We start from the raw sequence: 72,089 nt of genomic DNA on the forward strand, positions 1-72,089 counted from the left end.
CTTGAACTCCCCAAGGAGTTCTTTCTTCTCAAAAGATCTGATGCATATTTTTGTGTGTTATCTATTTATTAATTCACATTCTATTTCTCAATGCATCCATGCTGTGCCTTTTTCTATGACTTTATAAGAGAATATAAGAAACCTTCCAGCTACACTGTCAGTTGCAATTCTCTCCCAAACCACCCTCGACTTCAGTGAGAATGACTATCTTACAAAGGTCTAAATGTATTAAATCCACACAATCACTTACACCTTATAATACACACAGTATTGTACTTCCTAGTCATGCCTTCAAAGAGGAATCCAGGATCTATCTGCCTACATCACAGAGTTTTCATGAGGAAAAAATAAATGAGACTTTTTGGCTACTTCTTCATGACTTCCCGACTTCATCAGAGAAAAGCGTTTTTTATATCTTTGCACACTGGAAGAAATAGGTGGAAACGTTACCCACCTCATCGATTCCATGAAGACAAAGGATGTGCACTTGGCAGGACTGGCCCCACTCAGCAGAGCTATGAACTTCATGACAAGCTCAATCACCTCTTATTCCAGAACATTTGCTTTTCCCTTTGCAGAGTCTATTAATATCCAGCTCTCTCCAGCCAATCTTTCTGGCTCCTTGATTACCCACTACAAATCAGCATATGCTAGCATGTATATAGGCATTTAGAAAGGAGCATCCTGTGTTGGGGACTCTGAGAAGCCAAACACAATCATGTGAATTTCCCTCCCTCTGGCAGTGATAGGATCATTTTAGTTTTGTTGCTCTGGAGGGGATCGCACACAATGTCCCCCACGCCATTAAAAATATTCTTCCTAGGGACGTCCAGGTGGCTCAGCCAGTTGAGTGTCTGACTCTTGATTTCAGCTCAGGTCACGATCCCAGGATCATGGGATCAAGTCCCACACTGGGCTCTGCATTGAGCACAGAGTGTGCTTAAAATTCTTTCTCTCCCTCTGCCCCTTCCCACCTCTCATATGTGCTCTCTAAAATAATTATTTTAGTTAAAAAAAGTGTAATTAAAATTTTTTAATATAAATAAAAATAAAATAAAATTAAGTTAAGTTAAATTAAATTAAATTAAATTAAATTAAATTAAATTAAATTAAAAATAAAATTTCTTCCAAACAGGGGCACCTGGGTGGCTTAGTCAGTCAAGCGTCCGACTTCGGCTCAAGTCATGATCTCACGGTTTGTGGGTTCAAGCCCCGCATCGGGCTCTGTGCTGACAGCTCAGAGCCTACGGCCTGCTTCAGATTCTGTGTCTCCCTTTCTCTCTGCTCCTCCCCCACTCATGCTCTGTCTCTCTGTCTCTCTCTCTCTCTCTCTCAAAAATAGATTAACATTAAAATTTTTTTAAATCAATAAATTTAAAAAAATTTCTTCCAAACAGAAAAGAAATATTTAGTTGAAACTGTGGACAGCTTGTCAAAAAGAGTCCGTGAAAAATTTCTGGATGCTTCCACTCCCAGCTATTCACGGCTAGATCTCTGGGTTGGCGTGGACTTCAATATCATTCTCAAAATATTAAAATCATACTAATAGTACTACCTCTTAAGCCACAGGATCTAAATCGGAGTCAAAGAATGGAAAGGGTCTCCAGAGGACAATGTTACAGATAGAAATCATTGCAACATTTTTGTATGTTTTCCGGAGATGGATAAAAATGCAGAGCGTTTATTCAGGAAAAGAAAGACCATGTTTGATCCAGTGCTTGTGCTCGCAGACAGAAGCACTATTAGGTGAAGAAGTCCTTAAATTTCCTCTAGGCATCTCCAAAGTCAGAACCACAGTCAACACAGAAGTCGAAGAGGTGGGCAAAAGGCACCATTCATCACTGATGAATGATTAAAAATATCAACCTTACCTTGTCAATCACCCCCCAGTGGGCTCACTTAGTGGCCGCTGTGTCACCGCAGGGACTTGGGTAAGGTCTGAAAACTGTTGCTGGGGATGTTCTATCCTGTAGTATATGTAACCTCGCATAAGATGTTTATATTAGAAAACACATCCCCTTGACCTCATAATCCCATTCATCCCAGTAACCTCAATGTCCCCGCTTCATTTTAGGATTTTTGATGAACCAGTATCTTTTCAGCCCACTGTGGGTAGCAGTGTTCTGAGACAGTCTGGGAGGAGATCACGAGCAAATGTTATTAGAGAAATTATCATACGCTCAGGGTCGTCGGTTTTGGCTTCCTATCTTTCCTTTCCATTAACCACTGTGCATTGTCAGTATTAGAGCTGTTAAATACCGTTCCAGTATTTAGGCTCCAGCTTCAAACATTGCCCGTCTGAGTTCTGAAAGAGGGACACCGAATCCCACAAATCATTGTAGCACTGTATCGCACCTGAAGACAGTACGTGTTGTATGTGACTTTCGTGCTACCAGATATATTGTGCTATGACCCATTTCACTTCTTGTCCGTCAGCAAGATGATTGTCTTCTCCCCCTCCCCCACCCCCCTCCAGACTCTCTCCTTCCCGTGGACCAGCACCGGGTCACGTCACCAACCACCTCATCAAGCCATACTTAGGGCAGGCACAGGTAATTTACTTGATCTTACTCGAAAATTTTTATATGCATGGGGCACCTGGGTGGCTCAGTAGGTTAAACATCTGACTTTGGCTCAGGTCATGGTCTCAAGGTTTGCAAGTTCAAGCCCTACTTCGGGCTCTGTGTTAACAGCTCAGAGCCTGGAGCCTGCTTCAGATTCTGTGTCTGCCCCTCTCTCTCTGCCCCTCCCCCACCGGTGCTTTCTCTCCCTCTCTTTCTCACAAAAATAAACATTAATTTTTTTTTAATTCTTATGTGCATGTTTAACACTCTTCTGACACTTATTTAGCTCAAAGCATCTCTAAATGACAGATTAATGAGTAGTGTTATTTCCTCTCCAAATTCCATCAAGTGTAATTTTTGAGAGTTACCCAAACACGTTTGTAGAAGAATGCCTTTTTAAAAGAAAATTTTCTTTTGCTACACGCTGGCTTCCCAGGCAAAATTTTCCTCAGGTAAAATTTTGACTTGAAAAGAACAAGAACAAAAATAAAATACACTTTCTTTAAAAAAAAAAATAATAATCCCTTCCCTCTTTAACAACAACAACACAAAAATGCATCATTATTTGAAGGCCTCTGGGATCGTGTATTTAAATTAGATCAATGGGCAAAATTCAATAAACCACAGGAGGGTATAACAGCCCTTTAGGAAATGTGAATTTTTTTAGATGTCCAACTTAAAAAGGCAGACACAGGCCACTGAGAAGGTCAGGAGACTATGGTTAGTAGAGGAAGAATCTATGATTCTGCCAAAAGCCAATAAAGTACATGGTTTGGGGAGGCAGTATAAATAATTACTATAACTCAATCAGAATTCTTCCTCCAAAATCTACTACCAGACTTTATTTCTTAGAAGGTTCTAATAGGGAATTAGTAACAAAAGCTGCCTTTGAGGATTTTCTAATTGTGCAGAAGTGAAAAATCTATATACATCACACTAAAATGTAGCCATGGTATGATTGCACTTATTGATATATACATAGATAGACACAGTCATTGGGTGCCTTCATCTCGAGGAGTCCGTTTTCTTCCTCACTATTGGTGTGGTCTATTTTTAAGTATCTCTATTTTCTGACACTGTCGCCAAGAAAAAAAAATTACTCAAGAACAAAAGAAAAAAGAATATAAAAAGAGAGCAAAGAGACTGTTTTCGGTCATTTAAACACTTTCCCAGTCAGAACACAGTCTCTATTGTTGAGTGCAATCATCTCCCTCTGGCCTGTGGACGGATTTGATGGTGCAAATAATATATTCCACACCAAAACGGTGCCTGATCAACTGGTAATAGCTTGGAGAGAAAAACTCTGCCTTCTCCTGGAATTTAGTTTTCTACACCTCAAATTAGTGGCTGTAATTTCACCTGCCCAGGTCTGGCTGGGGGTGGGGGGTGGGGGATGTTCAAGGTAGTGACATCCAACATGTCACTAATTATCATTTCTTTTTTGCGGTGAGAACAATGAAGACCTGGCCTCTTAGAAATGGTGAAGTTCATGATCCAGTATTGTTGACTGTAATCACTATGCTGTGCCTGAGGTCTACAGGACTCATTTATCCACTGGGTGCAGGTGTGTACCCTGAAACAACATCTCCAGCCCGTGGCAACCACCATTCTACTCTCTATTTTTATTGATTGGGCTTTTTTTTTTTTACATTCCATTTGTAACAGAGATCATGCAGTATTTGTCCTTCTCTGACTTACTTCCTTTAGCATAATGCCCTCAAGGTTCATCCACCTTGCTGCAAATGGCACATTTCCTACTTTCTCGCGGCCGAATAATATTCTGCTACATATATACACACGTATACATAGTCTTTATCCATTCACCCACCGCTCCACACTTAGGAAACATGCGTATGTTTTTGAAGCCCAGTACTTTCTCCTCATTCCTACCTGTTCACTGATGTAGAACTTGCTTCTCCGACCTCTGACCACAGACCTTGACTTCTCTCCGTGTATTGCTGGGGTTTCAGCTTACCCATTGGCTTCACCGAGGCCCCATCATTGCTACTTCTGAGATGCATGCTTCTGGGTCATGGATCGAACTGCTTGGTAAAGTCCAGTTCTGCATTTATATACCTGATGCATCACTTACTGTGTCCGTATGCAATGAGGAACACCCAGTCTTTCATGCCCTGGCACCCAGATTTCCCTTGATTTTATTCCCCTCATTTCCCTACAAGCAAGCCTTTTCTTAAGCCACAGCAAATTGTTTGTAGGTATTTCATGCCAATGAGCATATATATATATATATATATATATATATATATATATGTATATATATATATGCCAATATATATGCCATATACATATGCCAATATACATATATGTATGTGTTTGTGTACATATATATAATATATATATATACAGATGCTTATATATATATATATTATAATTATATATATAACATATATATACAGATGCTTATATATATTATATATAATTATATATATAACATATGTATATATGTATACACACGCACACACATACATATACATATATATATTCTCTTTTCAGAATGCTCTCCCTTTTCCATCCACACCCTACCTTCAAAGAGCTGGATTTTACTTATCCTAAATGTCTCAGCTCCACTGTTACCCTGTGAAGCCTTCCCTAACCCACCTGAATCATGTCTGCACCTGTGACCCCACAGACCGTAGCAGATTCCTGAACTATCATACTTAACTCCCTGCACCGACTGTTGAGTTCTTTTGGCTATCCCTTCTAGCTATCAAGTACCTCAAAGTCGAGGATTATGATTTCTTTGATTTCTATACCAAGGGTCATACGCTAGGCATTCAATACGCTTATGGAGGAAGACTCACTTCTGTGCACCCATTTCTTCATAAAATGGGAATGATGTTACCTGGTTTGATGATAGGAGTATATAGCAAAATAACACATGTGGAAGCTTTCATATATGGTCATGGATACACGCTATACCCAGCATAAATGTTAATTCTCTTACCTTTTTCTTCTGGTAACTTTTTAACAACTGCCTCAAGCTTAGTTTACAACCAGTTAATGTACCCAAATGGCCTCATCTTTGCATGTGATGTGCTGACTTGCCCGGTTCCTCTGACAAAAGTACTTACTTCTCCTACCCAGGGAAGAAAGCCACTGGAGGGCACATGCCTGAGGCCTCCCACTTCCTCAGTGCACATAAATGTCCTCACCCTCATGATGAGCAAGTTCCCCTGGTCCTATTTCTTCTTCAAAGCCCCCCCCCCCCATTCTGTTTTGACTGTTTTCAACTAAGACTAAATATGACATCAGACATGCCTTTTGAGGGGCACCTGGGTGGCTCAGCCAGTTAAGCATCTGACTCTTGATTTCGGCTCAGGTCACGATCTCACTGTTTGTGAGTTCGAGCCCTGCATAGGGTTTCAGCACTGACAGCACGAAGCCTGCTTGGGGTTCTCTCTCTTCCTCTCTCCCTGTCCCTCCCCTTCCCTCTCTCTCTAATAAATATATGAAGAAGAAATATGCATTTTGAATCACATTGTGGTGCATACATGGTAAGCTGAAAAACACCCAATGTTCCTGGAGCATTCTTATGACCTAGCACCTAGAATTTTTGCACGTGCCTTTTCTGTGAGATCAAGGGGGAGACTTCAGCTCATACTCCCCATAGGTGGGAACACATTCACGGAGCCTGCACATCTGGCTATATTTTTGAAGCATGTGGGAGATTTCTCCAGGAAAAAAAAAAAAAAAGTTGGCATGAAGGCCTCCATATGCCATTTTGAGGACTCCTTTAGAGAATGATTTCCAACACTTCCCAAATCCACAGAAGATCCCTTTGATCTCCCCTTGTACGCCACATATTTATATATTTGACAACGAAGATACATTTTCAAAAAAAAAAAAAAGATTGGTCTTTTGGGATTAATCAAATGTGTGTGTGTGTGTGTGTGTGTGTGTGTGTGTGTGTGTGTGCGTGCACGCATACAATCAGAGCTTCTTGCTGGAATGAAATTATCAGTGTTTCTATACGTGAATGACAAGTTTTTGTCCCAAAATGAAGAAATATAATGTTCCTCTTCAATTTTGCTGTTTGTTCCCGAAAAAAAGTGTAATTCTTAAATTCCTTAGAATACGCATGTATCCTAAGGATGAGCTATTGCTTTAAGTAAAAGGATTTTGAGAATAATTTCCAAAATAGAGAATGACACCAACATCCTGATGTGTCTTAAAGATACAAGGGTGGCATTTATAGCGTGGAGAGACTAGATCATGGGGTCCAGGGGTCCTGAGAGCTCAGAGGAGATGCAGGGAGGACCAGAATGGAGGCAATGTGGTGCCTCGGACAGGTGGGGCATCCGTGCCCTACTCCAAGCAACCTGAAGCTAGTTTTAAGATAAATCAATAACTTGGATAAAAATTTGAGATCTTCTTACAACATATGAAAAAAAATGCCAAAACACTTTTCTAAACCATGTGGAGCAGGGACTGAGAGTTGACGCGCAGCAGGAAAACTCAAAAGCAAACCAAGGAACACTGGATATACACTCACACTAGAACAGCTGGGACTCTATAAACGTTTGTCTGGCAAGGAAAATGAAGAAGCGGCATTTGTGATTTCGAAAAAGGAAGAAAACCAAGTGAAATCAACGTGTTTCTGAGGAATTTTGAGATGTAGTAAAATAAGGCCACCTGGGGAGGAGACACGTGCCCCTCCTGGAGGCCACAAAGAGCAGGAGGGAGACCAGCTGGGGAATCCACCGAGAGCCCCAGCTCCATAGCCTCTTCTGTCCTGAGTTCTACTTGATGTTCTCTGGAGCAAGAAGCCTGCTCATGGCTTTGCTGTACCGGTGACTGTTAAAACGAAAACGCCTCTGTGTTTTGGGGGAGGGAGGGAGGCAGATGGGTATATTGCATTTCCATAGCAACCGGCAGGTTATTTCCAAAAATATATCCAATCATTCATAACACTGAATGAATCCCAAGTCTTTGCATAAAAAGTATATTCCTTTCTTTTAGTACTAGACATTTCTTTTGCTGGAAACATTGGGTTTGCCTATTCAATGAATCGTTGCCATTTTTTCCCACCTGGTTTCACTTCTGTATGTTGACAATCCAGTTCATTCTCCTCCCTTCTTTATTTACTAATTCATTGGTTCATCTATCCAAAATTTCAATGAATGTTTATTGATCACGTACTTGCTATACGGCAAGTCCTTTGCTCTTTGTAACGTACTAGGGGCCATTTCTCATTTCTCATAGTGTGTAACTCTAAGGTAGAAGATCTAGGGGTACACACGCAAAATGGAGATAGTGGCAATGGGGGAGGGGCAGGATGACTTTGCTCAAGGGAAGGGGGGCTCCTGATGTCTTCTCTGTACTACGCAGCACCCTCCCTGAGGGACAACGTTCTCCTGACATTAGCTTCCATGATGACAGAAGACAGAGAATGAAACAAAACCTGGAATGTGGACTAAAAGTCACCAGTTCCTGTCTCTGTTCTGCCACTTAATATCTGTGACTTCTAGAAACTTCAGATTCTCCCCGCCCCAGGCTGGGGGGACTACTCAGAGCCCATTCCAGCACTCCATGAATGGTAGTTTTCTGACTCTCCATCAAATGACTCCCTTTCTTCCCTTCTCACACGGCCTTGTCAGAACTGGGAAGCCACTGGGGATACCCTTGCTGTCCTCCCCCCAAACCCTGGTCAGATCTCCCTCGGGGCTAAGGACTAGAAAGAGAAATCGGAAACCACAGAAAAGAGACAGTCTGAAGCCACAATCTAGAGACAGCATGGCCATTCCTGGCCATATTCCTAGAAAGTCTAGATGTGCGGAGAAATCACGACATTCTCCTTTATGTTCAGTGGAGTTCTGTAGGGCAGGTGACAGACATACAAAACACTGCAGCTGATAAGAAAGGGCATCAATATCGGAGAAAGTGTGCAGGCATTGAGGCAGACCTACAGGCCAGCTGCACCATTCGTGGGCTGTGTGATCTCATCGTGAGATCCCCAAGCCTTCTTCCAGCTTCTGCCTCCATCTCGTGGAGAAGCAAGCTTAAAGTAGGAGTGCAGGCCTTTGAACAAAAGGATCACCACTGTGGCCGCTGTCCCGCTGTCATTACTTTCAGACAAGGTCAAGTACTCTGTTTACATTTGTCAGTTACACGCACACCACCCCGGATGCTCATTTGCCCCTTGTCTCGGTGAAAAAGAAAAGCATTGTCGATAGTCACCAATTCCGCTAACTTCAGGGCTGGCCACCCCGGAGGGGCCTGCCAAGTTCTGCCAGCAGTTAAGGGTTCAATTTTCCCTGTAGACCTATCGCGGAGGCAGTTGGATAATCACTTTTAATCACCTGCCAATCGATTGGGTTGCCTTTTGTTAAGCACAGCTGAGAAAGGCTCGGCCCAGGGCAGGGCACAGCCGGCAGGAACACGGCAGGAAGGGGGCAGCCCGAGCCTTTTCATTTTGGTCTGTTTCCTTGTACTTACGTTTTAAATCGCGGAAGACGACTTACCGCGAGCTCTCCCCTCCTAACGCATTTGTGAGCACACAACGCAGTGTTGTGAACTAGGGGCACAGTGTTGGGCAGCAGATCTCTGGAACTTCTTTATCTTTCCTAATTGAAACTTTATACTCATCGAACACCAACTCCCCCATTTCTGCCACCTCCCTGCCCCTGGCAACCTCTCTGCGTCTGAGCTTGATGGCTTACGATGTTTCATATAAATGAGAAAATGCATGTAGCGTTTGCTCTTCTGTGGGCAGCTTATTTCAGTCAGCGTGATGTCGTCCAGGTTCATCCATGTGGTCACAAATGGCAGGATTTCCTTCTGTTATAAGGTTGAATAATGTTCTCTAGGATGTATATACCCCATTTTCTTCATTCATTCATCCATCAACAGACAATTTTTTCCCGCATTGCAGGCTATTGTAAATAATGCTGCAATGAACATAGAAGGGCAGGGATCTCTTTGAGATTCTGTCTTTATTTCCTTTGAATAAAGATCCCAAAGGTGGAGCGCTGGATCAGTTAGTAGTTCTATTTTTGATTATTTAAGGAACATCTATACTATTTCCAGAGTGGCCATACAAATTTGCATCCCCACCAACAGTGCATGAGGGTTCCCTTTTCTCCACACCCTCACCAACACTCGTTATTTCTTATCTTGTGGATACTAGCCATACTAGAATGGCTAGTATCCACATTGGCGGCCTTCCATGTGGTTTTGATTTGCATTTCGCTGGTGATGAGTGAGGCTGAACATCTTTTCAGGTACCTGTTGGCCATCTGTATGTCTTCTTTGGAGGAATGTCTACTCAGTTCCTTTGCTCATTTTTATCCGGGTTATGCGCTTGTTTGCTATTAAGTGGTTAAGAGTTCCTTCCATATATTTGATATTAACCACTTACTAGATAGTCTGTAGACATTTTCTCCCATTCTTAGATGTCATTTACACTCTGTTGGATGTTGGTTTTGTTTTGTTTTTTTTTTCTGCTGTGCAGGAGCTTCTTAGTTTGATGTGGTTCCACTTGTTTATTTTTTCTTTTGTTATTTATGCATTTAGGGTCATACCAACTAAATAACTGCCAAGAGCACTGATGAAAAAAATGAATGAAGACACGAAGCCACGGAAAAACAACCTGTGTTCGTGGATTGGAAGACTTGGTATTAAAATATCCAAAATGCCCAAAGTAATCTAGAGGATCACTGAAATCCTATCACTGCAAATCCTACCAGGTTTTTTTTTTTTTCCAGAAGAAGAAAAAAGTAATTCTAAAATTCACATGGAACCACAGAAGACCCCAAATAGCCAAAACAATCTTGAGAAAGAAAAACAAAACTGGAGATCCCAAACCTCCCAATTTCAATATATATAAAACGAAGCTACAGTAATTAAAACTATGTGGTACCAGCATAAGACAGACATGTAAACCAATGGAATAGACTAGAAACCCAAGAAATAAACTCACACATACTTGGTCAACCGATCTTCAACAAGGATGCCGCAAATGCACAACAGAGAAAGAACAGTTTTCCAGTAAACAGTGTTGGGAAAACTGGATATTCACATGCAGAATAATGAAATTAGACCCCTATCTTCCACCATACACAATAAACTCAAAGTGGATGAGAGACTAAAACCAAGACCTGAAACTATAAAACTCCAATGAGAAAACACGGGCAGGAAAGCTTCATGATAGTGGTGTTGGCCCCAGCCATTTTAGAGCCAACTTGTGGATCCCCTGGGAATCCAGCCACATTCTAGGCCCACCCTGTCATTTCCTGATAAACCAGCCTGCCTTGCTGGTCAGGTGGTGCTGTGTGGCCTGAGAGGCACAGCGAAATATTTAAGAAAGCAAGATATGAAGGCACTCTGTATTTATTTTTGTGAATCGTCTAGATAAATGTTAGCACTAAAAAATGTCCGAAGAAATACTATGTTTTCACAAGCAGCAGACACAGACCTATAAATACAGAGAACAAACCGATGGTTGCCAGAGGGGAGGGAGGAGGTGGGCCGCAGGCAAAACAGGTGAAGGGTAGAGGGAAATGAAATACAGGCTTCCAGTTATGGGATGATACCTCACGGGATGAAGGGTGCCACATAGGGAACACGGTGAACGGTGCTGTAACAGTGTTGTATAGAGACAGAGGGTAGTTACTCTTGGGAACGCAGCATCAGTATAGAGTCCTTGCGTGACTACTGTACACCTGAAATGAATGCAACATTGTTTATCAACCATACTTCAGGTTAAAAAAAAAAAGAAAAACAGGAAAAATTGTTTTAAGAGTCAATGCATTTGTGCCGATGCTAAGCTACTGTGAAATTTTGATTACTTTAAGTACAAAGGCTGAGACGGGAAAGGAAGACAACTGGTTGGATTTCTTAAGAAAGTAGAATTGTACGGATAGATGTTTCTTGTTTTCTTTGGTGCCCTCTTTATTCCCTCAACAGGTAACTTGAGGGCCTTCTCTGCTGAGGACTTGGCTGAACACAGATGATGTAGACTAAAAACAACACAACAAAAACCAAAACCTTAACGACCACAAACGGTGCTCATGGTAGGACGTGACGTGTGTTGGGCCAAAGATGAACATGGTGGCTTCAGAGCGCAGGGGAGGGTGCCTCTCACCCTGGAGGAAACGGCACGCAAGGGGGTTCCCAGCAGGGCTGGATGGAGTAGGACATCTACAAGACAGTAGATGACAGTCAGATAAAGAAGGAAGAAAAGTCCAGGATCACAGGAGATCACAACAAACTGTACACGCACATGTCCATGTATGTACATACGCACACAGATATACGTACACGCACGTTGATTTTCTCCATTGCATGGCTGTCACCGTGCTGGGCTAGCACAGTATACACAAGAACAGTCCGCCACCTGCCTACTGTGGGAGACTCCCTACGCACACAGCAGATCTTTCAATTATGCACGTGATCTCCGACACGCGGCAAACCATCCCCACCGAAATAGGGCTTCTCATCTAGCTTCCACAACGGGATGTCAACCCCCACCCTCGGGGTGCCAGAGAAGTTGGCATGGCTCTTCAGGGCTGTCATTCTTTGGAACAAAGACTCACCTGCCAGCTGATATGTCTTAGTGGCTCCTGTTAATTTGACAGCATTGACCGGAGACCCCGGGTGCCGTGTCAATATGTTACCTGAGCCGAAGTCCTCTCAGAACGATCAGGGTCAGCAGTCAAGGCTCCATCCTCAGTGACACTGGTATCAAAGACAAAGAGGCAGGGACAATTTATTTTTCATCCTCTATTGTCAGCCCTGCCCCAAATACGCCAATGGTTTGCAGCCACATTTGTGGAAACTTTAACAGGCCAAGGGGCCCGTGCCACGTAGGGAGATCTGGGGCTTGCTGTATTTAATTTTCCAGAGACCCTGGGATACATTTGGCCACAGAAAAAGGAATGAGCTCAGAGAGCAGGGGGCCCCACGGTGAACCCCGGCCGGCCACGTCCCAGGAACAGAGATTTTGACCAGAACAATCATATGCAGCTCAAACATTAAGATACAAGTTCTTGTGGCAAAATCAAGTAGCATGATACAGTGTCCTCGTCTAGAAAAAGAGAAACTGAGATGTGCAGCAGAGACATTTGCTTACCTGAGGGTAAAACACTACCAGGATTGAAATATAATTCGGGGGCAGGGGTAGGAAGACAAAGAATTTGATTAAGACACTTCTTGGTACATCAGGCAGCCCCGCTGATCGGTAGAATCATGCACAAAGGAGTCCTGAGCAATGACCTTCGGATTAACGGCAAAACCCAAAACCCCTGAAAAGACCAAGTTGTACCTGCCCAGCATCTAGTCTGTTGTCGTCTGGTCCCTGTGACTTTGGGACTTTGTTTTCCTTTGGGAAATACCCTTCCCTCGTCTTCAACCCATGAGTTTGGACAGGATGGAGGCACCCATGCCTCTGGTCCCCCAGGATTGCACTGCCCTGGCCTCACCACTCACTTTTCACCCTAATCTGGGCGAGCAGTGTGTGTACGAAGGACAGTAAGGAGACCCAGCTCTGGTACTTGGATTAGAGACGCCGATCAGGGGAGACACCGTGTCCTCTGCACTCGCTCCGCGTACAGGACTGAGCCTGAAGTGGACCGTCGCCACCCCGCAGGGAGCTTATCCGAGAAGGGAGTCAGTTCAAGGTGAGGCAGAGAAAGGACAGAGAGAGGGACAGTGTCCTGAAAACAGTGTCCCTGGGCCTGGCTGAAACTAGTCATACATATGAGGATTTTCTTTTAAATCCCTTTGTCTCAGTCCACAAGTCAATCCTGACGGGTTTTGTCAGTTCAACAGAAATAAATCTATTACAGGGGCACCTGGGTGCTTCAGTCGGTTAAGTGTCCGACTCTTGGTTCGGCTCAGGTCATGATTTTCAAGGTTCTTGAGATGCTGTGCTGACAGCACGGAGCCTGCTTAGAATTCTGTCTCCCTCTCTCTATTCCTCCCCTACTTGAAGGCCCCAAGGTGAACGTGCGCGTGCTCTCTCTCTCTCTCAAAATAAATACATAAGCTTAAAAAGGAAAAAAAAAAAAAGAAGTCTTACAAACTATGGTGGGCAGGACTGTGTCCCCTATAATCTCCTGCTTGTGAACTGGATTCGTTACATGACAAAAGGGACTTCACAGATAGAAATAAAGCAGCTCGATCAGCTGACCTCAAAATAAGATGAAATGGTTCTGAGACACAATTTCTAACCTGTGTGTGGCCAGGGATGAGGGTCCCACTCACCAGAACCAGCTGGATGCCTGCAACTAACCTCCATTCTGACGCTCCCCACGCACCCCCCCACCCGCTCCCCGGCCTCCACCCTGAGTTAGCACCAGCTTCCGCAGGCTGAGAGCTCAGTCCTGCAAGAAGGTCCCCACCTCAGCTTCAGGGCTCAGTCACAAGCCCAGGCTGTCACCAGTATTTTCTGATCTGCTGGTTATAAGATCAGAGGTACCTACGAACCCATCCAACCCATCATCAGGAGGATTGATTTGCTAGAGCAGCCACAGAACTCAGAGAAACATTGTACCTACTGTATTACTGACTTCAGGCAGATTGCTGAAATCACCAACATTGGCGATTGATTCAACCTCCAGCTCCCCGGCCACCCCCAGAGGTCCAGGGTGGGGCTGAAGTTCTAGCCTCTGGCTCCTTTTATCAATGAGTCCTGCCTGTAAGGCTTTCCAAAAAGGCAACTCATTAACATAGCAAAAGACTCTTTAATTGCTCTCGGAAGAAATTACCAGGGTTCTAGGTGCTCTGTGTCAGAACCTGATTGGCCCCCAGAACCTCCAGAAGGAAATGCACGCTCATCCGGCCGGCCCCCAGGTTGGAGCCAACAAACCAGCCAAGCCCAGCTGACCTCTGACCTACAGAACAGTGAGCTCACACATTTGGGTTCTTCTCAGCCACAAATGTCATGGTCCTTGGTATGCCATCAAGGGAACAAAGCAGCACATGTTCTAACACATCTTTTCTAACACATTCAGCAAGTTAAAAATCCCATCCTGCCCTCTGATTGTTCATTGCCATTATGCTGTTGTCTTTTGGATGTGGAACTACTCAGGAGAAAGGGTTTGAAATGTGTATTTATTTATTTTGAGAGCGGGAGAGACAGCAGGGGAGGGACAGAGAGAGAGGCAGACAGAATCCCAAGCAGGCCCCGTGCTGTCAGTGCAGAGCCCGAAGCAGGGCTCGATCTCACCAACCATGATATCAGGACCTGAGCCGAAATCAAGAGTCGGATGCTTAACCCACTGAGCCTCCCCAGGAGCCCCAGAGGAGAAGGGTTTTTAAAAACGCTAAGACACCCAGACCACGGACGGAGCTAGCGATGTCGAGGTGGTCCCCGATGCACAGCGCGTGTTTAAATATTATATACGAGCACGTAGAGTGCAGACACAGTCATAACGGGGGCAAAGTGTGTGGGAGCCACAGGGAAGGCTGGGCCTTTTCCCTTTAGAGACACCCATGCAGGCTCCTTGCTCTGGTAAGTGGGCTTCTGTCCTCAGAGGAACAGTCTCAGGTCACAGCCCACAGACGTTGGTCGCTGAGTGTGTGCTCAGTCAAGAGAAACAGTGATCTGTCGCTGCTGGGACTCTCCTAAGGATGGATTTCTCAGCTCCCTGTTACTTCCAGTACCAGGAAGTAACAAACACTCACCACGTCAGCGAGTCAGGTCTAGGTTTTCCTTATTCCCTGCGGTTTAGTCAATATTTTACTTCATCAACTGTTCCTTCCTTCCTTCCTCATTATACCAACTAAGCTCCCACATATTCAGACTGGCCAGTCAGTGAGTGATTGGCCAAAGGCCACTTTAAGGGCCAACGTCCTTTTATGTAGAAACCATGAAAATGAATGGACGCCCCTATCTCTGCCCTGAAAATGGGTTGCTGATTGCTCTCTCTCATTTCCAACTTACAACGTGGAGGCAAAACCTTCAGAGGAAGTGTGTTGAGAACGAGGAGGAATGTTGGAGTTCTCTGCAGCTAATGGCCTCTTTTGATGGTCCGGGGAGCCCACTGCTGACGTGTGGGATGTCCCGACTGGGAAAACCAAAGCATAAACTCAGGAGGATGATCCATCACACAGCCTCAAAGAGATAGGACAGCACCGGTTTTGTCCCTTCAGAGCTCTTGGTAGCCACCCTAATTTCTGTTAAATGAGAACACCACAATACAGCTATCACTATAAATACTTAGCAGTTTGTTAACACTTAACTAGAAAGACAATAGAAGCAAGTGATTCTACAGATCAGCATTTGGACAGGGGCCAGGTTGGTTTTGAAAGGGCTGACCAGGGGCGCCTAGGTGGCCCAGTTGGTTAGGCCTCTGGCTCTTGGTTTTGGCTCAGGTCATGATCTCATGGTTGCCTGCGTTTGAGCCCCGTATCAGACTCTGGGGCGACGGCACGGGGCCTGCTTGGGATTCTCGCTCTCCCTCTTTCATTCTGTCCCTCCCCCACCCATGCTGTCTCAGTTTCTCAAAATAAATAAGCTTAAAAAAAATTGAATAAATAAAAAAATAATGGGCTGACCAAAGCCAAACTGGTCTTACACCATAAATATAACCATAGCAGACCCAAGACCTTACACAATTAATTCATATTCCATCAGGAATATGTGTGTCTGGTTTTTTTTGGGGGGGGGATGGTAGAGGGAGTGAGGTACACATGAGTGTATGGGGGAGAGGGTTGTGTGTGTGTATGTGTATTTATTTCTTACTGAGTCACCTGCAAGGGGGGTGGATGTCCTTGGTTCCCTTTTCTACTTGGTTTACATTAGTTACATCATATGTATTTTTTTTTTAATGGGCTCCACACTCAACGCAAACCTTGACCTCATGACCCTGAGATCAAGAGTCGCATGCTCTACCAACTGAGCCAGCCAGGTGCTGCCCCATCATATTTATCTCAAAATATTATTTTTCTCATGTCTTAAGCATTACATAATGGTTCCTGAAGGGCACATATCCCCACTTATTTATCTCTGTAGCTCCCAATATTTCAGGCAAAGATGGAAAAGAATCAGAATTTTGGGCCTGTCCATCATAACTCTAAAGCCATTCCTGCCATATGGTCCTGTTCCTTGTAGCTCTCTGAAGAAATGCAGATTGATAAGCACCGGGTAGAATTAGAAAACTCCTAAGACTTCTTGCAAATGCCATTAAGAGTTCTTTTACCCTGCCATCATATTGAACAAATCCCAAGCAAAATGTTGAAATCACACTATTGGAGGATGCTAATATGCTAGATGCGACATTAATAAGAATTCTGTATTGCCCATTGCATATATTCAAACTAAAATGGCCACATGGGAAAAAAAAAACCCTAAACTCAGTAATGTTAGATAACTTCACATGTAATTACAAAAGTTCCTTTCTGGGGGTCGCCTCGGTGGCTCAGTCGGTTAAGCGTCTGACTCTTGGTTTTGGCTCAGGTCACGATCTCACGGTTCATGGGATCGAGCCCAGCATTGGGCTGTGTACTGACAGCATGGAGTCTGCTTGAGCTTCTCTGTGTCTCCTCCTTTCTCTGCCCCACCCCCACTTGTTCTCCCTCCATCACTCTCTTAAATAAATAAACTTATTTTTTTTTAATGTTTATTTATTTTTGAGAGAGAGGGAGACACAGAGTGTGAATAGGGGAGGAGCAGAGAGAGAGGGAGACAGAATCAGAAGCAGGCTCCAGCCTCCAAGCTGTCAGCACAGAGCCCGATGCCGGACTCAAACTCACAAGCCTTGAGATCATGACCTGAGCCTAAGTCGGATGCTCAACTGACTGAGCCACCCAGGCGCCCCAATAAGTAAATAAGCTTAAAAGAAAATTAAAAAATAATTACTTTCTGATCACCAGAAAGCCCGGAAAGCCCATCCATGACATCTGTGTGTGAGTGTATCTGCGTCTATAGACAGTAATACAGAAAGGGCACTTGTCACTTCAATCTGTCCCTCACTGTGACCCCACATTCATGCTTTCCAAAAAGGGCATCATGAAACGAAATAACAAAATAAAATCCCAAGTGCATAATAGGGGAACATTTTGCCGTTGTTGTAAATTGGCAAATACTCTCACAGCAACCAACCAAGTGGACGGAACCAGCCCCAGCCCTCAGATCATGGCAGAAGGTGCCCCAATCGGCACGTGGAGTTAACGGGAAGAACACAGGCTTTGGAGACCGAAAACCCTGGGCTCGTATCTCAGTTCTTCAACATACAAACTCTGTGAACTTAGGAAGTTACTTAAGCTCTTTATCCGCTGTTTCTCCTTTATCCGAAATTTGATGGTGGTATGGTCAGAAAGATTAAATATTCAAACAGTGTATATTTCACAGTGCCTGGTGCCTACCTAATGTGCAGAATAAGCCTGGACTCCACCACGTGGCCCAAAGGATAAAGCCAGGTCTCTCCCTGATCAAAGCAATCCAACTCACTTCTGGAGGAGAACCTCTGCCCCTGCCCTGAGGGAAGCGCCCACCTGCTCCTTCTCTGCCTCCAAGAGGACAAGGAAGCAGAGAACACTGTTTGCTGTGAGATTCCTCAGCATAAAATAAAAAGAAAATCTGATTTTTTTTTATTTTTGCATAGCCAGTGAGATACTTTTTTTTTCTCCCCCTCAGATCTGACATCTAGAGTCAGAGAAATAAAGACTGTTCTCAGAAGAATAATAAGTGGGGAAGTGATTCCGTTTTCACACCAGGTCCCAGAACACCAGCGTCTGGTCTGGAGATGCCTGCAGGTGAGGGATTGGTATGCAGCATGTGGGAGACCAAAGCGCCTGGGTGGTGGAGGGAGGAGGTATAATCAAGCTAAATGCGTCTAGTCTGCGGGAAAAAGGATATTAATATTCCAGTGGAAATTCCAGTGGAATTCATTTCTTGGAACTCTATTTCCCTTGACTGTTTTTTTTTTTTTTTAAGTGCTTCAGGATAATCTTTTGCAAATCAACCCTTCCCTTACGGACACGTGCCATGGGACACAGAAGGCAAGAGAGAAAACGTGGTGAGCTAGTCCCTATAACTAACTACTTCTACATCAGATGGGAACATAAAAGGCTTGTGAAATACAGCCCACAGACAGAGCTCCCCCATTTGTTTGCTGGCATCTTATTTCATTCATAAAAACAGAAGGGGCAGGTTTGTCTCTTCTGCTTATTTTTATTCATTCTGTCGCCGCATCATTAACACCCCTGGAAATCCACAGCAGAAAGTAAGAGAACACAATGTAACGTCGGAGCCACCCCTGTGCAAGGTCTCAGGATTGGGTGAATTGTGGCTAAATCCTTATTTCATGATCCTCAGCTAAACAATCAACAGCCGCATATTGTTTCCCATGTACCCATGTTCAAGAGCTAGATGGGGCAATGATGTAAAGAGCAACACACTTCTGTGTCTCTGTCTCCCACGTTTTCAGACCAAGATGCCGGGCCATCGCGATCACACTGTAAAGGGGCACCTGGGAGACTCAGTCAGTTAAGCATCCGAGTCTTGACCTCTGCTCAGGTCATGGATCTCACGGATCATGAGACTGAGGCCCACGTGGGGCTCCATGCTGACAGCACAGAGCCTGCTTGGGATTCGCTCTCTCCCTCTCTCAACCTTGCCCCTCCCTCTAAATAAATAAGCAAACATCTTTAAAAACCCACATTCAAAAGGTATTAGAGCTGTGTAGCATGTTCACGGCTCCGAAATGTTCTTCAAAAGGTTTATTTGCACTGATCACGATTACCCTTTAAGCAAATCATTGAAGCCTTTGATCTAAAAGACAATACGATAATATGCCTCAGTTTCAGCCTTCACAGGATCGTTTTTAATGAGATCCTATATATGCTATTCTATGCTAAACCGTTATTAAAATAAAAGATGCAAACTAGGAATTGTTACACAAAAAAAATCTCATTTAAATTGGCAGTTCTTTGATTACTACTCATGGTATCCTCACCGTTATTCCAAATATTTGATGCCCCTGCATTTGTGGTCTACGATTTTAATGAATCTAATTAACTATGAGACATTTGAGGTCCAGGACGATTCCTTATTCACTTTCCAATGGCCAGGGCTTGGCAAATTGCATAGTGTATACAAATTAGTTCTCAAATCATTTGCTGAATATTCTACATGGTCTTTTTAATTAAGTGGTAAAAAGAAGAAACAGAACCGAGGTCTGAGAATCTTCTCTAGAGAACATCTTGTGGCAGGATATAGCCCATTAACCAGATCTTTATGGATACTGTCTTGCAATCGATTCCAAATGCATCACCTAATGTGTTAAAATTGTTAAAATCCAGGTGCGTCTGACGTCTCTGACCGAGATTTCTGCTTCCTGGGCTGAGGAAGAAACACGTGTTAAACCAATGACTTTAACCTACTTTCTAAATCCCATGTGCTTATTTTAATCATCTCTTCTCAATTAATGCTGAGAGCCAATAATAAGTCTCCACTTCATAGGCTGTAAATCCCAGTTTTGCATTTTCGAAATGAGAACTAAGTTGGTCTCAACCAGCCAGCTCGCCATGAATGACATCACTCGCCTTGTTTTCAAGGATCCCAGACTGCGCGTTGGTGACATCACCTGGAAGTGCCCCATTCTGTCCTATGAAATGACCAGAACCAGGAACCAGATGTTCATAAAGCCTGTAACGGAACCATTCTTCAGCATATTCCTCTCCGATTGGCAGTAAATCATAGTAGCAATAACTATAATAATGTTTGCTAACTACGGCCTGAGGGGATATGCTTGTGGCTGCTCAGAGAGCATTTCTGTCCACGGGACTCACTGGGGCTCTTCAGTTAAGTGTCCCGTGGCAGTTACTTCCTCTCCGTCCTTTAGACACTTTTTCCATCCATGCTGTGTGATGATGGCCAGAGCCCCAGAGAAGCCCGTGAATTCAGGGGGCCCTGGGCTGGCTACATGGACTCTTCTCTTTGGTCTTTCTCCTGACACTCCCTCCTTGGCTTGTTTTCTGGGCTCACCTCATTGCGGCTGGGCTCACTCAGCAGACGTCCCTTCCCATCACTTTAGAAAACCTTTCTGTATTTTGACAACACCTGTCAATGCGTTGGAGCAACACCGTGTGACTCCAGTTACCGAGAGATCAATTCCAAATGCCTTTCCTGCTCCTTCAGATACAATTTAAGTTGGATTGAACCTGTATTGTGTACTGGGTGCTTTCACGTGATTATCTTGTTTCAATCGCATGATGAGCCATTCAGGCAGATATTACTAGTGCCTTTTACAAACAAGAAAACTCAACTCAAGGAGACTTAGCAAGGGTAATTCCCGGAATTGCTGCGTCTGGTTTCAAACTGTGGCCTGATTGATCTGATGTCAGATCTTGCTCTTGTATCAGCTGTGTTATCCTCCCGCTTATTTATTTTTTTTTAATTTTTTTTTTCAGCGTTTATTTATTTTTGGGACAGAGAGAGACAGAGCATGAACAGGGGAGGGGCAGAGAGAGAGGGAGACACAGAATCGGAAACAGGCTCCAGGCTCTGAGCCATCAGCCCAGAGCCCGACGCGGGGCTCGAACTCCCGGACCGCGAGATCGTGACCTGGCTGAAGTCGGACGCTTAACCGACTGCGCCACCCAGGCGCCCCTCCTCCCGCTTATTTAAATTTCAGGTTCAGGAGCGGAGCCAGTTCGTCGGGGCTGAAAGGCAGCATAAGGAAGTCTGGAAAACACTGACGCGAGTCTCATTCTAAATCCAGATTCTCCACCAATCTGCTGTGGGACTGGGGCAAATAGTCCCTCCTCACAGGCTTGCTCTGCTCATCGGTAAAGTTGGTTAGGTGATTTCAAAACACTCGTACGTGTACAGGGCATGGGTGTATAGTCTACAGTTCTATTTTTTTTTTTTTTCAAGTCACGCACACAAGTAAATTCATTTGGGAGAATTTTCTTTTAATTTGACACAGGGGAAAATGCTGGGTTCAAAGTAGGATTCACATTGCCAAGTCTGTATGCAAGTGTTTCCTGTTTCCTACTGCACGTTGACCACCTCCTCCCTTCCCACCGTCTTGATAGCTCAGTAGACAGAAATACGGACACACCGTCACGTGCACCAGCTCGCAGACACACCCCATCCCCGGGACTTGTCCTAAGCGCTACCCTAAGTCTCAGCAGGCTTTTAATGGATGTGGCCACCTCTGCAGAGAGAAGGGGCTTTGGGACGAGAGAGGAAGAAAGAAGTGACACAGCAGCGGGGAGGGAAGAATGATAAGCAAAGCCGACTAAACCTCTGCCTCTTTCTCCTGCAAGTAGCCCATCCTGACTCTTTGGAATCTGCCACTAAGGATTCTATGTCTCTAGCCTTATGCTGTGAGGGCTGGCCAGAACTTCCCTCGGCCACCTGAGTGAAGGAATGAAGCTTGGCATACTCATTCATAAATAATGTTTGCACGTTTTTACACGTAGCGACACCAATATAACGACGCGTGGAAGTTTCCAGGGTATCCGCCATTGCCTCTATCTCCACCTTAACTCACAGGCACTGAACTTCAAAGATATTCAACAGGGAAAAAGAGGACTGGCTAAACTAGTCCCAAAACCAGAGAAAGCGAGCAACCAGAAGGTCCTCAGCAGCTCCAGGGCCCGCAGAACAAAGTCACCATCTGCATGATCCTGTGCAATGGTCCCTACCTGCTCCTCACGCCCCAAAGGGCACAGTGACCATCTGTCAGCTCCCTGGAGAGTCACAGTGCTTCTGGCCTCAGGATCCTGGTACAGGATGACGTCCCTGCTCAGAACTCTCTCTTTGTGACTATCTACTTCAATTCTCTGCTGACATGCTGACCTCTCGGCAGCCCTCTGTGACCATCTCAACCGCTGTCACACCCTTGACTGACTTTGTGTCACTGGTGTCTGCACTTCCTTGCTTTGTGTCTGTTTTTGCCTTGTTTCTGCATCAGATTCTAATGTCCAGGAGCTCCAAGATTCCTGGGCACGGAAAACCAGGTTTATCACAATGCACGCAAAGGACCAGGCGCGAAGGATCTATCGCTTAAGGTCATGAGCCATCTCTTCTTCTTCAGTTAGGTGATGTCTTGAATGACAAGAGATCTGCCTACCACTGCATGGCTAGAGAGGGGAAAACGGGAGCCAGGGTTTCCCTCCCGGTCTTGTGACTCTCAAACTAATGCTATTTCGAAGATGCTCTCATGCAATACATGTTCTACAGGGACCGGCTTATCTCACTCAACTTCATGTCCTCCAGGTCCATCCAAAATGGCAGGATTTCCTTCTGTTTCAAGGCTGATTAATTCTGTTGTATAGATAGAACATTTTCTCGCTCCATTCATTCACAGATGGACATGTATGCTGTCTTCACATCTTCACTGTTGTGAATAATGTTGCAGCGAACACGGAAGTGGAGGCCCTGATTTCATTTGCTTCAGATACATACCCGGAAATGCAAAAGCTGGCTCATATGTTAATTATATACACATATTTTTGAGGAACCTCCATCCCATATCCCATGGCGGCTCCACCAACTTACATTCCTACCAACGGTGAAAGAGGGTTCCGATTTCTCCACATCTTCCCCCAACACTTGTTATCTTTTGATTCTTTTCATTGAGCCCTTCTAACAGATGTGAGATGGTAACTCAAGCCTGGAGGAGCGAGGACCACACCTTTCAGGTTCCTTTCTCCCGACTTAACGCCCCTCCTTATTTTCTCCCTTCCTTTCAGCTTCTCAGTCCTCCACTGGGTCCCCAGTGTTGCTAGAAAGCCCGCCCTGGAGCCAGCCTCCTTCCACACGCTCTGGACGCCCACACCTGACTCCGTGGTTGAAGCGCCTCGGTGCTACGTATAGCCCGGCTGCTTCCCAGTGTGCGTTTTCTGCCGACTTCTTGCTTGGAATCCGCATGCATGTCTACAACTGCTCCCTTGAAACTTAATTGGCCTCTCCACAGGAAACTCAAACTCACACTTTTAAAAAGTGAACCCCCACTGCCTTCTCAAATGCTCTGCTCCTCACTGTTTGCCTCTGTCAGCAAAGAGTCCCACTCTCCATGTTGTTGCTCAAGTCAGAAACCTGGCAGTGACCCGGGAGTCTAGCACACCCCATAACCACCAACCCTAATCCCCCACATGCAACTCAACGGCAACTATTTTTATTTTATTCCAGTCATCTCTCTTCTAGTTCAGACAAAATAACTTTTTGCTACAATGGTTCAAGGGCCTCCTGGCTGCAATGTCTTCCAGCTTTAGCCCTACCTCTATCCAAAAAAGAAAAAAAAAAAAAAAAAACTCCCCATACGACATATTATTTCTAAAATGGATCTCACCATATACCCTTCCTTCCTTGAAAAACCTTTATGGTTTTCAGAAACTGTTAGTGCACAGCATAGAAAGAGCTACCTATTGGGGCACCTGGATGGCTCAGTCAGTTGAGCGTCTGGCTTTGGCTCAGGTCATGATCTCACAGTTTGTGGGTTCGAGCCCTGCATTGGGCTCTGTGCTGACAGCTTAGAGCCTGGAGCCTGCTTCGAATTCTGTGTCTCCCTCTCTCTGCTCCGCCCCGCTCATGCTCTCTCTCTCTCCTTCAAAAATAAATAAAAACATTAAAAAAATTTTTTTAAAGAAAGAGCTATGTATTTACAAGGCTTTTGTGATCTGTCCCCAATTCACCTCCTCAAACTTTCTCAATATTTCTTTCTACTCGCTCAACAGATTTAAATGTAAGACCTAAGACTATAAAACTCTTAGAAGTAAACACAGAGGACAAGCTTCCTGGCATTGGTCTTGGAGATGATTTTTTGGATAAGACACCAAAAGCTCAGGCAGCAAAAGCCCAAAGAAACAAGTGAGACTGATGAGGGATGGCAGCAGAAAATATTCACCTTTAGTCCAAAACGCTGACCTACAGAGTTTTGATAAGGACCAAATATGTACTGGTTGCTATATTCTTAAAGGGACTCACGACCGCCTGTGCATCTCACCCACAGTTAATGTCAAACTGAACCATACGCACCAAGAAATCTTGCAAAAGTAGCTTTATGAGAAGGAATTCGAAGACGACATTTATGATCTAACACTCCGTGCACATCCCCTCCCACTTGAGCACGAAGCATATAACCACCAGCTCTGTCTGCCCATGGGTCCTGTTCCTCTGCTGCTTTCATAAACTTCTTAAGCTGTACTTGTAAACTATCTCAAGAATTTCTTGGCCATTGCACCTGACGACCCCACAACAAAACTACATCAGACCAAACCCTCACAAGGCAAAGAAAAATGCTGGGGTTTGGGAGATGACAGTCAAGAAAGCACTCTTGAGATACTTTTGGTGCCAAAAGGGTGGCTTTATTAAAGCATGGGGACAGGATCCATGGGCAGAAAGAGCTGCACTGAGGTTGTATAGAGTGGCTGATTATATACCTTCAGGTTGGGAGGGGGTTAGGTGTAAGTCTCCAAGGAATTTTGAAGCAAGGTTTTCAGGACCTTGAAGGGCTCGCTGCTGTGAGAAAAAGGCCATTTACTACTGGCTAGTGAAACCTCAGTCATGAGACTCTTCAGACGTGTATGGGTGGGCCATATGTTTGGAGAATGATGCTACCGTATGTCTTGGGGGGACTTACAGGATCCTGGAGGTCAGAATAATGTTAAGCTACGGTTCCCTTCTGTCCTTAGCAAAGTATTAACTCGAAGCAGCTGAGTTCCTAGGAATACTCTGCCTGTCTCAAGGACTTGTCAATGGGCTATAAATTGTAATAAAATTTAATTTTTTTCTTTTGCCTTGTTATCCACATCAGGAGCTGTCAACAAAATGAAAAGGCAGTCTACTGAATGGGAGAGAATATTTGCAAGGCATATATATGCTATGGGGTTAATATCTAAAATCTATAAGGTATTCCTACAATTCAATCGCAAAAATACAAATAACTCCATTTTTAAAAATGAGCCAAGAAACTGAGCAAACATTTCTCTAAAGAAAACATACAAATGGCCAACAGTTACATGAACAGGTAGTCTATACCACTAATTATCAGGGAAGTGAAAATCAAAATCACAATGAGATACGACCTCAGTCCTGATAGGATGGTTCTTGAAAAATAATAACAACAATTGTGACAATGTGGAGACAGGAGAACCCTTGTGCATTGTTGGTAGGAATGTAAATACTATGGAAGACAATCTAGAAGTTACTCAAAAAAATTAAAAATTGAACTGTCCTATAATCCACCAATTCTGCTCGGGGTCTGTATCCAAAAGAACTGAAATCAAGATCTCTAATACCTGTACTCCCATGTTCACTGCAGGATTATTCTCAGTAGCCGAAACATAGAAACAACCTAAAATGGATGGATAAATGAGTAAAAAAAAATGTGGTATATACATAGAATGGAATATTATTTAGTCTTTAAAAAAGCAGGAAATCCTACCACTTGTTAACTACACGTATGGACCCGAATCCATTCAAGAGTCAAACTCATAGAAGCAGACAAAAGAATGGTGGTTGCCAGGGGCTGGGGGGAAGAAGGTAAGGGGAGTCTTCCATGGGTAAAAAGTGACAATTACATAAGACGAGGAAGTTCTAGAAATCTGCTGCAAACACGGTGTCTATGCTTAACAATATGGCCTTGTGCACAGTCTCATCCATTCAGGTTGCTGTAACAAAACACCACAGACCAGTTGCCCGTAAAGAGGAGACATTACTTCCCACAGCTGTAGAGGCCAAAATTCTGAGATCAGGGTGGGAGCACGGTCAACTGAGTGACCTCTTCCTGCTTGTAGACTTCTTGTAGCCTCACGTGGCAGAAGGGATGAGGAAGCTTTCCGGGGCCACTTCTATTTATTTATTTAAAACAACTCTTTTAACATTTATTTATTTTTGAGAGAGAGAGAGAGTGCAAGCAGGGGTGGAGGGGCAGAGAGAGAGGGAGACACAGAATCTGAAGCAAGCTCTAGGCTCTGAGCTGTCAGCACAGAGCCCGACGCGGGGATTGAACTCACGAGCCCTGAGATCATGACCCGACTTGAAGTCCAACTCTTAACCAACGGACTCACCCAGGCTGGGGCCTTTTTTAAAGGAGAATTAATCTCGCTCATGAAGGCTCCACCCTCATGACCAAAACAACCTCCCCAAAATCCCACCTCCTCATATCATCACATGGTGGGTTAGAATTTCAGCATAGGAATTAGGGTGGACACAATTAGACTACACAGCATGCACTTAAAAAGCTGTCAAGAGGTTAGATCTCATGTTGAGTATTACTGCCACACACACACACACAGATGGGAATTGTGGAGGTGATAGAGATATTTGTTACCTTGGTTGTGGTGATGGCTTCACTCTTGAATGAGTATGTCCTAACTCGTGAAAATGTATGTATTAAATCCCGGCAATTTTGTGGGTATCTAACATACCTCGGGAAAGCTGTTCTGCCCATGCGCCTTTAACCAGGCTGTAGTTCCTGTCTTTCAGACTATTGCACAGACATTACTCTCTCACTTTGACTCCCCAGGACTGTGGTGGGTTCCACAAATATATGCCACATGACACTCTGTAGTTCCCCCATGCTGGTATTTATTTTTTTAATGTGAAATTTATTGCCAAATTGGTCTCCATACAACAGCCAGTGCTCATCCCAACAGGTGCCCTCCTCAATGCCGATCACCCACCCACCCCTCCCTCCACCCCCCATCAACTCTCAGTTTATTCTCAGTTTTTAAGAGTCTCTTATGGGGGCGCCTGGGTGCCTCAGTCGGTTGGGCGGCCAACTTCGGCTCAGGTCACGATCTCACACTCCGTGAGTTCGAGCCCTGCGTCGGGCTCTGTGCTGACCGCTCAGAGCCTGGAGCCTGTTTCAGATTCTGTGTCTCCCTCTCTCTCTGACCCTCCCCCGTTCATGCTCTGTCTCTCTCTGTCTCAAAAATAAATAAACGTTAAAAAAAAAAAGAGTCTCTTATGGTTTGGCTCTCTCCTTTTTTTTTTTTTTTCCTTCCCCTCCCCCATGGTCTTCTGTTAAGTTTCTCAGGATCCACATAAGAGTGAAAACATATGGTATCTGTCTCTCTCTGTATGACTTATTTCACTCAGCATAACACTCTCCAGTTCCATCCACGTTGCTACAAAAGGCCATATATTTCATTCTTTCTCATTGCCAAGTAGTATTCTGTTGTGTATATAAACCACAATTTCTTTATCCATTCATCAGTTGATGGACATTTAGGCTCTTTCCATAATTTGGCTATTGTTGAAAGTGCTGCTATAAACAGTGAGTACAAGTGCTGATATTTAAACCCCGAAACAAGTAGCTACCAACACTGTGATTGTTCCCTTGCCGTTGCTAAATTCCTTTTCTTATCTCTTAAGCGATCAAGTGAATACATTTCCATAATTTCCACTCTTTTTGTATCTTTAATTTTCAAAGAACTCTGTTCACACAGACTTCACTCACTCTTTCATCTAATTTACGTTTTAAAATTACACATCGGATATTTCCGACTATAGCAAGATACTTCTTAAAAAGAGAGAAAATTCTATAGTAGCGAATTTTAGCATTTCAGCTTCAACAAAAACACATGACTAGAATAAGAAGAAAAAAAATTGTATTCAACATGCTCTCCCATTCCTGAAGTAAGTATATACAGCATCCAATATTGTTAAGTCTAACTCATTATCAACTTTTCCTGTTGAGGTTGGAATTTTTTTAATCAGAACTATTGTAGGCATAACGATTCTTTTTTCTGGTAATGAACCAGATTCTGCAAAGATTTAAAGTTCTCTTTGGCTGTAAATGATACAGCTTTGGGAACTATTTGGCATTGAAACTATCTGGTTCAATGAGCAATGATTCTTTTCTCATGACTTCTGGAAGCTGCAAAGTGTTATTTGGAACTGCTCTAAGCACAAAGAACCATATATTTTTGTGTCATTCTTCAAAGAGGTCTGTCTGATGACAGTTTGATTTTTCAGACCTTCTCAAGGGTAAGACTATCTTATTTTTATTTAAAAAGCAATTTTGTTATATTATGTGGTTAGATTTTTTTTTCTAGCAGATCCCAATATGTCAACCTTATTTTACTATTTTGATCCCTGTCCCTCATCACTTGCCTTTATTTTGAAGATTTGGGGAAACATCTTTTGAAGAAGAAAATGTGCTGAATAAAGTCATATGGATCTTCTCCATCTAAAAAAAAAAAAAAAACAACAAAAAACAAAAAAAAAAACAAAAAAACAAAACAAACAAAAAACATACCAACATAGATTTCAAGCTCATAAAAAGAACTCTTCAAGTTTCTTTTGGTGTATTTAATACTAGGGGTTCCTAGGTGGCTCAGTCGGTTAAGTGTCTGACTTTAGCTCAGGTCATGATCTCACAGTTCATGAGTTTGAGCCCCACATGGAGCTCCAGGCTGACAGCTCAGAGCCTGGAGCCTGCTTCAGATTCTGTGTTTCCTTCTCTCTCTGCTCCTTCCCCACTCATGCTGTGTCTCTGTTTCTCAAAAATAATAAGTAAATGTTAAAAAAAAAAATTTAAAAAATAGGAGTGCCTGGGCGGCTCAGTCGGTTAAGCATCTGACTTTTGGTTTTGGCTCAGGTCACGATCTCACAGTTTCATCAGTTTGAGCCTCCCATTGGGCTCTGTGCTGGCAGTACAGAGCCTGCTTGGAATTCTCTCTCTCTCTCCCTCACTCTCTGCCTCTCCCCTGCTCATACTATTGCTGTCTCTCTCAAAATAAATAAATATTTTTTAATTTTTTTTCATGTTTTTTTAATTTATTTTTGAGACAGAGAGAGACAGAGCATGAGCAGGGGAGGGGCAGAGAGAGGGGGAGACACAGAATCTGAAGCAGGCTCCAGGCTCTGAGCTGTCAGCATAGAGCCCGACACGGGGCTCAAACTCATGGAGTGTGACATCATGACCTGAGCTGAAGTCCGACGCTTAACCGACTGAGCCACCCAGGCACCCCAATATTTTTTTAAAATGAAAATAATACTCAATGGCAATACTTCCATTAAAAAACGTATTTAGCGCCATAACTTCTGTGTTCGGTTAATTTTAATGCATTTAAGAGAATGACTGACATTAGTCACACTTTCTGCTTCTACTAACGGAAAACATTTCACTCTGAAAAAAAGAGACTGTTTCACTACTCATAAAGCGAATACACGATTCAGATCAGTATTCCCACTGAGGAAAATTTTTAAAAAACGCTAAAAACATCAAAAAGCCACAAGACAAGGTAAAATGATGAAACCAAACCTTAGAAAAAACAAAGCCAAACCAAGCGTAAGGCCTACCTCTCTTTTGCTCTGAGGGCAGGTGCCTTTCCGCCCAAAAAATATCAGCAGAAACTAGGAAGTGTCTGTTGACATTACAGGGTGAGAGAAACTGATGCAATCAGTTAGAAAGAATCCATGACTATGACACCAATTAATCAATAACCTGGAAGGATGTACCTTCTGTTTTAAGTGAGCTGGACACCGAGGTTGGGTTTCCTTTTGACAAGCAGCATTCACTCCCTTCCCTATGTGTGCTCTTCTCTATGTTGCAGAGTTAAGAATCTGGGAAACTTCATTCCCTAGAATCTCTTTCAAGCAGGGCTCCCTTTTAGATTCTGCCAAACCAGCAGAAGGAATTACTGTGCATCCAGAAGCTTCAGGTTTTCCAAGAGCTTCAGGGTTTCCCCCAGAAAGCATCTTGGCTGTGGGTATCTTAGGTCACTCCCAGCAGCTTCCAGAGTGTCTGGAAACTTCTTGATCCCCACAGAGAACTCCCAGCTTTGCTGACATCACTGTCCCAGCCCTTCTGTGGTTTTAAAAAGACTAATTTATCTTTCCTAATCAAAAATAGGCTTGGCTCCCCTGACTGTATCCTAATTGATACAGTGAAGGAGAGTGAGAGGTAAACTTGTACGTGAGTGAACGCATACATCCAACTCGTGTGAGTGTCCAGAGAGCTTATAGTCCTGCCATGTCCCACACCCCTGCCCAATACCAGGGGGCAGAATAAAATTGAAATCCCCATCCTTGGTCTCAAGTTATCGCCAAAAATTATTTCTCCAAATTGATACATAGCTAACTATCCAAAGATACCCAAGCACAACAAAACAAGACTCTATGATTCAGAACAATCAGAAACAACAGACAAAAGAAAGAAATGTGCAAAAAGATACTGGCTTCACAGCCAAGCATTATTAAAATAGGCTTGTTATGTTGACATAAATAAAAGACAAAGTTAAAAATAACTAAAACAACAACAAGAATGACATAGCAGGTTAGAATAACTAAAGTTATTAGACTAATGAGAATAAGCTCACAGGAAATTAGGAAAAGCAAGAAAATGAAAATGAATATAGTAAAAAAAAAAAAAAGACTGAAAACATGGGCTGCAAAGTATATTAGACACAGCACAAGATAAAATTGATGATTTCTAAGACACATAATAAAAACAATTAGCCAGACAGCAAAACAGAGAGATAAGGAAAAAATAATATTTGAAGATAAAATGTCGATCCTTCTACATAGGTTTAAGGGTATGTATATATAGGTATATGTATCTTTATCTATCTAAAATGTCTCATCACAATAAAGCAAGTATCATGACAGCAATAAATAAAGATCTCCAGGAAGAAGATACATTAATTAATATTGCAAGTGAATGAGTTAAAGTACATGTTTTATTTAGAGAAGGCAGTAAAAATAAGTGGGAGGATATACTTTTCAAAGTAAGTGAGAAGAAAAGGTGCGATAAAAACAATCAGTTCAAAAGAGGTTAACAAAGTGGGAGGGAAGAACCTGCGAAAGTAAAACTAGAATAAAGCACGTATTCCCACCACTCTACCGTGGTGACAATGACACATCCCAAGGAATAAAAGTTCCAGCTAAATAACAAAAAGCGTCACACTAGATAAAGATGTTTCTACCTACGTGCTGTTGACCAGAGACACGTGAAACCAATTACATCCAAAATTGGAGAGTAATAAAATGGGAAAATAAAAACACCCCCACGTGCAACAAACAATCCTGTCGAATCTGCAGTGGTATCAGTCAAAATAGATTCTAAAGCAAGAAGAGCAGTCATTTCTGCTGTAGCAAACGTAGGTATCCCTAAAAGTGAAGGTGCTGTGTAATACCTTGCGATTAAAAAAGCAAACAAGCAAAACAAAACAGAGAGAAGGACAAAACAGAGATAGGAACAAACCAACAGAAACATGGTCAGTGCAATATACCGTAACACAGGACCACCTGATAAAGGCGGTACAATTTCACACGTGGTAGAAGGTCGAGAATTACATAAATACTACAGCGAGTATGAATTTTGAAGACGACGTGAGGTTTACTTGTGGAAAGGGGCGTTGGGAGAATTGTCGTTTATGAGTCACCGGTGGGAAGAAGGTTATCTGGAATTCGGAGAAAAGAAGAAATGGGGGGGGGGGCGAGGGGCAGAGAGAGAATACCAAAGCACCATGTGGATGGTGAATCTGAACGTGTGTGTGTGTGAGAGAGACAGACAGACAGACACTGTGTATTTTTCTATATGGCTTAGCTCATGTTGGTGTAATTTCACTCACTCACTCACCATTTTGCAGGGACAAAATTACACATAAGTAAAAAGTGAAATTTATGTATTCTTCAAGTTTTCCACTCATGTGACTATTGTGCTTGAAAAAGTACAAGTTTTGAAAATCAGCACCACAGCAGAACTGGCTAGGCTAGCTATCTAAAGATCACTTCAAAATGGGAAAAAATTAGCCAGGAAAACACAAAAACTAAATGTATACATTTCCAGATACAGACAGATCTGTAAGGATCAAAAGAAAACATCACAGTTATAAAGGAAGACTTGAACACACCTCTTCAAATTATTTGATTTTTTTTAAGAAACACAAAAAAATAAATCAGTGTGTATTCGATCAGTATGATTAACAAATGCTACAATCAAAAGGCATAAAACATTGCAGGCAACAATTAAACATAAGCATTCTGTAGGACAAAGAATATTTAGAAGGATTAACCACATACGGGCTATCAAAAGACTCAATGTATTTTTTTTTTAATTTTTTTTTTCAACGTTTATTTATTTTTGGGACAGAGAGAGACAGAGCATGAACGGGGGAGGAGCAGAGAGAGAGGGAGACACAGAATCGGAAACAGGCTCCAGGCTCTGAGCCATCAGCCCAGAGCCCGATGCGGGGCTCGAACTCACGGACCGCGAGATCGTGACCTGGCTGAAGTCGGACGCTTAACCGACTGCGCCACCCAGGCGCCCCAAGACTCAACGTATTTTTAAGAATAGAGATTATAGAGAGTATCTTCTCCTATTACCATGTAATTATGCTACGAAATAGAGAACTAGATAATAATTAGAAAATTCTCATATACTTGGAAATTTAGAGATAATTTTTTTAATTTATTCATTGAGAGAGATGGAGAGAGCATGAGTGAGGGAGGGGCAGAGAGAGAATCCCAAGCAGGCTGCATGCTGACAGCATGGGGCTCAGTCTCAGGAACCATGAGATCATGACCTGAGCCAAAATCAACAGTTGGACACTTAACCAGCTGCACCACCAGGTGCCTCAAAATAATTTTTAACAAACCATGAATTAAAGAAGGAAAGATTTTCTGATTTCTTTAATGTCTTTTTTTTTATTATTTTTGAGAGAGAGAGAGAGAGACAGAGACAGAGTGTGAGTGGGGGAGGGGCAGAGAGACAGGAAGACACAGAATCAGAAGCAGGCTCCAGGCTCCAAACTGTCAGCCCAGAGCCCCACGCGGGGCTCGAACTCACAAACTGTGAGATCATGACCTGAGCCGAAGTCTGACGCTTAAATGACTGAGCCACCCGGGCGCCCCAAGATTTTCTGATTTCTGGTGAAAATATTCAACACTTCATTCATGCACCAAATAAGTACTTAAAAGGTATATAACCTTAAATGTATATACTGGCAATGGAAAAAGCCAAAATTTAACAAACTAAGCCTTCATCTCAAATTAAGAAAAAATAAGTATATGTAAGAATGGAAAACAATAAAACAGAAAACACTATACGAGGAATAAACCCAGGAGAGGTATTTTTTAAACTGTCAAAAATCAGATAGTACTGACTAAAAGCAGAGAGAGAAGGCAAAAATGAAATCAGGAATTGAATACTGGGACATCTCTGTAGATCCTGTGGATATTAAAATGATAGTAAGATATTATAAGCCACTTTATCTCAAGAAATTTGAAACACTGGATGAAACGAATAATTTCCTGAAGAAATCTGCCTCTTAAAAACTCACTAAAGAAGAAATAGAGACTCTGAATAATCCTAGAAATATTAACAAAACTTAATCCCTCATGAATTCCCCCTCCTGAGCATGCATGCACATGTACACACACACACACACACACACACACACACATACACACACACACACACACACACACACACACACACACACTCTTTCTCTCCTTATACCAAGCAAAGAGCTTCAGGCTCAGATACATGTTGTTTTGGGGTATTGAGAAAAGCTCACAAGTGACTTTTAATCAGAGCCCTGAAAAACTGAGTTTTATGCTCAAATTTTAACAAAAATATAAACACATCCCATGACCCTCATGGTAGAATGACAAAACATATGATAATAGACCTCCTGAAATTAATTTACAAGTTTAATGTAAATAGAAATCAAAGCAACCACAAACCCTTTCTAAGCCAGTGTTGGTCAATTTGATTCTGAAGTACATAAAGAAAAATAAGTATATAAAAATAGCTAGAAATTCCTGAAAATTTGGGACTCGCCCAGATATTAAAACATACCATCAAGACCCTGTAATTAAAGCAGTGTGGTGCCACTACATAAATGTATTCGAACCAGCAGTGCGGGAAATCCGGAAACAGATCCCAATTGACATGAAATTGTAGTATCTGATGAAGGCAGCATCGCGAATTCAGATATTTGGTGAAATATAATATTGAATTCAAGGGCCATGCTATCTACAAAATCAGTCTCAAAGAGATGAGCTTTATAGGAAATCCAGGATTCTGAGGAGACACTAGTGGCAAGGACAAGTTTTTTGAATGTTCTCAAACCCCAACTTAAAAATAGTTGGGTTGACTAGAGAGCAAACTAAAATCAAGAATAAATATCCCTGCCTAATGTTTACAATAAAATTAGATGACTAGCAGATCTTCAAGAATCCCCAAACACAACGGGGCGCCTGGGTGGCATAGTCGGTTAAGCGTCCGACTTCAGCCAGGTCACGATCTCACGGTCCGTGAGTTCGAGCCCCGTGTCGGGCTCTGGGCTGATGGCTCAGAGCCTGGAGCCTGTTTCTGATTCTGTGTCTCCCTCTCTCTCTGCCCCTCCCCCGTTCATGCTCTGTCTCTCTCTGTCCCAAAAATAAATAAAACGTTGAAAAAAAAAAAAAAAAAAAAAAGAATCCCCAAACACAAGCAAGTAAGGAGAAGCCACCAACAGCTTTCACACCGGCACCACGGAAGGTATCCATGCAGAAGCAGGGAGATGGAGACAAGGGTACCTGATGGTTCTGAGATCATGGGAAAGCCAAACTAGCCAACCGATAGTAATGGAGGGCACATCGGCCCACACTACAAGGCAGGGCTCGTTTCCATAAAACAGGGAAAGATTTTAGCCACTGCAGGAATGCATGCAAAGGGAGAGCAGCCCAGCCCCTGTGGACTCTCAGTCACCTGCCAGAATTTGCTTGCAGGATCGAAGAAGGAAACTATAAGGAGGAAGAGTGGAAAAGGGGAACAGAGCTAGGAAATATAAAAACATCAGTCACTATATACTGTAACACTACGCACACACACACACACACACACACACACACACACACGAGGAAGCTCTATGAAGCTGGAAAATATAGAAGAAGATGCTTTCCATGTGACAAGAAAATAAAATCCACATAAAAATGAGCAACAGGAAATTATCAAAGCCACACATCATACAAATGTACTGTAAGATCGAAGAAAGACGCAGAACAACATCCCTACAAAGAAAGCACAAGAGAAAGACAAGCCAAAAGCAAAATTGAGTAATAGCATTAATATACTATTTCAGAATGAGAGTTTTAAGAAAGGATGTGGGATGTAATAGAAAACCACATAAATGAGAATTATATAAACTAAGTTATGAGGAGCCAGACTCGAGAAGATTATATACAAATTATTACAAAAATTAACATTAAATAAGAAAGAACACAAGAGCAAATCAACTGAATAATAATGTCTTGAAAACAGAAAGCACAACAGGAAAATTGTGACAATAAAAATAAGAGGGGCACCGTGGTGGCTCAGTCACTTAAGCCTCTGTCTTCAGCTCAGGTCATGATCTCTCAATTCACGAGCTCGAGCCACATGTTGGGCTCTGTGCTGACAGCTTGGAGCCTGGAGCCTGCTTCCCAGATTCTGTATCTCTCTCTCTCTCTGCCCCTTCCCCCCTTCACATTCTGTCCCTCTCTCTCTCTCAAAAAAAAGAAAAATAATAAACATTAAAAAACAAAAGAAAAAATAAAAGAAGTGAAGGAGGTAAAAATAATTTAAGAGAAAATGTCAAATATTAAAGGTAGGCAATGAAGGCACAATATATGAGTAATAGGAGTCCTTGCAAAGTAAAAATAAGAGACTAGAACAAATGCTAAGTACAATATATCTATATCTATATCTATATCTGTATCTATATCTATATCTATCTATATCTCTCTCTCTCTTGGAATAGAAGAGATATGAAAATACATATTGAAAGAGGACATCATACACCAAAGAAAATCAAATCAGAATGGCTAAAACGAAGACATAGTACAGGAAAAGTCCTGAATTTTAGAGAGACAGTCTTCAGGCTTCCAAGTAAATTATGTGATCTTTCAGCTTCTCCACAGCAATGCCTGATTCCAGAAGAAAATGGGGCAACATGTGAGAGATACTCAGGGAAAGAAAATGTGAACAAAGGATTTACATCCAACAAAACTGATCTTCAAGTAGGGGAGCCTGGATGGCTCAGTCAGGTAAGCGTCCAACTTCAGCTCAGGTCATGATCTCACAGTTTGTGAGTTCAAGCCCCATGTCAGGCTCTGTGCTGACAGCTCAGAACCTGGAGCCTGCTTCAGATTCTGTGTCTTTTCCTGTCTCTGCCCCTCCCATGCTCATGCTCATGCTCTTGCTCTCTCTCTCTCTCTGTCTCTCAATAATAAATAAACATTAAAAAAAAAACCCTGATCTTCAAGTATATAAAAAAATTCAATTACAACCCCTTACCAACATGAAAGAGCTCAGAAGATTGTTTCTTTGAATGCAATTTTTTTTAATTTTACTTATTTACTTTTGAGAGAGAGAGAGACAGAGAGACGCAGGGAGAGAGAATTCCAAGCAGGCTCCACAGTGTCAGCACAGAGCCCAACACGGGACTCGATCCCATGAACCATGAGATCACGACCTGAGCTGGTATCCAGTCGGACACTTAACCGACAGAGCCACCCACGCGTCCCAAGTTGTTTGTTTGAATGTTTTCTACGGAGTGTACCGGAGAACAAGCTTCACATAATCAAAATGATTATGAAAGACAGAAACAACTGGAGGTGAGTATTAATGAGCCTTAGCCAATTAACCTGATGAACACCAGTGAATGTCGTGTTTGTTGAGAAGACACATGGGGCTACAGTAGATGTCATTGATAATTAGCTGATTTAAGACCTCATGAATACTGACATGGTGATCACTTCATATGGGTCATGAACACTGGACACCTAGGATGCTTCAAGTGTATTTAAAGTATTAATCATAGTTGGTGCCTCCTTATCCTTCCACCTATGTTCAGCTCACTTGCTTACCGGCATCTAATATGTCATCAGCTACTTGTGCCTATAGTTACTTTTACTTATGCTCCTAATTCAATTTTTCTCTTCTATAGCTCCATTGTTGTTTTATTATATAAAACAGCACATATCAGAGTGAAATAAACACTGGTGCAAAATGTTGACATCTGATGAAACCAAATGAAGGGTGCATGGGGATTCATTATACATATTCTTGTGACTTTTGAGATTTTCCAGAATGAAAAGTTGAGGGGTTCTCTAATTTCTCCTTCTGCCACTTCATTACTGGAGTATGGAAATGCAACAGATTTCTGTACATTGATTTTGTATCCTGCAACTTCATTAAGTTCGTGTATCAGTTCTAGCAATTTTTGGTGGAGTCTTGAGTTTTCTATACAGGATATCATGTCATCTGCAAATAGTGTAAGTTTGACTTCTTCCTTGCCAGTTTGGATAGCTTTTCTTTCTTTTTGTTGTCTGCCATGGCTAGGACCTATGTTGAATAAAAACGGTGAGAGTAGACATCCTTGTCTTGCTCCCAACCTAAGAGAAAAAGCTCTCAGTTTTTCCCCATTGAGGATTATGTTAGCTGTAGTTTTTTTTCATGTTTAAGTTCTTTATTACTTGGAGGTATGTTTTCTTTAAACCTACTTTTTGAGGGTTTTTATCATGAATGGATGTTGTACTTTGTCAAGTGATTTTCCTGTATCTATTGAAATGATCATACAGCTCTTACCCTTTATTCATGAGGTGTACCACATTGACCGATTTGTGAATATTGACCCACCCTTGCAATCCAGGAATAAATCCCACTTCATTTTGATAAATGATTTCTTTAATGTACTGTTGGATTTGGTTTGCTAGTATTTTATTGAGAATTTTTGCACCCATGTTCATCAGGGGTATTGACCTGTAGTTCTCTTTTTTAGTGGGGTTTTTCTCTGGTTTTGGTATGAGAATAATGCTGGCCTCATAGAATGAATTTAAAAGATTTTCTTCTTTTTCTGTTTTTTGGAATAGTTTGACAAGAATAGGTATTAACTCTTCTTTAAATGTTTGGTAGAATTTGCCTACAAAGCCATCTGGCCCTGGACTTCTGTTTATTGGGAGATTTTTGATGACTGATTCAATGTCACTGCTGGTTATTAGTCTGTTCAAGTTTTCTATTTCTTCCTGTTTGGGTTTTGGTAGTTGCTGTGTTTCTAGGAATTTATCCATTTCTTCCAGATTGTCCAGTTTGTTGGCATATAATTTTTCATAACATTCTCTTATAATTGCATTTCTGTGGTGCATTTCTCCTTTCTCATTCATGATGTTATTCATTTGGTTCCTTTCTCTTTTCTTTTTGGTAAGTCTAGTTAGGGGTTTATCAATTTTATTAACTTGTTCAAAGAACCAGCCTCCTGGTTTCACTGATCTGTTCTATTGTTTAATTTCTGTATCATTTATTTCTGCTCTAGTCTTTTTATTTCCTTCCTTCTGCTAGTTTTAGGCTTCATTTTTTTCCAGCTCCTTTAGGTGTAAGATTATGTTATTTATTTGAGATTTTTCTTCTTTCTTGATACAGGCCTGAATTGCTACATGTTTTCCTCTGAGTACTGCTTTTGCTGCCTCCCAAAGGGCCTGGGCCATTTCATTTGTTTCCATATACTTTTTAATTTCTTCTTTGATTTCCTGGTTGACCCATTCATTATTTAGTAGCATGTTGTTTAACCTCCATATGTTTGTGGTCTTTCCAATTTTTTTCTCTTGGTTGACTCATAGTTTCATAACTTTGTGGCGAAAAAAGATGCATGCTATGATTTCAATCTTTTTGTGTTTGTTGAGGCCTCATCTGTGACCTAGTATGTGATCTGTTCTGGAGAATGTTCCATGTGCACTTGAAAAGAATGTGTATTCTGCTGTTTTAGGACAGAATGTTCTGAATACGTCTGTTCATCTGGTCCAGTGTATCATTCAAAACCACTGTTTCCTTTTTTTTTTTTTTTTTAACCTTTTTAACCTTTTTTCATTTTTTGGAGACACAGAGAGACAGCATGAGCAGGGTGGGCAGAGAGAAGGAGACATAGAATTCGAAGCAGGCTCTAGGCTTTGAGCTGTCAGTACAGAGCCTGTGTGGGGCTTGAACCCAAGAACCATGAGATCATGACCTAGGCCGAAGTCGGTCACTTAACCCACTAAGCCACCCAGGTGCACCCATTGTTTATTTATTTTATGTTTAGGTCATCTGTCTATTGATGTTAGTGTGTTAAAATCTCTTACTGACATTGTATTATTATCAGTGAGTCTATGTTTGTTATTGTTTCATATACTTGGATGCCTTCACAATGGGTACATAATTATTTACAATTTTAGACCTTATTGGATTGTCCTCTTTTTATTACATAATGCCCTTCTTTATCTCTTGTTAGTTTTTAAAGTCTAGTTTGTCTGATATAAGTATTGTTACTCCAGCTTTTTTTGACATCCATTTGCCTGATACATGTTTCTCCATCCCCTCACTTTCAATCTGCAGTTGTCTTTGGGTCTAAAAGGAGTCTCTTGTAGGCAGCATATGGATGGGTCTTATTTTGTTGCTGTGGTTTTTTTTTTTTTTAACGTTTTTATTTATTTTTGAGACAGAGAGAGATACAGCATGAACGGGGGAGGGGCAGAGAGAGAGGGAGACACAGAATCGGAAGCAGGCTCCAGGCTCTGAGCCGTCAGCCCAGAGCCCGATGCGGGGCTCGAACTCATGGACTGCGAGATCGTGACCTGAGCTGAAGTCAGACGCTTAACCGACTGAGCCACCCAGGCGCCCCTTGTTGCTGTGGTTTTAATCCATTCTGACATCCTGTGTCTTTTTATTGGAGCATTTAGTCCATTTACATTCAGAGTCATTATTGATAGATACGCATTCATTCCAATTTTATTACTAATTCAAAGGAGTACATGCACCTTGATATTTATAGCTGCATATCTACAACGGCCAAAATATGGAACAGCCCAAGGGTCCGTCAACTGAAGAATGGTTACAGAAGAGGTGGTAACCGAAACTAACATCACACTGTATATTAACTACACCAGAAATTAAATAAAAATTTTGCTAAAGGTTGGGGGAAAATAAAAATTTTAGAAACGTGAGGCAAAAACGAATGCAGAGAAACGCATTTTATACCGAAGGAGCTGTACATATGCCATTCTCTCCCCCTGCCCCAAACAAAGAGCACTCGATTCTTTAGAGGGACTGAGATAGCGACCAGTGTAACTGGACAGCGTCGCGTGGGGAACAGAGGCAGGGACCACACCAGAGAAGCATCGTTGACAACTGGCCATTGCAGGAATCCTGGTGGAAGCTGGCAATAGCTGGCATTCTAGCAATGGCACTGGATACCAGAAGACGTCAAAGGTTGCAGTGTATGTCCATACATGTTTTGTAATTAGTGTCCGTTGAAAGTTTGGACTTGAATCAGGAGAAAGAGGTTTACCAGAGGACACCAGCATTATGGCATTACTACCGTCACCCGCTGAGACCTGGTAGATTTTGAGAAGATACCAACTGTTTACTGTTTAGCAGATAGAAGTCCGTAAGATACGGTAGCTCCTCCTTATCCCTGTGGGATACGTTCCAAGACCCCCAAGTGGATGCTTGAAACCGGGTATGTTATAGTTTTCCTATCCATACATGCCCATGATAAAGTTTAACTTCTACATTAGGCCAAGTAAGAGACGGACAACATTGATAACAGAATATAACGATCTACTGTAACGGAAGCTACGTGAATGTGAGCTCTCTCTCAAGATAGCTTACTGTCCCATACTCGTGCTTCTTGTGAGGATGCGAGATAATGAAATGCCTATAAGAGGAGACCAAATAAGATGAATGCTGTAGGTGTTGTGATGTAACATTAGGTTACTACTGACCTTCTGAGGCTATGTGAGGAGGACGACAATCTACTTCTGGATGCAGTTGACCCTGGGTAGCTGAGACCAGGGAAAGCGAAACCATGTAGAAGAGGGAGCTTCTATATACGAAATATTTAAGGACATATGAATAGCCCAATGTCACCCACGAGATAAGTAAAGCTCAGGATGTGTCCAACATCATGAAAATATGTGTATTTACGTACTCTATCTGTGTGACTTCTCAAGCACCTGCCCTTAATGGTGACGTTACCCAACAAAATACTTGGAGCTTATTTGGGACAATGGTGTTTACATTCTCCCCTGCCTTTAGGAAACTAAAAAAAAAAACCTAACCCCACTGACCTGCTACATAAGGAACACTAAAAGGTCAGGGAAAATGAGACTTCTCTTTCCTACTTAGAATTCTCTGGATCCAAAGACAAAAGGGCAAGTGGTTGAAGGAAGACTGAACCTCTGCCCTCTCAAGTTCCAAGCTTTTTACTCAGATGTCTCACACCGAGAAAGAGGACAAATAGGGCCACATCAGACTGGGGGGGTCAAGAAATGAAGCCACTACTGCCTGCCTCAGGATCAAACGCACAACCTGTTGCTATCCTTTACAGGGGTGACGTCCTGCCTCTCGAGTCCCTCAGCCAGGCTAACAGGCACTTCCAGGAGGGCCTGCCTACACAAGGAGATCTAACGCATTAACCATATACCCACGTAAACCTGTGAGGACTACCCCCTTGCATCCAAACAAAAGCATTGTACTGGACAATATCTCTGATGACACAGCCCAATACAGAGATGTCATTACGTGGTCTCTAAATGGAATGTGAAGTTTGGATACTTAAGATCCTGATTCTTTTCACCCACAAGAAATGCAACAAAACAACTTTCGTGTGACACAATATTTAAAGCACCGATTTAAGATCGTTGACACCTCACGAGGAAACTGTTGAGCATTGTGCACACGGTCTATGTTAATGTGAAAGACTATTGCAAATCCTTCACTACTATTTCCAGAGCTGTGAATACACTTGGCAAAGAAAACACCGGAACTTAAGTACCAACTGGACAGGGCGGCGGGGACTCAGTTCGGTTTATTTCTTTAAGTCATGTAAACAAACTTGGAAATTAATACTGGCACCTCAGCTATTAAAAGAGTGGGGTAGAGAGAAACAGTATGTTTATGATACCTTTAGAACTGTGACACAATAGACTTCAGACCAAACCAATGAATGAGCCCTTGCCAATTCATAAGAGAACCAGAGATTGGAAACCACAGAGGGTCACCAAACCTAAATCCAATGGCATTTGTATTTGGTTCATTAGGAGGTTGATGAAGCAACTCTCCAGTCATTTCTTTGGGGTACCTTAAAACACAAAGAGAACGAGGTTTTAACATGACCACCTTTGACTTGAAATAAGGCCACCAAGTTCAGATGCTGACTCTGCACCAGTCTTGCTCTATAACCCTGAAGAGATCATCTTAACACTCACCAAGTCTGCAGAAGGGAATTTCAAATGCATTTAAAATCCTGAGATATTAAAAAAATAAAAAATTAAAAAAAAAATAAAAAAAAATAAAATCCTGAGATATTGAAGCCGGAAAGGGACCCAAGAGATCATCCAATCCCCATTTTTATAGAGTGGCCAAGGGAAGTCCCGAAGGGTTAAGATACCACTTAAATCAGGACTTTTTTTTTCTGATTCTTATTTTTTTCAAGAATTTTCAAGATTCTTATTCTTTTTTTTTTTTTTTTTTTATATGAAATTTATTGTCAAATTGGTTTCCATACAACACCCAGTGCTCATCCCAAAAGGTGCCCTCCTCAGTACCCATCACCCACCCTCTCCTCCCTCCCACCCCCCATCAACACTTAGTTTGTTCTCAGTTCTCAACAGTCTCTTATGCTTTGGCTCTCTCCCACTCTAACCTCTTCTTTTTTTTTTTTTTTTTTTTTTTTTGTTCCCCTCCCCCATGGGTTTCTCTTAAGTTTCTCAGGATCCACATAAGAGTGAAACCATATGGTATCTGTCTTTCTCTGTATGGCTTATTTCACTTAGCATCACACTCTCCAGTTCCATCCACGTTGCTACAAAAGGCCATATTTCATTTTTTCTCATTGCCACGTAGTACTCCATTGTGTATATAAACCACAATTTCTTTATCCATTCATCAGTTGATGGACATTTAGGCTCTTTCCATAATTTGGCTATTGTTGAGAGTGCTGCTATGAACATTGGGGTACAAGTACCCCTATGCATCAGTACTCCTGTGTCCCTTGGATAAATTCCTAGCAGTGCTATTGCTGGGTCATAGGGTAGGTCTATTTTTAATTTTCTGAGGAACCTCCACACTGCTTTCCAGAGCGGCTGCACCAATTTGCATTCCCACCAACAGTGCAGGAGGGTTCCCGTTTCTCCACATCCTCTCCAGCATCTATAGTCTCCTGATTTGTTCATTTTGGCCACTCTGACTGGCGTGAGGTGATATCTGAGTGTGGTTTTGATTTGTATTTCCCTGATAAGGAGCGACGCTGAACATCTTTTCATGTGCCTGTTGGCCATCCGGATGTCTTCTTTAGAGAAGTGTCTATTCATGTTTTCTGCCCATGTCTTCACTGGGTTATTTGCTTTTCGGGTGTGGAGTTTGGTGAGCTCTTTATAGATTTTGGATACTAGCCCTTTGTCCGATATGTCATTTGCAAATATCTTTTCCCATTCCGTTGGTTGCCTTTTAGTTTTGTTGGTTGTTTCCTTTGCTGTGCAGAAGCTTTTTATCTTCATAAGGTCCCAGGAATTCACTTTTGCTTTTAATTCCCTTGCCTTTGGGGATGTGTCGAGTAAGAGATTGCTACGGCTGAGGTCAGAGAGGTCTTTTCCTGCTTTCTCCTCTAAGGTTTTGATGGTTTCCTGTCTCACATTCAGGTCCTTTATCCATTTTGAGTTTATTTTTGTGAATGGTGTGAGAAAGTGGTCTAGTTTCAACCTTCTGCATGTTGCTGTCCAGTTCTCCCAGCACCATTTGTTAAAGAGACTGTCTTTTTTCCATTGGATGTTTTTTCCTGCTTTGTCAAAGATGAGTTGGCCATACGTTTGTGGGTCGAGTTCTGGGGTTTCTATTCTATTCCATTGGTCTATGTGTCTGTTTTTCTGCCAATACCATGCTGTCTTGATGATGACAGCTTTGTAGTAGAGGCTAAAGTCTGGGATTGTGATGCCTCCTGCTTTGGTCTTCTTCTTCAAAATTACTTTGGCTATTCGGGGCCTTTTGTGGTTCCATATGAATTTTAGGATTGCTTGTTCTAGTTTCGAGAAGAATGCTGGTGCAATTTTGATTGGGATTGCATTGAATGTGTAGATAGCTTTGGGTAGTATTGACATTTTGATAATATTTATTCTTCCAATCCATGAGCAGGGAATGTCTTTCCATTTCTTTAAATCTTCTTCAATTACCTTCAAAAGCTTTCTATAGTTTTCAGCATACAGATCCTTTACATCTTTGGTTAGATTTATTCCTAGGTATTTTATGCTTCTTGGTGCAATTGTGAATGGGATCAGTTTCTTTATTTGTCTTTCTGTTGCTTCATTGTTAGTGTATAAGAATGCAACTGATTTCTGTACATTGATTTTGTATCCTGCAACTTTGCTGAATTCATGTATCAGTTCTAGCAGACTTTTGGTGGAGTCTATCGGATTTTCCATGTATAATATCATGTCATCTGCAAAGAGCGAAAGCTTGACTTCATCTTTGCCAATTTTGACGCCTTTGATTTCCTTTTGTTGTCTGATTGCTGTTGCTAGAACTTCCAGCACTATGTTAAATAACAGCGGTGAGAGTGGGCATCCCTGTCGTGTTCCTGATCTCAGGGAAAAAGCTCTCAGTTTTTCCCCGTTGAGGATGATGTTAGCTGTGGGCTTTTCATAAATGGCTTTTATGATCTTTAAGTATGTTCCTTCTATCCCGACTTTCTCAAGAGTTTTTATTAAGAAAGGGTGCTGGATTTTGTCGAAGGCCTTTTCTGCATCGATTGACAGGATCATATGGTTTTTCTCCTTTTTTTTGTTAATGTGATGTATCACGTTGATTGATTTGCGAATGTTGAACCAGCCCTGCATCCCAGGAATGAATCCCACTTGATCATGGTGAATAATTCTTTTTATATGCCGTTGAATTCGATTTGCTAGTATCTTATTGAGAATTTTTGCATCCATATTCATCAGGGATATTGGCCTGTAGTTCTCTTTTTTTACTGGGTCTCTGTCTGGTTTAGGAATCAAAGTAATACTGGCTTCATAGAATGAGTCTGGAAGTTTTCCTTCCCTTTCTATTTCTTGGAATAGCTTGAGAAGGATAGGTATTATCTCTGCTTTAAACGTCTGGTAGAACTCCCCTGGGAAGCCATCTGGTCCTGGACTCTTATTTGTTGGGAGATTTTTGATAACCGATTCAATTTCTTCGCTGGTGATGGGTCTGTTCAAGCTTTCTATTTCCTCCTGATTGAGTTTTGGAAGAGTGTGGGTGTTCAGGAATTTGTCCATTTCTTCCAGGTTGTCCAATTTGTTGGCATATAATTTTTCATAGTATTCCCTGATAATTGTTTGTATCTCTGAGGGATTGGTTGTAATCATTCCATTTTCATTCATGATTTTATTTATTTGGGTCATCTCCCTTTTCTTTTTGAGAAGCCTGGCTAGAGGTTTGTCAATTTTGTTTATTTTTTCAAAAAACCAACTCTTGGTTTCGTTGATCTGCTCTACAGTTTTTTTAGATTCTATATTGTTTATTTCTGCTCTGATCTTTATTATTTCTCTTCTTCTGCTGGGTTTAGGCTGCCTTTGCTGTTCTGCTTCTATTTCCTTTAGGTGTGCTGTTAGATTTTGTATTTGGGATTCTTCTTGTTTCTTGAGATAGGCCTGGATTGCAATGTATTTTCCTCTCAGGACTGCCTTCGCTGCATCCCAAAGCGTTTGGATTGTTGTATTTTCATTTTCGTTTGTTTCCATATATTTTTTAATTTCTTCTCTAATTGCCTGGTTGACCCACTCATTCGTTAGTAGGGTGTTCTTTAACCTCCATGCTTTTGGAGGTTTTCCAGACTTTTTTCTGTGGTTGATTTCAAGCTTCATAGCATTGTGGTCTGAAAGTATGCATGGTATGATTTCAATTCTTGTAAACTTATGAAGGGCTGTTTTGTGACCCAGTATATGATCTATCTTGGAGAATGTTCCATGTGCACTCGAGAAGAAAGTATATTCTGTTGCTTTGGGATGCAGAGTTCTAAATATATCTGTCAAGTCCATCTGATCCAATGTCTCATTCAGGGCCCTTGTTTCTTTATTGACCGTGTGTCTAGTTGATCTATCCATTTCTGTAAGTGGGGTGTTAAAGTCCCCTGCAATTACCACATTCTTATCAATAAGGTTGCTTATGTTTATGAGTAATTGTTTTATATATTTGGGCGCTCCAGTATTCGGTGCATAGACATTTATAATTGTTAGCTCTTCCTGATGGATAGACCCTGTCACTATTATATAATGTCCTTCTTCATCTCTTGTTACAGCCTTTAATTTAAAGTCTAGTTTGTCTGATATAAGGATGGCTACTCCAGCTTTCTTTTGGCTTCCAGTAGCATGATAAATAGATCTCCATCCCCTCACTCTCAATCTAAAGGTGTCCTCAGGTCTAAAATGAGTCTCTTGTAGACAGCAAATAGATGGGTCTTGTTTTTTTATCCATTCTGATACCCTAAGTCTTTTGGTTGGCGCATTTAATCCATTTACATTCAGTGTTATTATAGAAAGGTATGGGTTTAGAGTCATTGTGATGTCTGTATGTTTTATGCTTGTAGTGATGTCTCTGGTACTTTGTCTCACAGGGTCCCCCTTAGGATCTCTTGTAGGGCTGGTTTAGTGGTGACAAATTCCTTCAGTTTTTGTTTGTTTGGGAAGACCTTTATCTCTCCTTCGATTCTAAATGACAGACTTGCTGGATAAAGGATTCTCGGCTGCATATTTTTTCTGTCTAGCACACTGAAAATCTCGTGCCAATTCTTTCTGGCCTGCCAAGTTTCAAAAGAGAGATCAGTCACGAGTCTTATAGGTCTCCCTTTATATGTGAGGGCACGTTTACCCCTTGCTGCTTTCAGAATTTTCTCTTTATCCTTGTATTTTGCCAGTTTCACTATGATATGTCGTGCAGAAGATCGATTCAAGTTACGTCTGAAGGGAGTTCTCTGTGCCTCTTGGATTTCAATGCCTTTTTCCTTCCCCAGTTCAGGGAAGTTCTCAGCTATTATTTCTTCAAGTACCCCTTCAGCACCTTTCCCTCTCTCTTCCTCCTCTGGGATACCAATAATGCGTATATTATTTCTTTTTAGTGTATCACTTAGTTCTCTAATTTTCCCCTCGTACTCCTGGATTTTTTTATCTCTCTTTTTCTCAGCTTCCTCTTTTTCCATAACTTTATCTTCTAGTTCACCTATTCTCTCCTCTGCCTCTTCAATCCGAGCTGTGGTGGTTTCCATTTTGTTATGCATTTCGTTTAAAGCGTTTTTCAGCTCCTCGTGACTGTTCCTTAGTCCCTTGATCTCTGTAGCAAGAGATTCTCTGCTGTCCGCTATACTGTTTTCAAGCCCAGCGATTAATTTTATGACTATTATTCTAAATTCACTTTCTGTTATATTGTTTAAATCCTTTTTGATCAGCTCATTAGCTGTTGTTATTTCCTGGAGATTCTTCTGAGGGGAATTCTTCCGCTTGGTCATTTTGGATAGTCCCTGGCGTGGTGAGGACCTGCAGGGCACTTCCCCTGTGCTGTGGTGTATAACTGGAGTTCGTGGGCGGAGCCGCTGTCAGACCTGATGTCTGCCCCCAGCCCACAGCTGTGTCCACAGTCAGACTGGTGCGTGCCTTCTCTTCCCCTCTCCTAGGGGCGGGATTCACTGTGGGGTGGGGTGGCCTGTCTGGGCTACTTGCACACTGCCAGGCTTGTGATGCTGGGGATCTGGCGTCTTAGCTGGGGTGGGTAGGCAAGGTGCACAGGGGCAGGAGGGGCAGGCTTAGCTTGCTTCTCCTTAGGTGATCCTCTTCAGGAGGGGCCCTGTGGCAGCAGGAGGGAGTCAGATCCGCTGCCGGAGGTTTGGCTCCGCAGAAGCGCAGAGTTGGGTGTTTGCGCGCGGAGCGAGCAAGTTCCCTGGCAGGAACTGGTTCTCTTTGGGATTTTGGCTGGGGGATGGGCGGGGAAGATGGCGCTGGCGAGCGCCTTTGTTCCCCACCAAACTGAGCTCTGTCGTCCGGGGGCTCAGCAGCTCTCCTTCCCTTTGTCCTCCAGCCTTCCCGCTTTCTGAGCAGAGCTGTTAACTTATGACCTCCCAGACGCTAAGTCGCGCTTGCTGTCGGAACACAGTCCGTCAGGCCCCTCCGCTTTTTGCAAGCCAGACTCGGGGGCTCTGCTTGGCCGGCGAGCCGCCCCTCCGCCCCGGCTCCCTCCCGCCAGTCCGTGGAGCGCGCACCGCCTCGCCGCCCTTCCTACCCTCTTCCGTGGGCCTCTCGTCTGCGCTTGGCTCCGGCGACTCCGTTCTGCTAATCCTCTGGTGGTTTTCTGGGTTATTTAGGCAGGTGTAGGTGGAATCTAAGTGATCAGCAGGACGCGCGGTGAGCCCAGCGTCCTCCTACGCCGCCATCTTCCCTCTCCTCCCTCAAGATTCTTATTCTTATTGCAAGAGAATTTTTCAAGAATTTTCGAGATTCTTATTTTTTCACCAGCAAGGATTTAAGTGCAATCAAAGAGGTTAGGAGCAAAGGAAAATATATATGATGAATGCTATCATTTGTTGACTCCCCTTAGACACAATAGCGACACTTGATATGCATTAAGTCTCACCATATGCATTTTATATTTGTCAGATTAAAAGAAAAGGAAACTGAAGATCAGAGAAAGAAGTTAACTTGCTTCAGTTCCTAGGGCAAGCTGGTAACAGACAGGAAACTTACATTCTTCTTTACTTAGTTGTGCTAATTAAAAAGGCTCCCTGCCGCTGCCTCACAACCGATTCAAAAATCAATGCTTGCATGTCAATTACATGACTTAGATTTGTTGATATTTTACGATGCATTTTTATGTCTAAATTTTATGAAAGAGCTTGATCTATGACTTTATCTCCCTGCAATGCTTTTTGACGTTTTAGAATGAGAGTATTTCTTCTGGTTTCCTCAAATAAGTGCAGGGGTAGGAGATTATGGTGACCTATTTTCTGAAGACAATGTGCATTCTTCCCCCTTAAATGTTTGTGACAATGCTCCTTGGAACTATCTGCAGCAGCTTTTTTCCCTGTAAGGCTTTTGATTATGGATTCAATTGCTTTAACAGAGGTATGCCCACTCAGCTTCTCTATTTCTTCCTGAGTCCGTGTAAGTAATTTTTTGACGAAATTGGTCAATTCTATTAAGTTGTCAAAGTGGAGTATAGCAACAAACAGAATATATAAAGATTGGGGGGAAACAGACAAAAAATGTCTTTGGTTGCAGATGACGTAAATATGTAGAAGAAAGGGAACCTATAAACTTCTAGAGCAAATGAGTGAATATATAAGAAGTATTTGATTTATGCTAACAAATAATATTGTTTGCAAGATTACTTCATTATTTTTTAATGTCATATCTGTCATGATACGACTTCTGTAACTGCCAGTAGTGATGTGTGATTTTTTTTTCTTTTCCCCCTTGATTATTCTTGTTTGATTTTTATTAATTTTATTAATCCTTCCACAGAATCAACCTTGAGGTGTGTTATTTTTTTTCTATGCTCTATTTTCTATTCTTTTCTGTTTGCCTTCTATAATTTATATTCCTTTTTCTAATTACTTTGATGTAACATCCTAATTGCTTTGGTTTTCTTTCTTCCTAACTTCTTAGAGTGGTAATTTAAATAATTTCAAATAAGGTGGTGTTTTAGAATATGAAATTTTCAAACTATAACTTTTCTCTGCTTTTAGCTATGTCCCACATTTATATTTCCATTAGCCTCTAGTTGAAAATATTTATAATTTCTCTTGCTGTTTCATTTTGACCTATAGTTGATTTATAGTTCTGGTTTTAAGTTTCCAAGTATTTGTAATCTTTTCTATGTATCCTACTTTTGTTCAATTCTAGTTTAGTTTTGTTAAAGAACATACACTGTTAGAGGTATCCAGCTTGATCTGACTTGGCAAACTAGCTACATACCCGGGATTTTAACAAGCTTGAAATGGGACATGCCATGGAAATCTGCAAACACTCAGATTAGGGCTTCTGTTTTTGGAAAAAAATCTGGCCTGATGTAACAAAACTGAAACCAGTATTTCAGACTTTTAAATTTTTAGATGCATTTGATGACTTAGCATGCAGTCTATGGTGGTGACTATTTCAAGTACACTTGAAAAGAATGTGTAGTGTTCAGTGTTATGCACATATATTTTCATGTTAAATTGGTAAATACTGTTTTCAGATCTCCCATATATTTATAATTTCTTTTGACCAAATGTTAAAAGAGAATGCTGGGGGTACCTGGCTGTCTCAGTCAGAGCAGCCTGTGACTCTTGATTTCTGGGTTGTGAATTCAAGCCCCACGTTGGGTATAGAGATTACTTAAAAATAAAATCTTAAAAAGAGAGAGAGAATTAAAATTCTTAAATATGATTGTGAATTTCTCTAGTGCTCCCTTTAATTTTACCATTGTGTTCCTCTTTACCAATACTTATTTTTGTATTTTGTATTTATATTGGTTTTGATATGTTTGTATTTTATATTTATTATGGCTAAGCTTCCTCATTTTATGACTTGACTTTTGACATTTAATATAATCTACCCATCATTATTCAAAGTATTTTTTTCTAACTCATTCTATTTCTCCTTCTCTTTCCCTCTGGACCTACAATTACACAGGAGTTGAATCATTTGATATTGTCCCATTAGTTACCAAGTCTCTGGGTGTTCCCCATTATTTTTCTTCTACTTTTTTGGGGAAGACTTATTTACCTGCTTTCATGGTCAGTAACAACAATTTATTCCATGGTATCCATCTGATGTTATGTTCATTCGTTGCAATTTATAAATAGTACATGTTTAACAATGGAATTTGTATTTGCTTCTTTTTATACTTTTTACTTACCTGCTATGATTCCCTATCTCCTTTCTAATTATGGAGTTTTTATTTAAGTCTTTGAACATACTTATAAAATATACTTAAAATAGATGCCAAAACACACTTTTGCTGTTTCAATCATCAGTGTTATCTTGGGATCTATTTTTGTTTGCTCCTTTTGAAAAAAACTGACATGTTTTAATTAAAGTTCCATTGATAACATGTTTTGAGTTGATAACAGTCTCCTACTTCTTTGTAGGTTCAGTCATTTTTAATAGGGCTCAGCTCATCCTGACAACGTGCTGTTGAGGGATTGGCTTCTTTGGAGTGTTTTTTGTTTTTTGGGTTTTTTTGGCAGCCATTTGAATCACTGGTGAGCTCTTTGTTCCTATCTTGTTTGATTTTACTCTTTGCTACCGCGGGCCTGTTTGGGTTTTGATCTCAGTCCTAGAGTAGGGCTGGTGTCCACGGGGTACTCATGGTCTCTGGGATGTCCCAGGCATCTCGGACATGAGGAGAGAGCTGTCCCAGTTTGTATGCATGCACTCTACAGCTTTGGCTAGCACACTTAAATCTAGGAACTTTTACTAAGTGCCACAGAGTCTTACTCTGTACATATAAGAGTAATCCTAAACCAGAGACTAGCCATGAACCCCCATGCCCCACAAATCCCAGCTGGCTCAGCACCTGGGCCTCATCTCTGTGCCCGTTTAGCAAGACCTGCCTGGCATCCCACCAACTGTCACCTATCACAACAGAGTGTGCGTAAAGCAGGACGTTGGGCAGCCGTGACATTCAGCTCTTGTGTTTCTTGTCTATCAAGGACGCAGTCATACACTGCTTGCTGTTCGGTATATGAACGTTGCTGCGTGTGTATTGTCTAGTTTTCGAGTCATTTTGGGGGGACAGCAATTCCTGTCCCAGTTAATCTATCATGGCTAGAAGGGAAGTCCCAGGGTAGGTTTCTTTTACTGTGAATATGTGGCTCTTAAAATGCAAATTTTTTTAACTTGAGTCTAATAGGACGTTCAAATTAGCACACATAGGCCTCTTTATAGTCAAAATATCTAAAGTCATGTGATGTTAAGCAGGGCCCCCAAACTATTACTTCTACATAAGAAATACACATCTTGTTCATTAATGGTGAGATTATCATCCCTCAATAAATGTCTTATCTCTAATTGCAACTTTTCTGGCATGGCACATGACAAATTCAGTTTTCCCACTCATATTCTGTTGTATAGACAGATGCCTATTGAACCAGTAATCCCATTAACGTGGTAGTGATGATGTTCCGTAAGGTAGATTTACAGAGAAGGCCCATCAATTATTGTTCCATTTTATGCACTGGTATCATAGATTTCCCCAGAGCCCTATGTACAAAAAAAAAAAAAAAAAAAAAAAAAAAAAAAAATCTACAAAACCTCAGAATTAGTATTATTTAATATTAATATAGTCTCAATCTAGTATCACTTTGTATTAGTTTCCTAGAGCTGCCATAAAAGCAGTTTCATAAACTCGGTGGCTTCAAACAACACGAATTTACTCTCGGACACTCCTGGAGGCGAGAAGCCCCAAATCCAGGTGTCAGGAGGCTTGTTCTCCACCCAGAGGCTCTAGGAAAGAACCTTCCCTGCATCGGGGCCTACTTCTCCTGGTTGCTGCCATTCTTTGGTGTTCCGGGGCTTGGAGCTGAACCACTCCAGTCCCTGTCCTCATTGTCACATGGCCTTTGTTCTTGTGTGTTCCCTCTTTGTGTTTCTGTGTCCCAATTGTTTTTCTCATAGGGACACTAGCCATTGGATTTAGACCCCGCCCCCCCAATCCAATATGCCTTCTGTTTCATGTCCTGTCACGTTGTCAAAAACTTCTAGCACATGGTTAAATGGTCATGGTATATTTTCATTCCCTTTTGATTGTTACAGAAATATCTCTAGTTGTTTTACTTGTAAGTATGAATTTGTTAGTCGAAGGCAACTTTTTTTTTACATTTTTGCATAATCAGAAAGTATATTTCTATAAAGGACAGTTGACGTTTTACCAACCACTCAGCTTCCTACCCAGCACCTTTTCCTGGGTGTTTAGGCACTCGGTTTTATAAATCACATTGAGAGGCAGAGCCCCACCTCCCATCATGGAGGATAAATAGAGATACCCCCTCACTCTGTACCCAGGAGCATAAACACTGCAGTAGGACAGCTCAGAAGAAATAATCCCTCGTGCTACCAGTGGGAGGTTAGACAGAGAACTTCACAGAGGAAGAGCACTGAAGAGAAGAATTTTAATAGAGAAGAAAAAAATATTTGGGGCTATTTCTTTAACATATATATATATATATATATATATATATATATATATATATATATATATTTTTTTTTTTTTTTTCTGTTAGGAAAAACTGCTAGCACATGAAAATTATCCCAGCTAGCTGCTTATGAAATTTGATGATTTAAGTATGTCAACTTTTGATGATGATTACCATAAATCTTGTCTTTTTTTTCCTTACTACATGTGTTAAAGATTTTGCATTATATTTTGCCTATTAGCCAGAGAAAAAACAAATACAGGAAGCCATGAACACAGAATTCTGCAGAGAACTGTTTTCTATTAACTTGAGCAACCTCAGTGACATATTAAGGATGATCTGTCGGCTTTTTCTTAGGGCTCCGGGAATGTTTCACCAGATTTTAATTTTTAAAGACACGAATGCCTCAATCATTCTTGAATCTCCACTGGAATTAGCATTCTGCCTTTCCCTGAGTCAATATCCATAAACAGGTTTAGGACAGGTGGGTTACAAAGACCCATGTCTACAACTGGAAAGAATAGACACCAAGTCCAAAATATCATTGGTTCTCTTTGTTTTAACTGAAACTAAGTTCAGTGTGCCAGGTAGAATGGCTGCTCTTGACTTTCCATCATTTTTCTTTACTTTAGATACTAGATCCTTGTTGTTAACAGCAACTGCCAAGTCATAGCATCTGTTTATTTGGTATTAGGGTAGTGATCCCAATTTAAAATGTAATGCTTTCCCACTGTTTATGCATTGCCATAAGCCATCCATCCAAAATAATATATCAAAATCACTATTATTTATCACTTATTGTCAAGTACACCATCACTCACTGCACAGAAGATCTATTCCAGATGAATAATTCAAACTATATAACCCACATTTTGCATAGCTTATAACTGACTACAGTTTTATTTGTTCTTATACAGCAATGATCCTACTGGAGGCACGCTCACCTTGGGAATTTTGTAAAATCAAAGACATACACAAAATCCTATTTTGTATGACAAAAGCCTATTGGAATAAATAAAGAATCAAAATTAAGGCTCTGTTTTGTCCAAAGATACTAAATAAGAAAGTGAGAGAGAAAAGATACTCCAGCATCTCATGACCATACACCCCGATCCAAACATGTACGGATATTGTTCTGCGTGACGATAGTTTGCATCCCAATGTGGCAGAGGACCAGAAGGCATGGCGCAGTGGATGACTCATTAGAGGAGCCAAAGCAGTAGAACAGATCAACAATGTAGGAAAGACAAGACAGGAACGCCAAGGGCAGCAGTAAACTAGAAAATGGTACCAAGACTTCCCAGGGAACACTTCATGTCCTTTTCAACTGGCAGGAGCATCACAATCTGGGGCTTAAAATCTAGTAACCACCATGTCGCAATGCACAGGAGAAATGGGGGAGGTAGTCAGTATATCAGGATGTGGAGTAGCTCAGCAAGTGTGGAAGGTCCTGATTCTCATGATTCTATTTATCCAATATTTCTTACACCGCATGTCTACCCTCTACTGAATGGTGAAAGCAATCTCTGTTTTATCCTAATTGTCACAAAAGAGCTGACAATACAAATTAATTGACCATTAACTCCCATTTAACTATGTATCTTAACATTACTAATGAACCATCTTTGCAGACTTTCACACGTACCTGCTAGGCCATGAGGAGTCCATAAATTCTTCTTTTCTCTAAGTAGGTTTCTATCTTTTGAACCAACAGTCCTGCCTGCTGGACCGCCTTTTCAACATCTCTTGCCAACACTGTTAATTCCAACCCACATGATTTCTTTTGAGCAACAGCGATAGACCTCTAACCTACCTCCCTGCCTGAAGTAAACTCTCCCTCCAACCCATAATCTATATTATAACTAGAGAGGAGTTTTTTAATTACTTTATTTTTTTAATTTCATTTTTAAAATTAATCTCTCTGCCCAACGTTGGGCTCAAAATCACGACCTCGAGATCAAGGGTTGCCAGCCAAGAGCCCTACTAGGGAGGATTTTCAAAGTGCACATCATGTTACATGTTGCACAGTACTTTTTGGTGATTTCTGGGTGATGTGTCATCATTTTGAGTACCTATCATCAAATGTTCTTTCTACTTAGAAGAAATCTCCTAACATGCAGGACTTTAAGAGACAAAAGGCACAGCTCTCTAAGGCAGCTACAGAGAACAGTCTCAGACACTTTTCTCCCCAAGTGTCCTGGGATCCAGGGCAAGGTTTAGCTGACTGACTGTTCCACCCAGGAACATCGAACATGTGACTCAAAGACAGTGGTTGATGGGAATCCGTCTGTACCCATGTTCAGCAGTATTGTGCAAACCAGCTGTAGCTAGTGGGGGGCAGGGGGATTCTAACCAGCCCATTCCTATGGCTTGACTTTGGAGGTGCGTTCCCCACCCAGACTCCATCAGTCTCTGACCTTGTTCTCTTCCTGGTTCTCTGGTACTTCCCATCAATTACACAAACCATGCAAGCAAATTGAGGTACTTTATCCAGAAGTATTGAAATGTCTTTCAGTCAGTGAAGGGGTAAACGGTGGTCCATCCAGACCATGGAACATACTCAGTGCTAAGAAGAAATGAACTATCAAGCCATGACAAGACATGGAGGAAACTTAAAAGCATATTATTAAGCGAAAGAAGCCAATCTGACAAGGCTACATACTGTATGATTCCAATTCTGTGGCATTCTGGAAAAGGCAAAACTATGGAGACAGGAGAAGTATCAGCCAATGGTTGAAGGTATGGGGGAGAGACGAGTAGGTGAAGCCCAGAGGAATTTTGTATGATGCCATAATGATAGACACATGTCACTATCCATTTGTTGAAACCTCTATAATGTACAACACCAAGAGTGAACCCTAACACACTAACATAAACTATGCACCTTGGGTAATAATAATGTGTCACTGCAGGTTTGTCCATTGTAAAAATTGTGGCACTCTGGTAGGGATGATGAAGGGAGTGGGGGAGGCTGTGCATGCAAGGGGGGAACTTGGCAACTTTGTACTTTCCCCTCAACTTTTACCCAAACCTAAAACTGCTTTTTCAATAAAAGGAATAGACTGGAAATTATGCCATAAAATACAATGTTAATCGTATCATAGATGAAGGTAACTTTTTCAGATTCCTCTTCATGAAGTTAGGCGAGGCATGATTTTCATGAGACCTTCTCGAAAGCTCTCCTGCCAGACTTTGCTCCACTGAATAATAGCTTAATTCAGTTCTTACCATTCAGGATTTAACTCCCCCTGAATTTTAAAGGCCTCTTATATTTGTCTTATCGCCTATCCTGGTCCTTTCCCATAGTTTCTGCATCAATAGAAATAAACTGTTTAAGCATCTTCATAGGACTTTTTGGTCAAATAAAGTTTAAAAAATCCTTTTATTTCAGAGCACTACACTTACTTATCTATTTTTATGCTTCAGGATAAAATTTCTTCCTCTAAAACTCCCCTAAGAAATCAAAAAAAAATCACTCTTGGTTCTTTAGTCCCCATCAGTAGTAATGAACAGTGAGAATGTTTTCTGCTTTCTACTACTTTGAAGCATTTCATAATAGGGTTAACAGAAATATATTTCTTTTACTGGAGTTCAGCTACTTTTAAAGTTTAAATTAGAAAAGCTTTCTGATACTATTTGCCAAAGAGAAGTAAATAAGATTTTTTAATGCTAAATAAAACAGTTTAATATGTATAAAGATCACAGTTGTTTAATACTATTAGAAAATGATATCGATATTAAGAAATACAGAATCTATTGAGACACAGGAACAAAATGCTATGTCAGAAGGATACTGTGATACAGACATATTACTAAAAATCGAGATAGCAGGCAATTTAGGGAATACCATCTAAATATATGCAATCCGGGGAGCCAACTCTTTATACACATTTTTAAGAGATGACCTTAACCCTAGGTGGAATGCCCCCTTTTCTGCCTTCCTTTCAATGTGGGTGGTCTTTACTTCCTTGAAACGTCTACAGCTGACTCCATAGGTTTCCCTACTAGATCCCTGTTGGTGTTTTTCTCACAACCCAGAAAGGACCAGTGTTCTAGGGACGTGGCCTTGGCAAGCTCCGCCCTGAAGATTTCACCACGTATTTCATAGACCTGGATAGAAAGGCGTGCAGACTTCCTGATCCTTGACAGGGAGGAATACTTGTTTGTTGTAGCGACAGTCACCAAAAAGTTCTGCCTCCCGGATTCCTGAGTGGTCTCCTAGCCCCCAGGCTTGGAGAAACTCCCCTCCTTGGAAATGTGCTCCTATAGGTGGTTTCCACACAGTCACATTTTGAGGAGTTGTTTCAACAAAAGCACTTATATTTACCTCAAGGAAATCTTTTTTTTTTTTCAACGTTTTTTATTTATTTTTGGGACAGAGAGAGACAGAGCATGAACGGGGAAGGGGCAGAGAGAGAGGGAGACACAGAATCGGAAACAGGCTCCAGGCTCTGAGCCATCAGCCCAGAGCCCGACGCGGGGCTCGAACTCACGGACCGCGAGATCGTGACCTGAGCCGAAGTCAGACGCTTAACCGACTGCGCCACCCAGGCGCCCCATCAAGGAAATCTTTTTAATGAAAGGAAACTGGAACCAGTTTCTTAATACGCTCTTTGTAAGCCACAAACAGCTCCTGAAAACCTCAAAGAACAATCTACACCTGCTTTCTTCACTTACATAAAATTTCTCCAAATTCTATTAGATCTCATTTTTACTTTGAAGCCTTTCCCAGATATTCCAGATATTACGTATGTGGCCTTGCTCTCAATGTACCATCTATCACCCAAACAGTTCATCAATTCCAGTCACAGCCTAAGTTGTATTATTTGGCCATTTTAATATGTATGTCTATTCCTTGTAACTTCCTAGGGTAGCTGTCTGTAGAGCTGTGTCCAGTATCTAACCACGTAATAAATATTTTATAGATGCCTGCTGGATGATAATTCTTTCTACCAAATTGTAAATGGATGAAGACACATTTTTCAATTGTGCAGAGACATTGTACGTTGAAAACATAGCAGATAAAACATCGTTCATAAACAAAAGGGCAGATTTTCTCAGACGAACACTCTAACAGGAAGTTAACAGTAATCATAAATATAGCTGCAAACCTAAAACGTGTGAAATTATACACCTCACCTTTCCAGGACAACTTAATATCTTAGTGCCTTTACATGGCAAGACCCGTGTGATACTTGTAGTGAGAAATGCATCTCAAGATTTCATCTCTGCTCGAATGTAGCCACATTTCTGGTTCTGCTGAGAAAACGCCAGTGTGGACTTATGTGTGTGGTTAGCTAATTACAAGGGTGATTCCTTCCTACCGGACATCAGAAAAATAAAAACTGGAGGGGTGCCAACTCAAGAAGAAACAGAATGTTTGAATAAGTCTATATCCATTGCCAAAATTGAACCAGCAATTATATAAAACTTCCCACACGGTCTCCGATGGCCTTAGAGATTCATTCAACAAAACACCGTAAGAAACAGATAGATCCAAACATAAAGAATTAAAAGTCTCCCCCCGTCCCCCACCCTGCCCTTCTATGAAGGGAGTTTAGCTAGTGTTCAGAAATATTGAGAGTTTTTTGTGACCAGTCTTGTACATAGTGGACATTTGAAATGAACATGTATCCATTTTTCTGCATTCTGAATATGATCTGACATATGTCGCTGATGTTTCTGATTTCTTGATCACTCATGAAATGAACGGTTCAATGAGGTCTCTTACAATCACTCTGTATTTATTTCTACATATGTAAATTACAGTTTTTGTCTTTTGAATCTTTTTACACTATGATAGTTTGGGCTTAAGAACTACAAATATTGTATTTTGCTTGTGAATTGTGTTATCACTGTAGGTGCTCCCTCTTTTTTAAACATTGGTCTCTACCCTAAACATAAATAGCCTCATTATAAGGTCATGACGTCTACCAGGCTGCTGTATTATCTAGCGAGCTAGCATCTATCCACTTAGCAAATTCTGTTCGCATTTGACTGGTTTGTGCTCCACATCCATTATTTTCGTTATTTTTGAGTTTCTCAAGTATAAAGTGTCTCAAATGACTTCACAAACAGGGGTTTTCATCTCCCTTCATTTGCATTTATATGTTGGTATTACAGCTCTTACAGGATTATTTCAAGCTTTGTGTTCAATAGACCTAAAAATAGACACACAGGGGCACCTGGGTGGCTCGGTCAGTTGAGCATCTGACTTCAGCTCAGGTCATGACCTCCAGATTCATGAGTTTGAGCCCTGTGTCAGGCTTTGTGCTGACAGCTCAGAGCCTGGAGTCTGCTTCTGATTCTGTGTCTCCCTCTCTTTGCCCCTCCCCTGTTTGTGCTCTGTTCGTTCTCTCTCTCTCTCTCTCTCAAAAATAATGAAACATTTAAACAAAATTATAAATAGCCATGCAGACTGTTTCATTGGGGCATTATGTTTCTGTATATACACCTGTTTGCACATAGATGTGTATGTTACTTTTGTTTTCTGATGTTTTTCTTTCCATTTCTTTTCTGATCTCTGCCAAAGTTTTATTTCTTCCCAGGACTTTGCCATGTCTTCCCTGAAATCTTACGTCCTTACCTTGTGTTCTTCACACATGCAGGAATTTTATTTATTTATTTATTGTAGCATTTTTTAAAAGTCCCTTGCGACATACTTAGGCATACTTTATAATGGCTCATTAATTTTTTTTTTTCTGGTAAGAGCTCTTTCTTGGTCATTTTATATAGTTTTCCACACAACAACCAATTATCCCCCCGGCATCTAGACTTGAAGGAATTCTTCATGTGTACGCCCGGAAACATCTATAAGATTGTGTGTGATATCCACACACGCTCCATAAACACAAGAGTTATCAATACCAGGAGCCTAATGGTGGAAGAACAGAAACGCAACAAGGTTTAGAAAGGAAAGGCCCTACCCTGCATGGAGAACTACTGAGACCAGGTCTGAGACCGGGGACAGCAGAGAACTTCCTCCTGCAGCAAAAAGAGAAGGGATTTGGGAATGTGTAGAACAAGAGGTGGCGGTCCTAGAAAGCCACCAACTCAAAGTGAGAGCAAAGTGACTTGGAACCAGAGGTCATCCTTAGAGATGCGGCAAACATGAAGAAGGAAACAACAGCCATTAGAGCCCTTTTCAGAGCAAACAAGAACAAAAATGAACCAATAAGAATCCAAAATCATCACCCACATCTGGTTCCTAAATATATAAAACATCACAAAAAACTTGAAAGGTGAAAAAAAGAAAAAAAATACAGGCTTCCATGTAGAGCTATTAAAAGAAGTCACCAACAGAAGCTGACGCTCATAACAAAATCTTCCCAAAGTGTCAGAGAACAAAGGAATACACTTACCAATTACCCTACCCATAATTAGTCATCTTAAAAAACTATTTGTAGATACAAAAAAATAAAAATAAAACTAAAAACTTTGAGGGGTGCCTGGGTGGCTCAGTCAGTTGGGTGGCCAACTTTGGCTCGGGTCATTCATGATCTATGGTTCAGGAGTTCGAGCCCCACATTGGACTCTGTGCCCTGGAGCCTGCTTCAGATTCTGTGTCTCCCTCTCTCTCTCCCCCTCCCTTGCTTGTGCTTGTTCTCTCTCAAAAAACAATAATAATAAGTAAACATTAAAAACAATTAAGAAAAACTTTCTGTCAGAAATTTAAAACTTTAGACAGAAATGGACCAACACAGCAAGATATTAACTGAGTCACCTGAACTGAGGAAAGAAACTGAAGGAGAAAAGATAAATACTAAGTTAGACAGTCCCCAAAGAGAAATGAATGCAAAGACAATAAAAGAAACATGACGTGAAGAAATATATATAAATCGCAAAGAGGAAATTGATATAAAAGAGAAGGTACAACAAAATTATAGTCAGAGTCCTCAAAGACTGAAAAGCCAAAACAATCATCTGCCAAACTTTAAAACTATAACCTACCAAAACTTTGCAAAAATTGAAGAATACATAGATCTGCATATTGGAAGGGCTCACCAGGAATCTGGGAAATTGACTTAGAATGGTCAGTTCCAAGATATAACCTACATATGTCTCTCGGCAAGGACCAGTGCGGAGCGCTGAACATATTTAATGCAGATCTCAAAGGAAATCAAAGAGGGGGTAAGACTGGAGGCATGGGCTGACAAAATCCAAATAACAAGCTGAAACAAAGTGGAAGTGGAGGGAAAATACATTAAGCTTATTGATTATTATACGTAAAGATCGGACATCTTCTAATTTCGATTAAACAGATAAGGGATGGTTGAGCTGGGAAAAAAGCACTCAGGTCATTATATAAAGTGTTGTTAGAAAGAAAGCCACAAGACCAAAAAGGCAGTAAGTAATACAAATGAATACCAGTTTAGAGAGAAAGAAACACAGTACATACAATAAATATATTCAGTAAATTGCCTAAGGTTATAAAATTTATAAATGTAAACGAGCATAACCTCATTATTAAAACACAGCATTAGCTCTCTGTCCCCAAAATAAATAAACGTTGAAAAAAAAAAAAAAAAACACAGCATTAGGGTAGTGTGTGTAGAAAAGCTAAACTCCAGGGACGCCTGGGTGACGCAGTCGGTTAAGCGTCTGACTTCAGCCAGGTCACGATCTCGCGGTCCGTGAGTTCGAGCCCCGCGTCAGGCTCTGGGCTGATGGCTCGGAGCCTGGAGCCTGTTTCCGATTCTGTGTCTCCTTCTCTCTCTGCCCCTCCCCCGTTCATGCTCTGTCTCTCTCTGTCCCAAAAATAAATAAACGTTGAAAAAAAAAATTTAAAAAAAAGAAAAGCTAAACTCTGTACTGCAGAGAAGAGACCTACATAAAAGCAAAGTGAGCTGGATAAAACTAAAAATCAAAGGAGGGGCGTAGATATTACAGAGCAAAGACAGATATTACGAAAGCACGGTTGCAAAAAACACAAGGTAGGCATCAGGCCACAAAGCTTTAAGTGAGTGAAAAGAAAAAGGATCCTTTATTTTAGAAGTCCCAATTCACAATATAGATACAATACTGGGAAATACCCATGCACCAAATAGCACAGAAACCACCATGACGGAGCACGAATGAAAGAAGATGCAAGAAAAAACGGGTGGACGGCACCATGGAAAGGGGACAGACATACGATGCTCTGTCCAAAATCCATCAGGAGGACTAAAGTCTGTATGAACAGAGGCAGCATCAGTCAGCCAACCACTGGATCTAGTTGCACCAATGGACATCTCTCCTCCCGGCTCACGGAGAATACACCTTCTCGTGCGTGCATGAAACATCTACCCCTCCCCACAAAAAAACACTGCCGTCTGCTGGAACAGAAGAAAACTCCAATATCTTGCATAAGGGTGGAGAATAAGTGAAATTTCTGTGACAACTGTCAGGCTGTGACGCATGGCACATGCTGTGGGCACCAAACAACAAGCCCACAGTGGCCGGAGCCGTACAGAACTCATGCCCACGTCTGGCAGGCAACACAGTCGCAGAGTCCTGGGGACATGCCCAGAAAATGACGTTCCTTCAGCCTTCCAGGTAAACATACCATTTTATGACATCCTGTCCGCCTTTTGTGCACCATTTCCAGTGTTTTCGGACGCTCTGCCCTTGTTCCACATTCCTAGGATGTGCCTTCCCACCCTCCTTCCTGGGCTGAGGTCAAACCTGGAATGTACCTTTTCTCCATTATGCTCATGCCACACACTGTCCTAGACACGCCCAGGTCTGGTAAGATCTCAGGGCCCTTAATGCCCTGTCCATATCCACCATATCCACCATCCGTGGTTATTCGGGGTCTTAGAAATGGTTATTTCTGCTCGCCTTGGAACTCAGCTACCAAAAGCCAATAGGGACATGGCCTCCTTGACATTTTTTCTCCAGAATTCAAAGTATGTTCATGTATTTAATAATTCCTTTGGAAAATCCCTTTCAACAAGACACAAAGCGCTGAAAAGTTTTGTCTGTCGCGTAACTCCTCTGCTGATTTTCCTGATTTCGTACCAAGGCAGGATCTGCACAAACAGTAACATCTTCTGGGAGTTCAGTTATGAGTCAACAGTACCCTGTTGTGGTTTTATTAAAAGGCCATTGCCTAAGTAAATCTTTGAAGGTTTTTCCATTTCCCCCAGTGATGGCAGAAAGAAACTAGAAAGGTAGTTCCTTTCAAATTATCTTTAGATTGAAATATTTCAGAACAATACTGGGACTTCATCAATTGGCTCAATTATCTCCCATCCTCCCAGGAGAGACTGACTTCTCTCTTTTGAAGTCCTTCTCTACCTATTCTGCCTGCCCTTTTTCCAACTATTTCTAGCCAAGCACATCAACACTGAATCATTTCCTTAAACTTCTAAAAAAAATTTATTTACTGAGTTTTCAGTATTATTCCTCGAGTCTTCAATTGTCTGTTTTCCCTTCCCTAAGGTGGCTCTTTCAAATCTTTGCCGTGTCTTCCAGAAGCCAGTTTCTCCCCACTCATAGTTATCATCATGATCGAGCCTCAGACCTCAGCAAGAACTTATAAGCCGGTTGGATGCTTGCACTCTCCTCCCGTCCAGATCTCTCCCCACTCCTACGGCAGAACACACCCCTCTGGGCTCTTTCCCCCTCTTCGACGTTTCCAGAACCTTGTTGTATACACATAGGCTGTTAGCTAAGATATCATGCTCTATAACCAGCCCTGAATTGGCGCTGGGAATACAAATGAGCAATATATTCTTATCCCCCCTCTGCACAAGGAGACCTGACGGTTTAACGGAGACACAGACAAGAAAACATAACTTTCACATCACAGTGAATTTCATGCTCTGAAAGAGAAGTGGATTATGTGCTTGACTTTAAACAGTGCTTTTTGTCAAGAAAGGTGCCTCAAAGGAGGAGGTACCGGAGATGAGTCTTGAAGAGTCCAACCCAAGGGGTTCAGGCGATGTCGCTGGGCTGTATTGGGCAGGGCAAAGGGGAAAATGGACACATGGGGACAAATCCACATAGCTCTGGTCCCGTCTGATCTTGATCCTAGACTGCTGGGTCGTCTCTCACTGCAGCTCAGCTAGGATTTTGCTCATTGAGGACACGGTCATGTCCCAGCCAGCACCCATTCAGACCCTGTCTGCTCAGTGGCTGCTGAGTTTCTCTGGATTTGCCTGAGGCTGGAGAGAGTTCCCTGTAAGATGGGGGAGACCTTCCTGTGTCTGCACCCCAGTGGGGCTCCTCCTCCCCCGCCAACCTGCACCCTTCATTTCCGCACAGGTGCGGCATCGTGCGCCACCAGCTCGGGTCACTGCAGGCACGTCGTTGTCTCCAAGCAGGCTAGCTGGGGAGCCTCACTGGAGGGGGCTGCAAGACTCAATGCAGACCCACGAAGCTGGTGCAGAATAACTAAGACAGAAAGCATGAGGAGGAGAAAGAACCCACAAGGAGAAAAGAACAAACATAGGGCAATGCTCTCTACATTTATCTATTCATCCAACTATCTTCCAGTGGCGTGAAATTTTTTTCTAAATAAATCATTTTAATTCTGAGATACTGATGCCAGATGTCTTTTGAGTAATGGCTCTCTGTGGCTTTTGATGTTGGACTTGGACGGCAGAGTCTATTAAGCTCCTGAGAAAGCCTTTCTTCCCTCATCTTTCTGAGTTTCTGGGCCTGCTCAGCCTTGTAGATAGACAACCCTCAGGATGTCTGAAAGAGCCCCAGAACTCCAGGGATCTGAAATTTAAAAACACTGATCTGGTGTCCAGAAACTGAACGGCTGATGTGTTTTAGCTATCTGTTCCATTAGTCATTTTCAGAGTTGTGAGGTTTAACAAGATTGGAGCAAATGGAATCGGTTAAGTCAGTATAATTTGGAGAAGGTTCAGGTTTGAGTTTAGGGAAGTTTTCAAACCATGCTTTTGAAACAGTGCCAAGGAATCTGAGCTACTTTAATAACACAGGAATGAGATTAGCATGGATTTCTTGAGGGTCTGTGCTTCCCAGCGTTCCCAAAAGGTCTCAGGATGAAAACTCTGCTCTTTGCTGAAACTCACACTTGAAAAGATGGGTCATTGCCATACAGCCTGAGATGACAGGCTGACCGTCACCTCTGTGAACAGGTGCACTGATCTGTCCCAGCAGATCCATGGTTCTTTGGATTTTATAAAGACTAAGATTGCAGTGGCTCCCAGAATTTCCAAATAAAAGATATGAAGTTTCAGAAATGCGAGATGAGACCACAAAAGACCTTTCCTTATTCTGTATTTACCTAACAGACTCCAGGTTTTTCCTTCAACTGAGGAGGATGATTTGGGGGCAGGGAGTTGGCTGATGAAAAACAGTGGCGCTTGAGGGACCCCACATGGTCATCAGGCTGTGAGTAGGGGAGATTTTCTGTTACCGCTTTTCAAGGTAAAAATAGTCTTGGCAAGAACATCCGCCATAATCTCAGTATTTCAACTCCAAATAATCAATTCCCAAGTTTCATCTGTGGCCTATCAGGTGCCTTTTCTTGTTGCACTGCCGAATATAATATTTCTTCCCCAAACTCATGAAGAATGTGTCCACTTTACTCAGACTGTTATCATCATACAGCCACCAAACAAGCACATGTCCTTCTCTGCTTGGCCTCTGTCTGTCCTTCAGGGCTGTGACAACAGATATCACAGACTGGGGAGCTTTCCATGTGAGAACTTTATTTCTCCTAGTGCCAGGGGCTGGGAGTCTGAAATCAGGATGCCAGCATGAGTTTCAGTGAAGGCTCTCTTCCAGGCTCACAGATGGCTGACGTCCTGTTGTGCCCTCATGTGGTGGAGAGCAGGCAAGCTTCTTGTGACTCCTAGAAAGGCACTCATCCTATTGGCGAGGGCTCCACCCCCCAAGACCTCATCCAATCCTCATCACCTCCCAAAGGGCCCACCCTCCTGATACTATCACATGGGGGGAGGGGGAGTGGGGTTTTGACTTTTGAATTCTCAGAGGACACCAATATTCAGTCTATGTAACAGTCTACAGGACTGTCACCTTCAAGACATTAAAAGGCTCCTTTTAAATTGGGGCAGAGAATTATGTGTTAGAAAATACACAGATCTTATGTGTATAATTTTATAAGCTTTGACAACTGTGCATACCCATGTCAAAATATAGGATGTTGTGATCACCCTACAAACTTTCTCACGCTCCTGTAAGGCCAGTCCCCTGTCCCTGTCCCAGGTACAACCTTTTTCTTATTCCCGTTGTCGTAAATAAGATCTGTCTGTTCTTGAACCTCGCACAAATGGCACAGTCTGCTCAGTGTACTGATTTATGTGCTTCCATGGGTACTGGGAACATGTTCTCTTTAGCTGCTACGTAATATTTTATTGTATAAAGATGTTAAAATTTAACACTTTTCCTGCTGGATCTGTGGGTTGCTTCCAGACTGGAGTTGTTCTAATAAAATATTCTTGTGGACGTTTGGGGTTGAATGCACGTTGTAATTTGGGGGGAGTGATAGCTAGAAGTGGAATAACTGTGTCATAAGGCTAAATATCTAATTTTATTTGAATAATAAACATAAAAGTTTCCATTGTATTTGTAACGCTTAAAACTCCTGCAATGTATGAGACTTCCAGTTGCTGTGCATCTTTGACAAAATGGAATATTTTTACTTTTTCATTGCACCATTCTCCTAGGTATAAAATCGTATTGCACTGTGCTTTTGCTTTTCCCTAATGAATAATGATGTTGACCATCTTTTTACGTGCTTATTACTCAATTGGATATCCACATTTTTGAAATGCCTGTGATTTTGGCCAAATTCTGGAGCTCTTTGTCTTTCAACGTTGATTTGTAGATGTTCTTTATATATTCTCAGTATGAATCTTTGTTATAGGTATGTAATGAATAGATTATCTCCCAGGCTGTTATTTGCCTAATTATTTTCTAAATGCTGACTCTTGATAAGAATGGATTTTAAATATTTAAGAAATGTACTTTAAATAATTCTAAATTTTATATGGAACCACAAAAGGCTCCGGATAGCCAAAGCAATATTAAGAAACAAGAGCAAATCTGGAGGCATCGTGTTTCCTGATTTCAAACGTTTTGCAAAGCTAGTGATTAAAACAGTATGTTACGGCATAAACACAGACATATAGATCAATGCAACAGAACAGAGAACCCAGAAATAAATGCACACATATAGGGTTACTTCATAAAAAAAGAGCCAGAATATACAGTGGGGAAAGGACAGTCTCTTCAAGTAATGGTGCTGTGGTAGTGGGAAAACTGCAAATCCATATGAAAGAAAGAAAGAAAGATGAAAGAAAGAAAGAAAGAAAGAAAGAAAGAAAGAAAGAAAGAAAGAAAGAAAGAAAGAAAGAAGGAAGGAAGGAAGGAAAGAAAAGGAAGGAAGGAAGGAAGGAAGGAAGGAAGGAAGGAAGGAAGGAAGGAAGGAAAGAAAGAAAGAAAGAAAGAAAGAAAGAAAGAAAGAAAGAAAGAAAGAAAGAAAGGAAGGAAGGAAGGAAGGAAGGAAAGAAGGAAGGAAGAGGGAAGGGAAGATAGATAGATACTGGACCATTATCTTATACCACACACAAAAATTAACTTAAAATTGATTAAAGACTTGAAAATACAACCTGAAACCATATAACTCCTTGAAGAAACAGTATACAGTCTTGGGGATGATTTTTTAGATTTGACTCCAAAAGCAAAGGCAACAAAAGCAAAAATACACAAATGGGACTACATTCAACTAAAAAGCTTCTGCACAACAAAGGCAACTGCCAGCAAAATGAAATGGCAACCTAAAGAGTGGGAGAAAATATTTGCAAATCATGTATCTCAGAAGAGGCAATATCCAAAATATATAAAAGCTCATACAACTCAATAAAACAATTTTAAAAAATGAACAATTGGATTAAATAATGGGCAGAGGATCTGAACAGGCATTTTTCCAAAGAAGAATATAATGGCCAAAAAGTACATAAAAGGATACTCAAGATCACTGGTGAGCAGGGGAATGCATGTGAAAACCAAAATGAGGTCTCACCTCACATGTGTCAGAATGGCTATTATCAAAAAAAAAAAAAAAAAAAAAAAAAAGGAATAAAATGTGTTAGCAGGAATGTGGGGAAAAAAGAAATCCCTGTGATGAGTTGTGGAAATATAAATGAATATTCCACTGTGAAAAACAATATAAAGATTCCTCAAATACTTAAAAATAGAACAGCCATATGATCCAGCAATCCCAACTGTAGGTATTTATCCAAAGGGAACAAATATAGGATCTTGAAGAGATACCTGCACCTCCATGTTCACTGCAGCCCTATTTATAATAGTCAAGACAGAAAAGACCTAAGTGTCTGCTGAATGAATAGAGAAAATGTGGGGTTTTATACACACACACACACACACACACACACACACACACACACACACACAGGAATATTATTCAGCCATAAAAAGAAGGAAATCCTACCATTTGAGACAGCATTAACAAAACTTGAAAGAGTTACACTAAGTAAAGTAAGTCAGAGTAAGGCAAATACTGTATGATTTCACATATATGTGGAATTAAAAGCAAAAACAAAAAACCTCATGGAACAAGAGAACAGGCTGTTGGTTGCCAGAGGCAGAGGATGTAGGGTGGGCAAAATGGGTGAAGACCACCAAAATAACATAAGTCCTGGGGATGTAATGTACAACATGCTGACTAGAGTCAATAACACTCTATTGCCTGTTTGAAAGTTGAGAGTAGATGTTAAAAGATCTCATCACAAATAAATGTTAATTATGTGTGGTGATGGTAACTAGACTTAGTGATCAGTCTGCAATATGTACATATATTAAATTATCATTCTTTACACATGAGTCTTATATGATGTTATAGGTCAATTATAACTCAACTTCTTAAAAAATGTAGATTTTTTTTTGATGCTTAGTGCTTTCTGTATTCTAAGAAATTGTTGCATACACTAGGGTTGCAAAAATCCTCTAGGTCTATGAGCTTGAAAGTTTTAGTTTTTACAGTTAGATTAGTGGTCAATATGGGGTTAATTTTTGGCTGTGGTGGGATTAGGAATAGGATTTATTTTTTTCTGTTTGTGTATAGAATTTTTCTAGCAACATTTATTGAGTACTCTTCTTTCCCCATTAAACTACACTGCTGCCTTTTTCATTTTCTATCTTTCTGACTGCTCTAACATTTTATCAATTTTACTAATCTTTTTAAAATAGCCAGCTTTTAGCTTTTTTGATTTTTCTCTATCATTTATCTGTTTGCTATTTCATTTCTTCTTATATTTATTATTTCTTTTCACCTGCTTACATTGGGTTTATTTTATTCTTAATAGTTTTTTTTCAGGTGGAAATTCTGATTTTGAAAATTTTGAACCATTCATGTTTTCTAGCATAAGCATTTAAAGCTATAAATATTCCTCTTAGTATTGTTTTAGCTGCATCTCACCAATTTTGAAATGTTTTGATCTTATTTTGAAGTTCAAAACTTCTCAAATTGTCCCTGTTACTTTTTCTTTAACATATAAGCTATTTTCAGATGCACTGTTGAATGCTTAAATATCTGGGGCTTTTCTAGGGGCTGAATTGAATCCATTCCAGATTCATATTTTTTAACATTTTTATTCATTTTTGAGAGGCAGACAGAGCTAGTGGGGGAGGGGCAGAAAAAGAGGGAGACACAGAATCTGAAGCAGGTTCCAGGTTCTGAGCTGTCAGCATGGAGCCCGACATAGTGTTCCAACCCACGAACTGTGAGATCATGACCTGAGCCGGTGTTGGATGGTTAAACAACTGAGCCACCCAGGTGCCCCTCAGATTCATATTCTTAAGTCCTAAACCCTATTACCTCAGAATGTGACTGTATTTGGAGACAGGATCTTTAAAGAGGTAATTATGTAAAAATGAGTTCAACAGTGTAGATCCTAATCCAGTCTGACTGGTACGCTTATAAGAAGAGGAACAGTGGACACAGGTAGCAAAGGAAGACCATGTGACGACACAGGGAGAAGACAGCCAAGGAAAGAAATCTCACCACAAATCAAACCTGCTGATATTTTTGATCTTGGACCTCCAGTCTCCAGAACTGCAAGGAAATAATTATCTGTTGTTTAACCCCTCTGCCGGCTGTCTGTGGTTCTCTGTTACGCCAGCCCTAGCCAATTAACACATCTTAGTTGTTACTGTTCCTCATTTTAGTTCATTGTGGTCAGTGAATCTATTTTGTAGTTGGCGATTTCAAGCCTTTGAAATTCATTGACATTGGTTTTACTGCCCAGCACATGATCTACATTGGTATTTTATGTGCATTTAAAAGGAACGTGCGTCTAACAATTCAAGTGGTAGTTAGTTCTAATCTCCATGTTTAATCGCACGGAGGAGTGTTTCAAGTCTTTGACTTTGATAGTGGATTTTTCTTTGTGCGTCATGCACAATGACTTATTCTCACGTGTATGGCCCATGTGTGTAATCATCATTACAGAGTTATATTTCTGTTTCCTAACTGGTAGCTTTGTGTCTGTAACGATAAATTACCCAATGTCTTCTCTATACAACTTGTTGATTCCTCAGAGTAATGAGTATGACTGTACCTACGCCCATCTATCTCACTCATGTGCTTGCTCTATGATGTATATATAATATTTTAAAAACTGCTGTGTGTTTCTCCTTTACAGAATGCTGTATTTCTTTTCACTATCTCGGACTTCAACTCTCAAAGTAGGATTTAATTATCGGCCAATGTCTAGGCTTTCTCTCCTACCACCTGGAACAAATTATTTGAATCCTAAATCCCTGAGGCTAATGACAGCCAGAATACCAACTGACCAGTAAGTTGAGAACTTCTGAGTGAATGGAGACAATCTACCTCTAAAGTGTCAGGGCTTAAAAAAGACCACGCTTCTGCCTTTGCTACAGAAGGATGGCTAACGAAGTCCCTATCACACAGAGGGAGCCCTGAAGAGTAGAGGGGCAGGGAGGTGCAGATAATAAGAAATAGAAATGTTTTTTGTCTTCACCAGGATAAAATGGCTCCAAATAGGGATGGCTGGTATAGGAGTTAAGGGCTTGTGAGGAATACCTGAGAGGAGAGAATCTATTTTAAAAACAAGAATGAATATGTCTGTTCTCGAGAGATAGGCAATAAAAGTTTGAATTAAAGTCAAGATTGTCAACAGACTTTTTCACATCAATCCTTAGCTAAATAACTCTGTCATGATCTTTCACTTCCTTTATCTTCTTTCCACATACATTCTACATTTGATACTAAACTTACAAACTGTGATTATGGATTCTGTAGCTCCTGCTAGGGCTCCTTTTCAACGGCCAAAGTCTTCCAATAGAAAATAAACATCATTTACTTTTGAGAGATATTTTTAATACATTCTGCTTGTTTTAGAACCCAATGCATTGGAGATAAAGTCATTCCCCTATTCAGTATCCAAGAGGCATTGTTCACTACGTCAAGGCTGTATCCCGATTGTCACACAG

This window comes from Puma concolor, chromosome B1 (genome assembly GCF_028749965.1).
Source record: "Puma concolor isolate L17-30 chromosome B1, mPumCon1.1.hap2, whole genome shotgun sequence".
Lineage (NCBI taxonomy): Eukaryota > Metazoa > Chordata > Mammalia > Carnivora > Felidae > Puma > Puma concolor.